At 43.2% G+C, this 72,089-nt stretch overlaps 1 long non-coding RNA gene across 1 annotated transcript; it reads left to right on the top strand.

Moving 5' to 3' along the window:
- The first annotated feature begins 27,638 nt into the window (after positions 1–27,638).
- LOC148436176 (uncharacterized) lies at positions 27,639–49,869 on the top strand. Its single transcript, XR_015876498.1, has 3 exons — positions 27,639–28,753; positions 49,302–49,355; positions 49,802–49,869. It is a non-coding gene; the product is annotated as an uncharacterized LOC148436176 (long non-coding RNA).
- Positions 49,870–72,089: the final 22,220 nt, after the last annotated feature.

Below are 72,089 nucleotides of genomic sequence, written 5' to 3'. Positions count from 1 at the left end.
TAGTGTATCCGAAAAAGGGCCATGACCTCATGGGGAAGGGCCAGGGAAGAGATACGTGAGGCCAGGAGATGCTGGGGATAAATAGGGACATAATATAGTGCACCTGAGAGAGGGCCATGGCCTCATGGGGAAGGGCCAGGGAAGAGATAGGGGAGGCCAAGAGATGCTGGGGATAAATAGGGACATAATATAGTGCACCTGAGAGAGGGCCATGGCCTCATGGGGAAGGGCCAGGGAAGAGATACGTGAGGCCAGGAGATGCTGGGGATATATAGGAACATAATATAGTGCACCTGAGAGAGGGCCATGGCCTCATGGTGAAGGGCCGGGGAAGAGATAGGGGAGGCCAGGAGATGCTGGGGATAAATAGGGACATAATATAGTGCACCTGAGAGCGGACCATGGCCTCATGGGGAAGGGCCAGGGAAGAGATAGGGGAGGCCAGGAGATGCTGGGGGTAAATAGGGACATAATATAGTGCACCTGAGAGAGGGCCATGGCCTCATGGGGAAGGACTGGGGAAGAGATAGGGGAGGCCAGGAGATGCTGGGGATAAATAGGGACATAAGATAGTGCACCTGAGAGAGGGCCATGGCCTCATGGGGAAGGGCTGGGGAAGAGATAGGGGAGGCCAGGAGATGCCGGGGATAAATAGGTACATAATATAGTGCATCTGAGAGAGGGCCATGGCCTCATGGGGAAGGGCCGGGGAAGAGATAGGGCAGGCCAGGAGATGCCGGGGATAAATAGGGACATAATTTAGTGCACCTGAGAGTGGGCCATGGCCTTATGGGGAAGGGCCAGTGAAGAGATAGGGGAGGCCAGGAGATGCTGGGGATAAATAGGGACATAATATAGTGCACCTGAGAGAGGGCCATGGCCTCATGGGGAAGGGCCAGGAGATGCTGGGGATAAATAGGGACATAAGATAGTGCACCTGAGAGAGGGCCATGGCCTCATGTGGAAGGGCCAGGGAAGAGATAGGGGAGGCCAGGAGAAGCTGGGGATAAATAGGGACATAATATAGTGCGCCTGAGAGAGGGCCATGGCCTCATGGGGAAGGGACAGGGGAGGCCAGGAGAAGCTGGGGATAAATATGGACATAATATAGTGCACCTGAGAAAAGGCCATGGCCTCACGGGGAAGGGCCAGGGAAGAGATAGGAGAGGCCAGGAGATGCTTTGGATAAATAGGGACATAATATAGTGCACCTGAGAGAGGGCCATGGTCTCACGGGGAAGGGCCAGGGAAGAGATAGAGGAGGCCAGGAGATGCAGGGGATAAATATGGACATAATATAGTGCACCTGAGAAAAGGCCATGGCCTCACGGGGAAGGGCCAGGGAAGAGATAGGAGAGGCCAGGAGATGCTGTGGATAAATAGGGACATAAAATAATGCACTTGAGAGAGGGCCATGGGCTCATGGGGAAGGGCCAGGGAAGAGATAGGGGAGGTGTTAGAGTTCAGCCGGGGATCGGCCGTCCCTTACCGTCCCGCCGGCTTCCTCAGACTTCCCGGGCAGTCGGGCGGCTGGTGCGGCGACGTGGGAGGTGCTGACCATTCTCCCTGATGCTGGTGCGCGGGGATCGGAGTTCCTGTAATGGGCGCCGCCATGACACTTCCTTCTCTGACTATCCTTCCTTCCCTGACAGTCTGGCCGGTCAGCTGACGCTGTGGACCAATCAGTGGGCTTCCAGGGGTATATATCCGGCTCCTGTGTATCAGGTAGTTTCCTGAACAACCATTGTCGCTGCTAGTGTTACTAGTGGTCTCTCGTTCCAGGTTCACTTGCTTCCAGTGATCTATTTCTGTGTGCAGCTATATCATCCATCTCATCAGTGCTTTACCACCTCAGCCTGTGTGCAGCTATATCATCCATCTCACCAGTGCTTTACCATCTCAGCCTGTGTGCAGCTATTTCATTCATCTCATCAGTGCTTTACCATCTCAGCCTGTGTGCAGCTATATCATTCATCTCACCAGTGCGTTACCATCTCAGCCTGTGTGCAGTATACCTCCATTCCACCAGTGCGTTACCACCGCCGCCTGAGTGCAGTATAATATCCATTTCACCAGTGCTTTACCATCACAGCCTGAGTGTAGTTATACGTACCCAACTGTCCAGCGTCATAATCTCTGGCTGGCTCCAGTACCACTACCCACCTCATTAATGGACTCTGTGGTCCCTACCTACCTGTTACAGTATTGCACCGTGGTGCACTCTTTCTTACCGGCAACCCGGTAGAGTGTGTCCGCAGTACACACTTCCTTGTACCTCAGGTACAGTGTCCCTACGTGCCCCTTACTGGCACAGACCCTTTCTGCCACGATTGTTCGTATCTCCTTTTTCCCGCAGGCTTTGGTCACCTAGTCAAAGGACCGCGACCTGCTTACGAGATGCAGCTCAAGCCCATATCCAGATTGGTGGGGTCACTGGCGAACACCATCTTGTGGGTTAGATTCCGCACCTTTGACTAGGTCTCGCCAACGACCAAGACCCGTGTGTCACGGCCAGGGTATTTCAGCATGTTGCTAGGCGAGCGTTACCTGTGAGGTCATTGTGGCGCGGGCTGTCTGGTGGCGGAGCTGGTGTCTGGTGGGGGGCTTTGGCTGCGCGCGCTGTGCGGGCCTGTTGTCACTCTGCGCTGGTAAGGCCTGGCGGCGTCTCCATTCCGTTTGGCATGGGCGCCGCCATCTTGCCTTCTGGCCATGTGATGCGGCTGGCCAATCCTGGTGAGTCACATGTTCCCTCCGGCCAGTAACAGCATGGCATGGGGTATTTATTTTCTTTGCCAGTGCAACGTGTATCTCAGCCTAGCTGAGAGGGAGTTCTCTGTGCTTTCCTGTTCCTGTGAATTCGCTGTCTGCCAGTCTGCCTGTCAGCTCCTAGCTCCCACTGGACTACCCCGCTTCCTCCATCACCCTTGCCCATACCTGAGTGCCTGAGCCTGCTGACATCCTGCGCTTCAGTTCACTACCTGCATACCTGGCTTGATTATTTTCAGTTCACTACCTGCATACCTGGTTTGATCATTTTCAGTTTCACTACCTGCACACCTGGACAGCTCTAATTGTTTCTACTTGGACATTAACCCTTTTACTCCCACCACAGAACTCTTGTGCACATTTATATATTCCTGGACTTTTACTTACTGCCACATTATATGTCTACTCAAGCACTTATTAAAAATCCTAGTTTTATTTTCAAATCTGCTTCTGTGATCGCTCCTGCTACCACCCCGGGTCCACAAGCAACCCAGAACATAACACCGTGGAAACAGAGGTCGTACATTCCGGCCCCTCACCTCTGTTTCCTCCCGCAGCCTCAGGACTCAGCTTCGAGAAAACCGCCTCCCAGCGTGACAGTTTGTTCAGGCCAAATGGAAGCTACAGGCTCCCCAGGTACTGGGAATCTCCAGGAGCTAACGGCTCGCATGGATAACCAAGAGGCGGCACAGCAGCATGTGGCCCAGTACCTACAGGAATTATCTGGTCAGCTCCTGTCTATTCAGAACACTCTGGCAGCTGTCTCATGCTCCACCTTCTGTCACTCCTACGGTTTCTCCTGTATTACCTTCGGGGGTCGTTCCTCAAAAATACCGTTTGCACTTGGCTACTCCCGAGAGGTTCGATGGTACTCCTCAACGATGTCGTGGTTTCATAAACCAGTGTGAGATCCAGTTCGAATGCCTACCCCAGAATTTCCCTACCTCCTGGTCTAAGGTGGCCTATGTAATTTCATTACTAACCGGGGCAGCTCTGGATTGGGTCTCCCCCTTGTGGGAACGAGCAGATCCGCTCGTATCTAGATATGAAGAGTTCGTGGCAGCTTTCAAAAGGATCTTCGATGAACCCGGGAGATCTGTCTCTGAATCTTCAGATTTGCTTTGTGTCCGTCAGGGTACCCGGTCTGTCGGGCAATATGTAGTACAATTTCAAACCCTCGCGTCCGAACTAAAATGGAACGAGGAAGCACTTAAGGCAGCCTTCCTACATGGCTTATCTGAGAGGCTGAAGGATGAATTGGCATCTAGGGATTTACCTCCCACCTTCTCGGATGTTATATCCCTCTATAAAAATTGACCTTCGCCATAGAGAGCGGTGGGGAAATAGGGGGCGTGGAGATCGTCCGCGGGATCGCCCATCCTTGGGAGGTCATTCCTCTCCTTCCTTCTCTAGCAGTGAGGAGCCGATGCAAATTAACAGATCCCGGTTAAGTACAGCCGAACGGAACTGGCGTTTTCAATATAAATTGTTCTTGTATTGTGCTGCTCCGGAGCACACATTAAGGAATTGTCCTGTATTGACGGGAAACGCGAAACCCTAATTGATGTTGGGAGCATGCAATTGGGGGTTATTTCTGACTCCTCCCAAACAAATGACAGTTTATTGCCTGTGTTGCTCTCCTACCAGTCCAGGACAAGGATGGTTAAAGCCCTTGTGGATTCTGGGGCTGCCGGCAGTTTTATTTCTAATTCACTGGTTCAGACCCTAGGCATTCCAGTGGTTCCATTGCCAAACAGATTACTGCTCTCTGGTGTAGATGGCAAGACCTTGCTAGGGAGATCCATTTCCTCAAAAACCCTGCCAGTGTTCCTCCGGATTGGATGTCTGCACCAGGAGACTATTGAATTTTTTGTTCTTCCCGACTCAGCCTATGATCTAGTTTTAGGCCTCGAATGGCTACAAAAGCACAATCCTACATTTGAGTGGTCCAGTATGCAGATTTTATCGTGGGGTCCAAGTTGTTTCCATGGATATCTCATTCAAGTACTCCCTGTCCGCACAAATGCGGTGTCCTCCAGTGGAGATATAAGCTTCCCCCCGTCTGACAAGCCCAAGTGTTCCTCTGTTCCCGGTCTACCAGCAGCTTATCAAGATTTTGCCAATGTATTTTGCGAACAGGCTGCGGATAAACTTCCACCTCATCGTTCCTGGGACTGTGGTATTGAGCTCCTGCCAGGGAAGAACCCACCTCGGGGTCGAACCTACCCATTATCAGTTCCTGAAACAGCCGCTATGGCGGCATATATAAAGGAGAATCTAGCTAAGGGGTTTATCCGGCCCTCCACTTCTCCAGCAGGGGCAGGGTTTTATTTTGTTAGCAAGAAGGACGGCGGGCTTCGGCCTTGTATTGACTACCGGGGTCTCAACCAGATTACTGTAAAGAATTGATACCCTCTGCCTCTGATTCCGGAGCTTTTTGATAAAATTCGCTGGGCCTCTTTGTTCACCAAACTTGATCTGCGGGGTGCGTATAATTTAATACGTATTAAAGCTGGAGATGAGTGGAAGACCGCTTTTTACACCAGAGACGGCCACTTCGAATATCTCGTAATGCCCTTCGGACTCTGCAATGCCCCAGCGATATTTCAGGGTTATGTGAACAAGATCTTCCGGGATGTCCTCTACAGTTTTGTTGTAGTGTATTTGGATGATATTCTAATTTTTTCCAAAAATTTGCAAGATCATCGCCAGCATTTCCGCAAAGTCTTGTCACGCCTCCGGAAGCATCATCGTTATGGAAAAATATCCAAGTGCCTTTTCGAACAAACCTCGGTACCCTTCCTAGGGCACATAATTTCTGGAAAGACCCTCCGGATGGATCCGGAGAAGTTAAAAGCCATTTCTGACTGGCCGTTACCAAAATCCTTGAAGGCTACTCAACGCTTCTTGGGTTTTTCAAATTATTACCGGCGGTTTATACCAAATTTCTCCACACTGGTGTCTCCTATCACAAATCTCACAAAGAAGGGTGCCAATCCCATTCGCTGGCCAGATACTGCCATCCAAGCCTTCCAAAAATTAAAAGAAGCCTTCTCCACTGCACCTATCCTGTGCCAACCCCAATTGGACAAACCATTCACAGTTGAGGTAGATGCTTCTTCAGTAGGGGTAGGGGCAGTACTGTCTCAAATCTCAAGTGATGGAAAGTACCATCCCTGTGGGTATTTTTCTCATAAGTTTTCCATTGCCGAAAAGAACTACGGAATTGGTGACCAGGAACTACTAGCAATGCGGTTAGCTTTAATGGAATGGCGGCATTTGTTGGAAGGAGCCAACTTTCCAGTTACCGTGATCACAGATCATAAAAACTTAATCTACCTCCAAACGGCTCACCATCTAAATGCTAGACAGGTCCGTTGGTCCTTGTTCTTTTCAAGATTTAATTTAAAACTTCAATTTCATCCTGGCAGTCTAAACAGAAAAGCTGACGCCCTCTCACGGTCTTTCTTGTCCAGCACTCAGGAAGAGGATCATCAACACCACCCGACCAATTTTAGATTCTGTAGTCTTCACCTCTACTCAAATGTTGACTCCTCCCCAAGGGAAAATTTTTGTGACCCCAGAACTACGGGGAAAATTACTAACTTGGGCTCATAGCTCTCTCTTTGCTGGCCATTCTGGTCAATCCTCAAGACTTACAAGTTCCTTCAGCGTTCCTATTGGTGGCCCACAATGAAAGGGGATATTCGAGAATTTATTCTTTCATGTGTAAAATGCGCTCAGCATAAGACTCCCCGCAAGAAGGCAGCAGGTCTCCTGCGACCCCTGTCCATTCCTAATACTCCTTGGACCCATATATCCATGGATTTCATCTCTGAACTACCATGCTTCCAAGGATACAATTCCATATGGGTAGTGGTGGATCGCTTTTCTAAGATGGCACACTTTATTCCATTGATGGGTGTGGCCGGAGGCTGACCACACATGTTTAAAATGTTTGCCACAGCGCTGAAAGGGTTAACCCCCTGTGCTGCGGCGCCATATTTAAAGAGACAAAGGGCGCTAGGCGCCATGTTTAAATGTATTACTGGCGCTAGGTGCCGAGTGTTTAAACATAAAAACGTATTCAAGATGGTATGTGCAGCACTGAGCCAGGACATGTATTTAAAATGTATGATTTTAAATGTAAAATGGTTTTAATGCACTTCTTGAATATGCCTGTATAAGACATGACCAGCTTGTGACTGTAGGAAACCAGATGCTAATTGTGATTGCCTAGCAGGAGGTCTGATGAAAAGAAAGACCTGTTATGGTCAGTGAACTCTGGCTGGAAGCTTTCTGTGTGAAGGTGTGAAGACAGTCAAATGGCCAAGTCTTCCTGTGATATGTCCCTGAGATTATCTCTTGTGTGTTTGCACTTTTGGGGAGAAAAGTGTTTGATTAATTTATGATTTCCCGAATACGAAAGCAAACATTATTGCTGGTTATCCTACATAGATATTTTGTCACTGTGTGATAAATGTATCAAAGGATGTAAGTAAATGACCAGTTCCTGTGGAATGTGAGTTGTAATTACATTTGGGATAGATGGTCTGATTGGGTTACAAGACCAACTGTGGGTGGATTTCACCATGCTGTATTATGTGTTCTGACTATATATATACAGGGCCTGTGAGCCTGTGTTTTGTGTACAACCCTGTAACTTCTTTGAGGAGAAGAACTGATGACTTGATAAGAATCCTGTATGCTGATTATTCCCCTTCATTCGGAAGGTTGAGTCTTCTTTAAGACTGAGCAATAAACACCTTTTGCCGTTTACTTCGACTACGTCCGTACCCTGCGACAACAGAATTGCGTAAAACGCTATTCCGTTCTCCTGCTGTTCTGGGTAAGAGCTCAGCGTCTCCAAGTTCAAGCCCTCTGCCAAGCTACCGTGCAGACCTGGTCCATTGTGAGGGATCAGGTGGGAACAGCCGACACCAAACAGGAGGCGTGTCCGCAGTTAGTCGATGCATACACAGCAGAGCGGTTCCAGGAGCCGGCGGTAGGAGCCTGACGGTAACTAAGAAGCGGTTCCAAACGCCGATGGTACAGTTTGGTGGTGGCAGCATTGTTACACGCCTGCAGCGCAGTGGGCGGAGTCAGTGACAGGCGGTCACTGACGGTGAGTGGGAGTCCAAAAGTGCTAACCCGTGACCAGTGACGGCCTAGGCGAAAGGCATCCAGTCACAATGGGTCTCCCTTCTGCTCCTCAGTTGGCAAGAGTCTTTATTAAGGAAATATTCAGGTTGCATGGACTTCCTAAAGAGATCATTTCCGACCGCGGAGTTCAATTCGTAGCTAAATTTTGGAGAGCCTTATGTAGCACTTGTGGAACCAAGTTAAAATTTTCTTAAGCCTACCATCCACAAACTAATGGGCAAACCGAAATAGTTAACCAAGAGCTGGAGACTTTCATAAGACTTTTTGTTTCCTCCTCACAAGATAACTGGCTGGATCTATTACCTTGGGCAGAATTTCCACACAACTTCAAATATCACACTTCCTCCAAAGCCACTCCTTTTTTTACAGTGTTTGGGAGACATCCTTGAGTCCCAGATTTTCAAAATTTGCCTACAGTAGAGGTTCCTGCAGTTTCTGAATTGGTGGAGTCTTTCGCAATCGTTTGGAAGAGGGTTCATTCCTCTCTGAAGCAGTCGTCCAAGAACTACAAAAAATTTGCGGATAGACGACGTGTCACTGTTCCAGTGCTGAGAGTTGGAGATAAAGTCTGGGTATCCTCCAGGAACATCCGATTGAAAGTACCCAGTATGAAGCTAGCCCAACGCTTCATTGGTCCTTACCGTGTTCGCAAGGTCATCAACCCAGTCACGTATAAGTTGGAACTCCCTCCTCAACTAAGAATATCCAATACCTTTTATATTTCTTTGCTGCGTCCTCTAGTGCTGAATCGTTTTCAAACTTCTGCTCCCAAGTTACCTCAAGTGAAAACTTCTCAAGGTACAGAGTTCGAGGTAGGGAGGATTTTGGACTCTCGATTTTCCAAATCTAACAACCTCCAATATCTCATTGACTGGAAAGGGTACGGTCCGGAAGAAAGGGCATGGATCAGAGCCATAGACGTTCATGCGCCTCAAATGGTTCGAGCCTTCCATAGTAGATTTCCTGGTAAACCTGGTGGGTTTCCGGTGTCCACCCTGAAAGGGAGGGGGTACTGTCAGAGTTCAGCCGGGGATCGGCCGTCCCTTACTGTCCCGCCGGCTTCCTCTGACTTCCCGGGCAGTCGGGCGGCTGGTGCGGCGACGTGGGAGGTGCTGAGCATTCTCCCTGATGCTGGTGTCTCGGGCGACCTGGTGCGCGGGGATCGGAGTTCCTGTCATGGGCGCCGCCATGACACTTCCTTATCTGACTATCCTTCCTTCCCTGACAGTCTGGCCCGTCAGCTGACGCTGTGGACCAATCAGTGGGCTTCCAGGGGTATATATCCGGCTCCTGTGTATCAGGTAGTTGCCTGAACAACCATTGTCGCTGTTAGTGTTACTAGTGGTCTCTCGTTCCAGGTTCCCTTGCTTCCAGTGATCTATTCCTGTGTGCAGCTATATCATCCATCTCATCAGTGCTTTACCACCTCAGCCTGTGTGCAGCTATATCATTCATCTCACCAGTGCTTTACCACCTCAGCCTGTGTGCAGCTATATCATCCATCTCATCAGTGCTTTACCATCTCAGCCTGTGTGCAGCTATATCATTCATCTCACCAGTGCTTTACCACCTCAGCCTGTGTGCAGCTATATCATCCATCTCATCAGTGCTTTACCATCTCAGCCTGTGTGCAGCTATATCATTCATCTCATCAGTGCTTTACCACCTCATCCTGTGTACAGCTATATCATTAATCTCATCAGTGCTTTACCACCTCAGCCTGTGTGCAGCTATATCATTCATCTCACCAGTGCTTTACCACCTCAGCCTGTGTGCAGCTATATCATCCATCTCATCAGTGCTTTACCATCTCAGCCTGTGTGCAGCTATATCATTCATCTCACCAGTGCTTTACCACCTCAGCCTGTGTGCAGCTATATCATCCATCTCATCGGTGCTTTACCACCTCAGCCTGTGTGCAGCTATATCATTCATCTCATCGGTGCTTTACCACCTCAGCCTGTGTGCAGCTATATCATCCATCTCATCGGTGCTTTACCACCTCAGCCTGTGTGCAGCTATATCATTCATCTCATCAGTGCTTTACCACCTCAGCCTGTGTGCAGCTATATCATTCATCTCATCAGTGCTTTACCACCTCAGCCTGTGTGCAGCTATATCATCCATCTCACCAGTGCTTTACCACCTCAGCCTGTGTGCAGCTATATCATTCATCTCACCAGTGCTTTACCACCTCAGCCTGTGTGCAGCTATATCATTCATCTCACCAGTGCTTTACCACCTCAGCCTGTGTGCAGCTATATCATTCATCTCACCAGTGCTTTACCACCTCAGCCTGTGTGCAGCTATATCATTCATCTCACCAGTGTTTTACCATCTCAGCCTGTGTGCAGCTATATCATTCATCTCATCAGTGCTTTACCATCTCAGCCTGTGTGCTGCTATATCATCCATCTCACCAGTGCTTTACCACCTCAGCCTGTGTACAGCTATATCATCCATCTCATCAGTGCTTTACCACCTCAGCCTGTGTACAGCTATATCATTCATCTCACCAGTGCTTTACCACCTCAGCCTGTGTACAGCTATACCATTCATCTCACCAGTGCTTTACCACCTCAGCCTGTGTACAGCTATACCATTCATCTCACCAGTGCTTTACCACCTCAGCCTGTGTGCAGCTATATCATTCATCTCACCAGTGCAGCTATATCATCCATCTCATCGGTGCTTTACCACCTCAGCCTGTGTGCAGCTATATCATTCATCTCATCAGTGCTTTACCACCCCAGCCTGAGTGCAGCTATATCATTCATCTCATCGGTGCTTTACCACCTCAGCCTGTGTGCAGCTATTTCATTCATCTCATCGGTGCTTTACCACCTCAGCCTGTGTGCAGCTATATCATTCATCTCATCGGTGCTTTACCATCTCAGCCTGTGTGCAGCTATATCATTCATCTCATCAGTGCTTTACCACCTCAGCCTGTGTGCAGCTATATCATCCATCTCATCAGTGCTTTACCATCTCAGCCTGTGTGCAGCTATATCATTCATCTCATCAGTGCTTTACCACCTCAGCCTGTGTGCAGCTATATCATTCATCTCATCAGTGCTTTATCACCTCAGCCTGTGTGCAGCTATATCATTCATCTCACCAGTGCTTTACCATCTCAGCCTGTGTGCAGCTATATCATCCATCTCACCAGTGCTTTACCACCTCAGCCTGTGTGCAGCTATATCATTCATCTCACCAGTGCTTTACCACCTCAGCCTGTGTGCAGCTATATCATTCATCTCACCAGTGCTTTACCATCTCAGCCTGTGTGCAGCTATATCATTCATCTCATTCATCTCACCAGTGCTTTACCACCTCAGCCTGTGTGTAGCTATATCATCCATCTCACCAGTGCTTTACGACCTCAGCCTGTGTGCAGCTATATCATTCATCTCACCAGTGCTTTACCATCTCAGCCTGTGTGCAGCTATTTCATTCATCTCATCGGTGTTTTACCACCTTAGCCTGTGTGCAGCTATATCATTCATCTCACCAGTGCTTTACCATCTCAGCCTGTGTGCAGCTATATCATTCATCTCATCGGTGTTTTACCACCTCAGCCTGTGTGCAGCTATATCACTCATCTCATCGGTGCTTTACCATCTCAGCCTGTGTACAGCTATATCATTCATCTCATCAGTGCTTTACCACCTCAGCCTGTGTGCAGCTATATCATTCATCTCATCAGTGCTTTACCACCTCACCCTGTGTGCAGCTATATCATTCATCTCATCGGTGCTTTACCACCTCAGCCTGTGTACAGCTATATCATCCATCTCAGCCTGTGTGCAGCTATATCATTCATCTCATCAGTGCTTTACCACCTCAGCCTGTGTGCAGCTATATCATCCATCTCACCAGTGCTTTACCACCTCAGCCTGTGTGCAGCTATATCATCGATCTCATCTGTGTTTTACCATCTCAGCCTGTGTGCAGCTATATCATCCATCTCACCAGTGCTTTACCACCTCAGCCTGTGTGCAGCTATATCATCCATCTCATCAGTGCTTTACCATCTCAGCCTGTGTGCAGCTATATCATCGATCTCATCTGTGTTTTACCATCTCAGCCTGTGTGCAGCTATATCATTCATCTCACCAGTGCTTTACCACCTCAGCCTGTGTACAGCTATTTCATTCATCTCATCGGTGTTTTACCATCTCAGCCTGTGTGCAGCTATATCATCCATCTCACCAGTGCTTTACCACCTCAGCCTGTGTGCAGCTATATCATCCATCTCATCTGTGTTTTACCATCTCAGCCTGTGTGCAGCTATTTCATTCATCTCATCGGTGTTTTACCACCTCAGCCTGTGTACAGCTATATCATCCATCTCATCTGTGTTTTACCACCTCAGCCTGTGTGCAGCTATATCATCCATCTCATCAGTGCTTTACCACCTCAGCCTGTGTGCAGCTATATCATCCATCTCATCAGTGCTTTACCACCTCAGCCTGTGTGCAGCTATACCATCCATCTCATCAGTGCTTTACCATCTCAGCCTGTGTGCAGCTATATCGTCCATATCATCAGTGTGTTACCACCTCGCCTGTGTGCAGTCTACTATCCATTTCACCAGTGCTTTACCATCACAGCCTGAGTGTAGTTATATGTACCCACCTCTCCAGCATCATAATCTCTGGCTGGCTCCAGTACCACTACCCACCTCATTACTGGACTCTGTGGTCCCTACCTACATGTTACAGTATTGCACCGTGGTGCACTCTTTCTAACCGGTAGAGTGTGTCCACAGTACACAGTTCCTTGTACCTCAAGTACAGTGTCCCTACGTGCCCCTTACTGGCACAGACTCTTTGGGCCACGAGTGTTCGTCTCTCCTTTTTACCGCAGGCTTTGGTCACCTAGTCAAAGGACCACGACCTGCTTACAAGGTGCAGCTCAAGCCCATATCCTGATTGGTGCGGTCACTGGCGAACACTGGGGAATGGGTCTCAGTTCCTCTGGGTTATAGCTAAGTATAAATTGTGCAATATTTAGCCTATTTGGGTGTCTGTAGCTATTTTTGGTGTTAATCTGTTATTAGCTTAGCATGGTGTGTGGTTTGTAGTTTTCTAAGGATATTCATGAGTTTGTGTTAGCATACAGTGGATGATATGTTATCTAATCTGTACTTTTCATCTACACTGTAGGGTACAATAGTCTATTATCAGCATGCAGGAAAGGGATTGATTATGGAGTTTTTGTAATATTTGTAAATGATTGATGCTGGTTGATTGAGATCCTCTGGTGAGCTGTGTTAGAGCCTTCCCATGTGCTCTGTGTTAGGGCCTTCCCATGTGCTCTGTGTTAGGGCCTTCCCATGTGTTCTGTGTTAGGGCCTTCCCATGTGCTCTGTGTTAGGGCTTTCCCATGTGCTTGAACAATATCTCTGCTTGGGAGAGATAGGCTTGGTATGTGTTGTATACTCATGAATGTAATCATAGGGTGGTATCAGTTATATATTATGGAAGTTGAATTAATAACTGCTTTGAATGGTCATAAGTAATTGCCGTGTGGGTCAGATATTGTCTGCAGTTTATTAGAGATGGCTACTTCCATGTGGGGTGAACAAAGGAAATTATAATTCTACCCAGTTATGGTGTTGTATGGGTCAGATAGGTATATTGTCTTTATTATAATTGTGATCATTGATGGATGTATGATTTACAGAGTTACAACTTAATGTGAGTTTTCAAATTGGAGTTTGCCTAGGGATCATGTTACTAGTGGTCTCTCGTTCCAGGTTCCCTTGCTTCCAGTGATCTATTCCTGTGTGCAGCTATATCATCCATCTCATCAGTGCTTTACCACCTCAGCCTGTGTGCAGCTATATCATCCATCTCATCAGTGCTTTACCATCTCAGCCTGTGTGCAGCTATATCATTCATCTCATCAGTGCTTTACCACCTCATCCTGTGTACAGCTATATCATTAATCTCATCAGTGCTTTACCACCTCAGCCTGTGTGCAGCTATATCATTCATCTCACCAGTGCTTTACCACCTCAGCCTGTGTGCAGCTATATCATCCATCTCATCAGTGCTTTACCATCTCAGCCTGTGTGCAGCTATATCATTCATCTCACCAGTGCTTTACCACCTCAGCCTGTGTGCAGCTATATCATCCATCTCATCGGTGCTTTACCACCTCAGCCTGTGTGCAGCTATATCATTCATCTCATCGGTGCTTTACCACCTCAGCCTGTGTGCAGCTATATCATCCATCTCATCGGTGCTTTACCACCTCAGCCTGTGTGCAGCTATATCATTCATCTCATCAGTGCTTTACCACCTCAGCCTGTGTGCAGCTATATCATTCATCTCATCAGTGCTTTACCACCTCAGCCTGTGTGCAGCTATATCATCCATCTCACCAGTGCTTTACCACCTCAGCCTGTGTGCAGCTATATCATTCATCTCACCAGTGCTTTACCACCTCAGCCTGTGTGCAGCTATATCATTCATCTCACCAGTGCTTTACCACCTCAGCCTGTGTGCAGCTATATCATTCATCTCACCAGTGCTTTACCACCTCAGCCTGTGTGCAGCTATATCATTCATCTCACCAGTGTTTTACCATCTCAGCCTGTGTGCAGCTATATCATTCATCTCATCAGTGCTTTACCATCTCAGCCTGTGTGCTGCTATATCATCCATCTCACCAGTGCTTTACCACCTCAGCCTGTGTACAGCTATATCATCCATCTCATCAGTGCTTTACCACCTCAGCCTGTGTACAGCTATATCATTCATCTCACCAGTGCTTTACCACCTCAGCCTGTGTACAGCTATACCATTCATCTCACCAGTGCTTTACCACCTCAGCCTGTGTACAGCTATACCATTCATCTCACCAGTGCTTTACCACCTCAGCCTGTGTGCAGCTATATCATTCATCTCACCAGTGCAGCTATATCATCCATCTCATCGGTGCTTTACCACCTCAGCCTGTGTGCAGCTATATCATTCATCTCATCAGTGCTTTACCACCCCAGCCTGAGTGCAGCTATATCATTCATCTCATCGGTGCTTTACCACCTCAGCCTGTGTGCAGCTATTTCATTCATCTCATCGGTGCTTTACCACCTCAGCCTGTGTGCAGCTATATCATTCATCTCATCGGTGCTTTACCATCTCAGCCTGTGTGCAGCTATATCATTCATCTCATCAGTGCTTTACCACCTCAGCCTGTGTGCAGCTATATCATCCATCTCATCAGTGCTTTACCATCTCAGCCTGTGTGCAGCTATATCATTCATCTCATCAGTGCTTTACCACCTCAGCCTGTGTGCAGCTATATCATTCATCTCATCAGTGCTTTATCACCTCAGCCTGTGTGCAGCTATATCATTCATCTCACCAGTGCTTTACCATCTCAGCCTGTGTGCAGCTATATCATCCATCTCACCAGTGCTTTACCACCTCAGCCTGTGTGCAGCTATATCATTCATCTCACCAGTGCTTTACCACCTCAGCCTGTGTGCAGCTATATCATTCATCTCACCAGTGCTTTACCATCTCAGCCTGTGTGCAGCTATATCATTCATCTCATTCATCTCACCAGTGCTTTACCACCTCAGCCTGTGTGTAGCTATATCATTCATCTCATCAGTGCTTTACCACCTCAGCCTGTGTGCAGCTATATCATCCATCTCACCAGTGCTTTACCACCTCAGCCTGTGTGCAGCTATATCATTCATCTCACCAGTGCTTTACCACCTCAGCCTGTGTACAGCTATACCATTCATCTCACCAGTGCTTTACCACCTCAGCCTGTGTACAGCTATACCATTCATCTCACCAGTGCTTTACCACCTCAGCCTGTGTGCAGCTATATCATTCATCTCACCAGTGCAGCTATATCATCCATCTCATCGGTGCTTTACCACCTCAGCCTGTGTGCAGCTATATCATTCATCTCATCAGTGCTTTACCACCCCAGCCTGAGTGCAGCTATATCATTCATCTCATCGGTGCTTTACCACCTCAGCCTGTGTGCAGCTATTTCATTCATCTCATCGGTGCTTTACCACCTCAGCCTGTGTGCAGCTATATCATTCATCTCATCGGTGCTTTACCATCTCAGCCTGTGTGCAGCTATATCATTCATCTCATCAGTGCTTTACCACCTCAGCCTGTGTGCAGCTATATCATCCATCTCATCAGTGCTTTACCATCTCAGCCTGTGTGCAGCTATATCATTCATCTCATCAGTGCTTTACCACCTCAGCCTGTGTGCAGCTATATCATTCATCTCATCAGTGCTTTATCACCTCAGCCTGTGTGCAGCTATATCATTCATCTCACCAGTGCTTTACCATCTCAGCCTGTGTGCAGCTATATCATCCATCTCACCAGTGCTTTACCACCTCAGCCTGTGTGCAGCTATATCATTCATCTCACCAGTGCTTTACCACCTCAGCCTGTGTGCAGCTATATCATTCATCTCACCAGTGCTTTACCATCTCAGCCTGTGTGCAGCTATATCATTCATCTCATTCATCTCACCAGTGCTTTACCACCTCAGCCTGTGTGTAGCTATATCATTCATCTCATCAGTGCTTTACCACCTCAGCCTGTGTGCAGCTATATCATCCATCTCACCAGTGCTTTACGACCTCAGCCTGTGTGCAGCTATATCATTCATCTCACCAGTGCTTTACCATCTCAGCCTGTGTGCAGCTATTTCATTCATCTCATCGGTGTTTTACCACCTTAGCCTGTGTGCAGCTATATCATTCATCTCACCAGTGCTTTACCATCTCAGCCTGTGTGCAGCTATATCATTCATCTCATCGGTGCTTTACCACCTCAGCCTGTGTACAGCTATATCATTCATCTCATCAGTGCTTTACCACCTCAGCCTGTGTACAGCTATATCATTCATCTCAAAAGTGCTTTACCATCTCAGCCTGTGTGCAGCTATTTCATTCATCTCATCGGTGTTTTACCACCTCAGCCTGTGTGCAGCTATATCACTCATCTCATCGGTGCTTTACCATCTCAGCCTGTGTACAGCTATATCATTCATCTCATCAGTGCTTTACCACCTCAGCCTGTGTGCAGCTATATCATTCATCTCATCAGTGCTTTACCACCTCACCCTGTGTGCAGCTATATCATTCATCTCATCGGTGCTTTACCACCTCAGCCTGTGTACAGCTATATCATCCATCTCAGCCTGTGTGCAGCTATATCATTCATCTCATCAGTGCTTTACCACCTCAGCCTGTGTGCAGCTATATCATCCATCTCACCAGTGCTTTACCACCTCAGCCTGTGTGCAGCTATATCATCGATCTCATCTGTGTTTTACCATCTCAGCCTGTGTGCAGCTATATCATCCATCTCACCAGTGCTTTACCACCTCAGCCTGTGTGCAGCTATATCATCCATCTCATCAGTGCTTTACCATCTCAGCCTGTGTGCAGCTATATCATCGATCTCATCTGTGTTTTACCATCTCAGCCTGTGTGCAGCTATATCATTCATCTCACCAGTGCTTTACCACCTCAGCCTGTGTACAGCTATTTCATTCATCTCATCGGTGTTTTACCATCTCAGCCTGTGTGCAGCTATATCATCCATCTCACCAGTGCTTTACCACCTCAGCCTGTGTGCAGCTATATCATCCATCTCATCTGTGTTTTACCATCTCAGCCTGTGTGCAGCTATTTCATTCATCTCATCGGTGTTTTACCACCTCAGCCTGTGTACAGCTATATCATCCATCTCATCTGTGTTTTACCACCTCAGCCTGTGTGCAGCTATATCATCCATCTCATCAGTGCTTTACCACCTCAGCCTGTGTGCAGCTATATCATCCATCTCATCAGTGCTTTACCACCTCAGCCTGTGTGCAGCTATACCATCCATCTCATCAGTGCTTTACCATCTCAGCCTGTGTGCAGCTATATCGTCCATATCATCAGTGTGTTACCACCTCGCCTGTGTGCAGTCTACTATCCATTTCACCAGTGCTTTACCATCACAGCCTGAGTGTAGTTATATGTACCCACCTCTCCAGCATCATAATCTCTGGCTGGCTCCAGTACCACTACCCACCTCATTACTGGACTCTGTGGTCCCTACCTACATGTTACAGTATTGCACCGTGGTGCACTCTTTCTAACCGGTAGAGTGTGTCCACAGTACACAGTTCCTTGTACCTCAAGTACAGTGTCCCTACGTGCCCCTTACTGGCACAGACTCTTTGGGCCACGAGTGTTCGTCTCTCCTTTTTACCGCAGGCTTTGGTCACCTAGTCAAAGGACCACGACCTGCTTACAAGGTGCAGCTCAAGCCCATATCCTGATTGGTGCGGTCACTGGCGAACACTGGGGAATGGGTCTCAGTTCCTCTGGGTTATAGCTAAGTATAAATTGTGCAATATTTAGCCTATTTGGGTGTCTGTAGCTATTTTTGGTGTTAATCTGTTATTAGCTTAGCATGGTGTGTGGTTTGTAGTTTTCTAAGGATATTCATGAGTTTGTGTTAGCATACAGTGGATGATATGTTATCTAATCTGTACTTTTCATCTACACTGTAGGGTACAATAGTCTATTATCAGCATGCAGGAAAGGGATTGATTATGGAGTTTTTGTAATATTTGTAAATGATTGATGCTGGTTGATTGAGATCCTCTGGTGAGCTGTGTTAGAGCCTTCCCATGTGCTCTGTGTTAGGGCCTTCCCATGTGCTCTGTGTTAGGGCCTTCCCATGTGTTCTGTGTTAGGGCCTTCCCATGTGCTCTGTGTTAGGGCTTTCCCATGTGCTTGAACAATATCTCTGCTTGGGAGAGATAGGCTTGGTATGTGTTGTATACTCATGAATGTAATCATAGGGTGGTATCAGTTATATATTATGGAAGTTGAATTAATAACTGCTTTGAATGGTCATAAGTAATTGCCGTGTGGGTCAGATATTGTCTGCAGTTTATTAGAGATGGCTACTTCCATGTGGGGTGAACAAAGGAAATTATAATTCTACCCAGTTATGGTGTTGTATGGGTCAGATAGGTATATTGTCTTTATTATAATTGTGATCATTGATGGATGTATGATTTACAGAGTTACAACTTAATGTGAGTTTTCAAATTGGAGTTTGCCTAGGGATCATGAGGCTTGCAAACAAAGGAAGAGCATGTGCTTCAGCCCTTCCCCCTCCCCATGGTCTAGTGGGTACTGGATGAGGTCTGTTGTAGGATGTTATTGTTGTATATTGGAATCAGCTTGTGTTGTACATGTTGGAATATTAAATGGTGCAGTGTTTGCCTGATGTGTTGGCATATGATATCCAGCTTGCATATTTAATTAACTATGGCATTATGGGAGATTTCAATGAGGTAGCTTCATAATGGAGTTTGTTTGTAGACCATGCGGTTTGGACAATAGGGCAGGAAGCATTCCCAACCCCCCCCTCACACACAAACACACACACCATCACCAGCCATCTTGAACATATGCTCCCAGCAGACATTGATATCTCTCTCATTGTATTTTGATGTGTCTCTTTTTCTCTCTCTCTCTCTCTCTCTCTCTCTCTCTCTCTCTCTCTGTCTCTCTGTCTCATATTGCTCATTGTATTTTGATCTTTAATAACCATTTCATGTATATTAACTGTACCTTATGACCTAATGTTTGTACAATTTATTTGCGCTCATTATTAGATCATAGCGTTGTAACATCTGTACTTTTACCTGAATAATAATCTTTAGCGCTTTGGACCGCTATTCAACTGTCTCAGTATTCCATTAATGGTATAATCAAACACAGCGCTAATTAGCGACATCTTGTGGTTTCAGAAGGTATAGGCAGGTTTTGTCTTAGAGGTTCTAGGCAGGTGAATCTTAGAGGTTTATAGGCAGGAATGTATTAAAAGGTTTATTTACAGAGTCAACATGAGAGAGGGCCATGGCCTCATGGGGAAGGGCCGGGGAAGAGATAGGGGAGGCCAGGAGATGCTGGGGATAAATAGGAACATAATGTAGTGCACCTGAGAGAGGCCATGGCCTCATGGGTAAGGGCCAGGGAAGAGATAGGGGAGGCCAGGAGATGCTGGGGATAAATAGGGACATAATATAGTGCACCTGAGAGAGGGTCATGGCCTCATGGGGAAGAACCAGGGAAGAGATAGGGGAGGCCAGGAGATGCTGGGGATAAATAGGGACATTATATAGTGCACCTGAGAGAGGGCCATGGCCTCATGGGGAAGGGCCAGGGAAGAGATAGGGTAGGCCAGGAGATGCCGGGGATAAATAGGGACATTATATAGTGCATCTGAGAGAGGGCCATGGCCTCATGGGGAAGGGCCGGGGAAGTGATAGGGGAGGCCAGGAGATGCCAGGGATAAATAGGGACATAATATAGTGCACCTGAGAGAGGGCCATGGCCTCATGGGTAAGGGTCAGGGAAGAGATAGGGGAGGCCAGGAGATGCTGTGATAAATAGGGACATAACATAGTGTCCCTGAGAGAGGGCCATGGCCTCATGGGGAAGGGCCAGGGAAGAGATAGGGGAGGCCAGGAGATGCTGGGGAAAAATAGGGACATAATATAGTGCACCTGAGAGAGGGCCATGGCCTCATGGGGAAGGGCCGGGGAAGAGATAGGGGAGGCCAGGAGATGCTGGGGATAAATAGGAACATAATTTAGTGCACTTGAGAGAGGGCCATGGCCTCATGGGGAAGGAACAGGAAAGAGACAGGGGAGGCCAGGAGATGCTGGGGATAAAAAGGGACATAATATAGTGCACCTGAGAGAGGGTCATGGCCTCATGGGGAAGGGACGGAAGAGACAGGGGAGGCCAGGAGATGCTGGGGATATATAGGGACATAATATAGTGCACCTGAGAGAGGGCCATGGCCTCAAGGGGAAGGGCCAGGAGATGCTGGGGATAAATAGGGACATAACATAGTGCACCTGAGAGAGGGTCATGGCCTCATGGGGAAGGGACAGGGAAGAAATAGGGGGAGGCCAGGAGATGCTGGGGATAAAAAGGGACATAACATAGTGCACCTGAGAGAGGGCCATGGCCTCATAGGGAAGGGCCAGTGAGGAGATGGGGAGGCCAGGAGATGCTGGGGATAAATAGGACATAATATAGTGCACCTGTGAGAGGGCCATAGCCTCATGAGGAAGGGCCAGGGAAGAGACTGGGGAGGCCAGGAGATGCTGGGGATAAAAAGGGACATAATATAGTGCACCTGAGAGAGGGCCATGGCCTCATGGGGAAGGGCCAGGGAAGAGATAGGGGAGGCCAGGAGAAGCTGGGGATAAATAGGGACATAATATAGTGCACCTGAGAGAGAGCCATGGCCTCATGGGTAAGGGACAGGGGAGAGATAGGGGAGGCCAGAAGATGCTGGGGATAAATAGGGACATAATATAGTGCAACTGAGAGAGGGCCATAGCCTCATGGGGAAGGGCCAGGAAAGAGATAGGGGAGGCCAGGAGAAGCTGGGGATAAATAGGGACATAATATAGTGCACCTGAGAGAGGGCCATGGCCTCACCGGTAAGGGCCAGGGAAGAGATAGGGGAGGCCAGGAGATGCTGTGGATAAATAGCGACATAATATAGTGCACCTGAGAGGGCCATGGGCTCATGGGTAAGGGCCAGGGAAGAGATATGGGAGGCAAGGAGATGCTGAGGATAAATAGGGACATAATATAGTGCACCTGAGAGAGGGCCATGGCCTCATGGGGAAGGGCCAGGGAAGATATAGGGGAGGCCAGGAGATTCTTGGGATAAATAGGGACATAAGATAGTTCACCTGAGAGAAGGCCATGGCCTCATGGGGAAGGGCCAGAGAAGAGATAAGGGAGGCCAGGAGATGCTGGGGATAAATAGGGACATAATATAGTGCACCTGAGAGAGGGCCTCATGGGGAAGGGCCAGGGAAGAGATAGGAGAGGCCAGGAGATGCTGGGGATAAATAGGGACATAATATAGTGCACCTGAGAGAGGGCCATGGCCTCATGGGGAAGGGCCAGGGAAGAGATAGGAGAGGCCAGGAGATGCTGGGGATAAATAGGGACATAATATAGTGCACCTGAGAGAGGGTCATGGCCTCATTGGGAAAGGACAGGGAAGAGATAGGGGAGGCCAGGAGATGCTGGGGATAAATAGGGGCATAATATAGTGCACCTGAGAGAGGGCCATGGCCTCATGGGGAAGGGCCAGGGAAGAGATAGGAGAGTCCAGGAGATGCTGGGGATAAATAGGGACATAATACAGTGCACTGAGAGAGGGCCATGGCCTCATGGGGAAGGGCCGGGGAAGAGATAGGGGAGGCCAGGAGATGCTGGGGATAAATAGGGACATAATATAGTGCACCTGAGAGAGGGCCATGGCCTCATGGGGAAGGGCCAGGGAAGAGATAGGGGAGGCCAGGAGATGCTGGGGATAAATAGGGACATAATATAGTGCACCTGAGAGAGGGCCATGGCCTCATGGGGAAGGGCCGGGGAAGAGATAGGGGAGGCCAGGAGATGCTGGGGATAAATAGGGACATAATATAGTGCACCTGAGAGAGGGCCATGGCCTCATGGGGAAGGGCCAGGGAAGAGATAGGGTAGGCCAGGAGATGCTGGGTATAAATAGGGACATAATATAGTGCACCTGAGAGAGGGTCATGGCCTCATGGGGAAGGGACAGGGAAGACACAGGGGAGGCCAGGAGATGCTGGGGATAAATAGGGACATAATATAGTGCACCTGAGAGCGGACCATGGGCTCATGGGGAAGGGGCAGGGAAGAGATAGGGGAGGCCAGGAGATGCTGGGGATAAATAGGGACATAATATAGTGCACCTGAGAGAGGGCCATGGCCTCATGGGGAAGGGCCAGAGAAGAGATAGGGGAGGCCAGGAGATGCTGGGAATAAATAGGGACATAATATAGTGCACCTGAGAGAGGGCCTCATGGGGAAGGGCCAGGGAAGAGATAGGAGAGGCCAGGAGACGCTGGGGATAAATAGGGACATAATATAGTGCACCTGAGAGAGGGCCATGGCCTCATGGGGAAGGGCCAGGGAAGAGATAGGGGAGGCCAGGAGATGCTGGGGATAAATAGGGACATAATATAGTGCACCTGAGAGAGGGCCATGGCCTCATGGGGAAGGGACAGAGAAGAGATAGGGGAGGCCAGGAGATGCTGGGGATAAATTGGGACATAATATAGTGCACCTGAGAGAGGGCCATGGCCTCATGGGGAAGGGCCGGGGAAGAGATAGGGGAGGCCAGGAGATGCTGGGAATAAATAGGGACATAATATAGTGCACCTGAGAGAGGGCCATGGCCTCATGGGGAAGGGACAGGGAAGAGATAGGGGAGGCCAGGAGATGCTGGGGATAAATTGGGACATAATATAGTGCACCTGAGAGAGGGCCATGGCCTCATGGGGAAGGGCCGGGGAAGAGATAGGGGAGGCCAGGAGATGCTGGGGATAAAATAAGAGGAAGCTACAAGTGAGAATGATAATAAACAGGAAAACTAACATGCCCAAACAGCGTGCCCTGCGGTGCCTTGTGCCATGGCACTGGTCGCACTACCCTAGTTATGGCCCTGATCATATCAATCTCATATCTATCTATTATCTAGTGCAGAGGTTCTCAAACTCTGTCCTCGGGACCCCACACAGGTCACATTTTGCAGGTCACCCAGCCTGGTACAGGTGTATTCATTACTCACTGATACATTTTAAAAGATCTACAGGTGGAGCTAATTATCTCACTAGTGATTCTGTAAGGAAACCTGGAAAACATGCACTGTTTGAGAACCTGTGATCTATCTCATACCCATCTATTATCTATATCATACCCATCTATCTCTCTTTCATATCTATCTCGTATTTATCTTATATCTATGCCTCAATTTATTTATATATAATATATATATATAAATATATATACTGTGTGTGTGTGTGTAAGTATGTATATATACATATATATTAATATATATAATATTTACTGTATCTATATGTCTATCTCAATATATGTATCTAACTATCAAACATCCATTTCATAACTGTATTCAATCTATCTAATGTCTATATCATAACTATATCCAATCTATCCATCTCATATCTATCTAATATATCTCATAACTATATTATATTTATCTATATCCTATATATCTTATATATATCTCAAAACTGTAATCTATCTATCTCATATATATCTATCATATCTCAGAACTATATCATGCCTATATCCCATCTATCTATCCAGTATATCTCATAACTATATTATAGCTATCTAATAGATATACAGTATGTATTTATCATAACTATATCCTGTCTATCTAATATGATATAGTCAGTGATCGCAAATATGTGCTATAGCGCATATTTTACTCGTATATGACTACCAGGGACTCACTTTTGCAAAATGGGTGGGTCCCCGGGGACGCACCCGCCTTGGCCAATCCCCTGGCTCCCGATCAAATGATTGATGTCTCCCTGCTATAAAAAGTGGAGGTGGAGCCAGCCGGCCCAAGCTCAGCCGCGCAGCAGCCAGGACTACAGGGCAGGCGGCTGCTTCCCCGGGTCCCGGAAGGCACTGGTGGGACAGTCAGGGGCACCTGGCCCCGTCGACAGGACGGCCCCTGCACCCAGCAACAGGACGGCCCCTGCACCCAGCAACAGGACGGCCCCTGCACCCAACAACAGGACGGCCCCTGCACCCAGCAACAGGACGGCCCCTGCACCCAGCAACAGGACGGCCCCTGCACACAGCAACAGGACGGCCCCTGCACCCATCAACAGGACAGCCCCTGCACTCAGCAACAGGATGGCCCCTGCACCAAGCAACAGGACGGCCCCTGCATCCAGCAACAGGATGGCCCCTGGACCCAGCAACAGGACGGCCCCTGCATCCAGCAACAGGACGGCCCCTGAACCCAGCAACAGGACGGCCCCTGCACCCAGCAACAGGACGGCCCCTGCACACAGCAACCGGACGGCCCCTGCACCCAGCAACAGGACGGCCCCTGCACCCAGCAACAGGTCGGCTCCTGCACTCAGCAACAGGATGGCCCCTGCACCCAGCAACAGGATGGCCCCTACATCCAGCAACAGGACAGCCACTGGAACCAGCAACAGGACGGCCCCTGAACCCAGCAACAGGACGGCCCCTGCACACAGCAACAGGACGGCCCCTGCACCCAGCAACAGGATGGCCCCTGCACCCAGCAACAGGACGGCCCCTGCACCCAGCAACAGGATGGCCCCTGAACCCAGCAACAGGATGGCCCCTGCACCAGTAAGGGAAGTAGGCACTGGCACACAATAGGTTCTGTGGCCGGTAGGGGGTAACTTCCTGCGGCTGCTGGCGTTGCCCCCCCAGGTCTGTCCCTGCTGTTATTTACCAATGCCTCCTCGCTACCCCCAGTACTGCCTGCCCTAACCCACTCCTTGCCCTGCAGTACCACCCCAGCTGTCATCTACCCTTGCCCCCTCCCTGCTCTCAGCCTCCCCTGCCCCTAACCCCTCCATGCCCCTTTTACTGCCACAGCTGCTATTCACCCTTACCCCCTATACCCCAGCTCTACCCTAACTTCTACTTGCCTCTACCCACAAACTCTACCCCAACTGCTTCCTGCCCCCAGCACTGTCCCAACTGCTACCTGCCCTCACCCCCCATAGTGTGTAATGGGACCCAGAAACTGGAGTAGATACATTTTTAAAGTGAGGGGTCCTCGGGACTCACAATTTTTTTGTTCTGTGCAATAACTGTATAGTTATGAGATAGTTTTGAGATATACAGTATATTAGATAGATAGCATATAGTTATGATATATATACTGGTTAGGCTGCGGGGGGGGATAGGTTTAGGCACCACCGGGGAGGGGGGGGGTTCAGTAGCACATGCAGGGGGGGTTTCTGAGTACCCTGAACCCCCCCCTAACACACTTGAGAGCAGGCATCATGCTCTTAAGCCCCGCACTCTCACAAAAAGTTGCTACGATTTGCGAGTCAATCGGGAGGAGGCGAATTCAATATGACACAATTGCATTAGAATCGTGTCATTTGGTTCCACCCCCTATCGATTGACCCGCAAATCGCAGCAGTTTCATGCTAGGGGGAGGGGCCTAATTACATGATGGTGCCAGCCTGCCAGGTCTGCAAGGTAAGGGTGTGTGAGTAATGTGTATGTGTGTTTAATGTATGTGTGACATATGTGTAAACTCCCCTATAAAAATCCTGCGTTTGCCCCTGGGGTTAGGTTAGTCACTAAGGGTGGAGGGTTAGGTTTAGGCACTTAAGGTGCCTACACACATATCGATGTGCTTACGATCCGACATCGTGTACGATTTCCCCTGAACTCTCCCCGGGAGCTCCCCGGCAGTCATGAGCACGATTAGGTCAAAAAAGCTGCCAATTTGATTCACAATCCCCCGGTCTATCCTGCAACGTGTCGGAAGTCCAAATTGTGAGATCGTGCACGACTGATCATGGGTTTACAAAACAACACACGAGGATCCTCACGATTGGTGGGAAATTTAAATAATGGGCGGGGTTAGCTAGGGGGTATAAAAAACAGGCACAAAGTGTGTTCTACCTACCTGCATTTTATCCTGTTCCTGAATTCTGTGCTGATGGATCCCTATCAGTATAAAGTGTTGGTCGCCCAAGCTGGGGTCAAGATGATGAAGGAGACGGCCCAGCAGAGGAGGAGAAGAGCATGCTGGACCAAGGAGTGGCTGCTGCAGAGGGAGAGTCGCTGTCACATGTCCCTGCTTGGAGATCAAGGAGAACAACCCTGACGACTACCGCAACTACCTGCGCACGGATGACGCCACCTTCCAGGAGTTGCTGAGTATGGTGACCCCCCCACACCCAGAGGCAGGACACAAGGCTGCAGAGGGCAATCCCTGCTGAAGAGAGGCTGGTGTCTACCCTGAGGTATCTGGCTACAGGAAGGTCACTAGAAGACCTGAAGTTTGGGACCCTCATCTCCCCTCAGTCCTTGGGCGTCATCATCCCGGAGACCTGCAAGGCTATTGTTAAAGTGCTGCAGTACCAGTATTGCAAGGTAAGACAAAAAAAAACACAATACACATATGATTCTTGTGAAAGAAATTTTTTTTTTTTTTTTTTTAACTCTTTATAATAACTGTGACAGACAATAAGGCAGCATTAACAACACTGTGCCAACAACACTGCACAGTAAATAAAAAAATTTTTGCGGTATTTTTTATTTCAATTTTACATTATGTATATAAAATGTAGAAAACAGCATTATCACCAAATGTTATCACTCCCTATAGGTAGGCTGCTGTTTGCTATACGGTAGGGGTCAGATGCCAGATTGAACAGGCCAATACACACATGGCACAAGTACCGATTGTGGCCCCGGCTTCCATCAATCTGTACTTGCGCCATGTGTGTAGTGACCTTGTCCAATCAGCATCATCACCACCGTATAGCATACAGCACCTATTGGGAGTGATCAAATTTGGAGATAGTATAGTACAGGCAACAATAATACACACAAAAAAATACCAAAAATTTCCGAATAATTGGGCAAATCATCCACTACCTCCAGCAGAGCAGTATAAATTGGCTTGTGGGTGGGGTACTGGGTGGGGGAGTAACGTCCAACTAGGCTGGGGGAGGCCTTACATAGGCGGTTGGGGCAGACGAATACAGAAGTGGGTCTGCAATGTAAGTTGACTCATGTAAATAACTATTTAGTGACCTTATTAATAGCTCAAATTTGGAAATTTTTCTTTGGGTCATCCATTTTACGCATTCTACTGTTGATATGCGCTGTGAAATCATCATTGTCCTCCAGCTGTTTCTGAAGGGTGCGTTCCGCTTGTTGCAGAAATATGTCCTGCTGCTTCTTAGTACTGCCTTTTTCCCCTGTCTTTTCTTTTTTAGTTGGGGAGGTGCGGAACATGATGGGGAGGTTAAAATGGTTGTTGGCACTGGGGAAGAAGTTTCCACCTCGCTGTCCCCGATCAAACTTGGGTCTGGCGTGGAGGACATATCAGGCTCTTGGGTGGGAGTCTATATAGGAAAAAAATGGAGAAACAATATTATAGTCATGTTTTAACCAATTTTTTTAGTATTTTTCTAGTTTCCAAACACTGTGGAGGAGGGGACCAGCATCGCTGAAGAGTTTGAACAACATTGGACTTTCCCTAACTGCGGAGGAGCCATCGATGGAAAACACATCCGCATCAACCCACCTGCCAACACCGGATCATATTACTACAACTATAAAGACTTCTTCAGCATCGTTCTCATGGCAGTAGTGAATGCTAACTCTGAATTTTTGTTTGTGGATGTTGGCAAGAGTGGCCCTGCTTCGGATGGTGGGTCCCTCAAACAGACGGCATTCTACCAGAGACTCACCAACAAAACCCTCAACTTGCCGTCACTGGACCAGACAAAGCACGGCCTAAATTACATTTTCATTGCAGACAAGGCTTTTGCTTTACATAAACATGTGATGAAGCCATTTGCACAGAGGGGCCTGACCAGAGAGAAGAGGATCTACAACTATCGTCTATCCCGGGCGCATTGTGGAAAATGCATTTGGAATACTGAGTAACCGGTTTTGCATTTTCTACACCACCATAAACCTACGTAATGACAACAGACTGGGTCGTGATGGCGTGCTGTGTGCTGCATAATTTTTTGAGAAGAAACGGGGGACCAGTCACAGCTAGACCAGAAGATGCTGGACCTCCGGAGGAGATTGCCCAGGTTACATCAGTGTCTGCACCTCCAATGCACACAACATCGACAGCATGTGCCAAAGAAGTGAGGGAGGAGTATATGGCCTATTTCAACGGACCAGGTACAGTGCCATGGCAGGAGGATTGTCTGTGAGATAACTGACTATAGTGGACAATTGGGATTGATCTAAAATGTTTTGGTTTATGAACTGTGGCCCTGATTCAGAGCCGAACACTCTGACATAGCACTCGCTCTGAATCAGGGCCAGCCTTCTTGTTTTTTAGAGCGGCTTCCTGGCCGCTTCGCATAGCTGTGGGTGTGTAGGCACCATAAGGGGGGAAGGTTAGGTTTAGGCACTAATGGGGAGGGTTAGGGGGTGCAGGGGGGAGGGTTAGGTGTAGGCACTAATGGGGAGGGTTAGGGGGTGAAGGGGGGAGGTTAGGTTTAGGTACTAATGGTGAGGGTTGGGGGGAGAAGGGGGGAAGGTTAGGTTTAGGCACTAATGGGAAGGGTTAGGGGGTGAAGGGAGAGGGTTAGGTTTAGGCACTAATGGGGAGGGTTAGGGGGTGAAGGGGGAAGGGTTAGGGGGTGAAGGGGGAGGCTTAGGTTTAGGCACTAATGGGGAGGGTTAGGGGGTGAAGGGGGAGGTTAGGTTTAGGTACTAATGGGGAGGGTTATCTCATATCTATCTATCTATCTATCTATCAATCTACAGATGTGTCCTGCTACATCATTGCTGCGCACACAGCAAATTGCTGAACACATGGCGAGAGGTGTGCGCCCGCGAGCAGATACACGCATTGCGTTCGCACCCGCGCCTCCATAGGATTGCATGATGTGATCACAGTGCACACCATAGCGTACTGTAGCATATGTTGCTGCGAGTAATTGAATGGCGCGATGTGTGTGCACGTTTGTAGCACAATCGGCAAAGATGTACAGTAGCTGGACACATCTGTAGCAAATATCTATCATCTATCTATCATCTCTCATATCTATCTATCTCATATCTATCTATCTCATATTTATCTATCTCTCTCTCATATCTATATATCTCATATCTATCTCATATCTATCTATCTCATATCTATCTCATATCTATCTCATATCTATATATCTCATATCTATCTCATATCTATCTATCTCATATCTATCTCATATCTATCTGTCTATATATCTATCTCATATCTATCTATCTCATATATATCTATCTATCTCATATCTATCTATCTCATATTTATCTATCTATCTATCTCATATCTATCTCATATCTATGTATCTATCTATCTATCTATCATTTATCTATCTATCTATCTCATATCTATCTCATATCTATCTATCTCATATCTATCTATCTATCTCATATCTATCTATCTCATATCTATCTCACATCTATCTATCTCTCATATCTATCTTACATCTATCTATATATCTATCTCATATCTATCTATCTATATATCTATCTATGTCATAGCTATCTCTCATATCTATCTCATATCTGTCTGTCTCATATCTATCTATCTATCTATCTATCTCATATATATCTATCTCATATATATCTATCTATCTCATATCTATCTATCTCATATTTATCTATCTATCTATCTCATATCTATCTCATATCTATGTATCTATCTATCATTTATCTATCTATCTATCTCATATCTATCTCATATCTATCTATCTCATATCTATCTATCTCATATCTATCTATCTCATATCTATCTCACATCTATCTATCTCTCATATCTATCTTACATCTATCTATATATCTATCTCATATCTATCTATCTATATATCTATCTATGTCATAGCTATCTCTCATATCTATCTCATATCTGTCTGTCTCATATCTATCTATCTCATATATATCTATCTCATATCTATCTATCTATCTATCTATCATCTCTCATATCTATCTATCTCATATCTATCTATCTATCTATCTATCTATCATCTCTCATATCTATCTATCTCATATCTATCTGTCTATATATCTATCTCATATCTATCTATCTCAGATATATCTATATATCTCATATATATCTATCTCATATTTATCTATCTATCATATCTATCTATCTATCTATCTATCTCGTATCTATCTCTCTCATATCTATCTATCTATCTATCTATCTATCTATCTATCTTTCTCATATCTATCTATCTCTCTCTCATATCTATCTATCGCATATCTATCATCTATCTATCTATCTATCTATCTATCTCATATCTATCTATCATATATCTATCTCATATCTATCTATCTATCATCTATCTCATTATCTATCTATCTATCTCATATCTATCTCATATCTGTCTCTCTCTCATATCTATCTCATCTTTCATCTATCTCATATCTATCTATCTAATATTTATCTATCTATCTATCTACCTATCTATCTCATATCTATCTCATATCTATCTATCTATCTATCTATCTATCTCATATCTATCTCATATCTATCTATCTCTCATATCTATCTATCTCACATCTATCTATATATCTATCTCATATCTATCTATCTATATATCTATCTATCTCTCTCATATCTATCTCTCATATCTATCTCATATCTATCTATCTCTCATATCTATCTATCTCACATCTATCTATCTTTCTCTCTCATATCTATCTATCTATCTATCTCATATCTATCTGTCTATCTATCTATCTCTCTGTCTCTCTCTCTCTCATATCTATCTCATATCTATCTATCTCGCTCATATGTATCTCATATCTATCTCTCTCTCATATCTATCTATCTCATATCTATCTCATATCTATCTCTCTCTCTCTCATATCTATCATCTATCTCATATCTATCTATCTCATATCTATATCTCTCTCTCATATCTATCTCATATCTATCTATCTCATATCTATCTATCATATCTATCTCATATCTATCTATCTCATATCTATCTCTCTCTCTCATATCTATCTATCTATCTATCTCATATCTATCTATCTCTCTCTCATATCTATCTATCTCATATCTATCTTCTATCTCATATCTATCAATCATATATCTATCTCATATCTATCTATCTATCTATCTATCTATCTATCTATCTATCTATCTCATATTTATCTATCTATCATCTATCTCATTATCTATCTATCTATCTATCTCATATCTATCTATCTCATATCTATCTATCTATCTATCTATCTATCTATCTCATATCTATCTATCTATCTCTCTCATATCTATCTATCTCATATATATCTTCTATCTCATATCTATCTATCTATCTATCTATCTATCTATCTATCTATCTCATATCTATCAATCATATATCTATCTCATATCTATCTATCTATCTCATATCTATCTATCTATCTCATATCTATCTATCTATCATCTATCAATCTATCTATCTATCTCCTATCTATCTATCTCATATATATCTATCTATTTATTTATCTATCTATCCATCCCATATCTATCTATCTATCTCTTATCTATCTCATATCTATCTATCTATCTATCTCATATCTATCTATCTCATATCTATCTATCTCATATCTATCTATCTATCTATCTATCTATCTATATATCTATGTCATATCTATCTATCTATCTGTCTATCTCATATCTATCTATCTACAGATGTGTCCTGCTACATCATTGCGTACACAGCAAATTGCGGCACACCTGTCGAGAGGCGTGCGCCCGCGAGCAGATACACGCACTGTGTTCGCACCCGCGCCTCCATAGGATTGCATGATGTGATCACAGTGCACACCATAGCGTACTGTAGCATATGTTGCTGCGAGTAATCGAATGGCGCGATGTGTGTGCACGTTTGTAGCACAATCGGCAAAGATGTACAGTAGCTGGACACATCTGTAGCAAATATCTATCATCTATCTATCATCACTCATATCTATCTATCTATCTATCTATCTATCTATCTATCTATCTCATATCTATCTATCTCATATCTATCTGTCTATATATCTATCTCATATCTATCTATCTCATATATATCTATCTATCTCATATTTATCTATCTATCTATCTATCTATCTATCTCATATCTATCTATCTATCTATTTATCTCATATCTATCTATCTCATATCTATCTATCTATCTCATATCTATCTATCTCATATCTATCTATCTCATATCTATCTCACATCTATCTATCTCTCATATCTATCTTACATCTATCTATCTATCTATCTATCTATCTCATATCTATCTATCTATGTCATAGCTATCTCTCATATCTATCTCATATCTGTCTATCTCATATATATCTATCTATCTCATATCTATCTATCTCATATCTATCTATCTATCTCATATCTATCTATCTCATATCTATCTCACATCTATCTATCTCTCATATCTATCTTACATCTATCTATATATCTATCTCATATCTATCTATCTATCTATCTATCTATCTATCTATCTATCTATCTATGTCATAGCTATCTCTTATATCTATCTCATATCTGTCTATCTCATATATATCTATCTATCTCATATATATCTATCTCATATCTATCTATCTATATATATGTGAGGATACGGGGTTCACTCAATCACCCAGACACCGAGCAGATGAAACCAACGTGATGGTTTATTTTTCCACAGCACACAGAAATAGATAATATGTCAGGACAAGCAGTAAATCCAGTGAACAGGCAATAAACAGGTAGCAGTCCAGACAGAGGCAGTCCCAGTAGAGTATAATGTCCCAGAACAATTCCACGAAATAGCTAGAGACCCTCAGTCCCCACAGTAGAAACTATCACTGATCACACAGCAGTGCATAGCGTATGTCCACTCAATCGTTTCCAGGACCCCACACGTAGAAACTATCAGAGATCACACAGCAGTGATAGTCCCTGGGTACAATCAAGCATTTCCAGGTCCCCATGCAGTAGAAGCTAATCACAGAACACACAGCAATGAATAGCGTATAGGTCCTTGCAGAATTTCCAAGTATAAATCAACAGAACTGGTGATGCGTTCCACTAGCACCTTAGCAGAGCGAGGCCTCTTAGCCAAAGTCAGCGACTAACATGTGGAGTTACCTTCAGTGACCTGTTTTAAAATCTTCCAATTTCCCACGATATTGTGACCTCCCAGGGGGGGTTGCACCGTTTCCTGATTGGTGCGAGTCCCTTATGCTGTCACTTTCTCCTACCTCCTCTGGGTATTACTTCCCTGACGAACACCTGCTGGGATGGTTCCGTTCAGTCTACCAGGTTCACGTGAAGCACAAAACAGGCAAATGGAAGGAGGAGTAAATCCTGAGCGTCCCCTGGGGAGGTGGGAATTAACTTAGAGGGTCTTTTGTTTTGGGAGGTGTCACCTTGCTCTAACACAGACATATGGACCAGGCTAACATCAAGGCTTATCCAGTATTAAACATTTCAATAACTTACATTTTTACAGTACATAATATTCATGGTAATGGAAATGTGTGTCCTGAGAATGATCACACATACACTAGGAGACGGATGGGGGACACAAAAGGACTAAAAAGTAAATTGATCTCTGCAATGACTGAGATGCTGCCAGTAAATGTGTAACACACATCCCATGTCCTCACATTTCTCTCCCACTTTTTAGGCCTTGTTCCCAGGGGTGATAAGGACACATTACTGACTGGGCGAGGCGGTGCTAGGTCTTCCAGTGTTGCGTAGAACTGGGTCTGGTTCCTGCTGACGGGACAAGCCATCCGCGTTTCCGTGATCTCTACCCTGTTTGTGGGAAATAGAGAAGTTGTACAGTTGCAGGGCCAAACTCCATCTTAGCAAGCGTCCATTGTCTCCTGCGGTACGTTGTAGCCAACTAAGGGGGTTATGATCTGTGACCACCGAGAACTCGCGCCCATACACGTATGGCTGCAGCTTCTTAAGGGCCCAGACTATAGCCAGACACTCCTTTTCAATAGTGGCGTAGGCTACCTCACGGTCGACAAGCTTCCGCGAGAGAAAAGCCACTGGGTGTTCACATCCATCTTCCCCTACCTGGCTCAACACAGCTCCTATTCCATAACCTGAGGCATCGGTTTGCACAATGAACCGCTTGCGAAAGTCGGGGGCTGCTAATACTGGGGATTGGGACAAAATTTCCTTAAGCTGGGAAAAAGCCCGTTCACACTCAGGGGTCCAGTGTATTTCTCGGGTGTACTTTTTGGTCATCAGGTCAGTTAATGGCTTGGCAATGGTGCTGTACTGGGGCACAAACTTCCGATAGTACCCTGCCGTTCCAAGGAAGGCACGTACCTGTTTTTGGTTAGTGGGTTGAGGCCACTTCAAGATGGCCTCAATTTTTGCCGGCTCTGGACGAATTTGGCCTCCACCAACCCTGTGCCCGAGATACAACACCTCTGCCATCCCCATCTGACATTTGTCTGGTCTGATAGTCAACCCCGCCTGGTTAATCCGGGCTAGCACTTGGGGAACATGCTGCAGATGTTCCTCCCAGGTCTCACAAAAAATTGCTATGTCGTCCAGGTATGCCTGGGCGAACGCCTGACACCCTGTCAGCACGCGATCTACTGTACGCTGAAAGGTGGCTGGGGCATTCTTCATACCAAAGGGCATGGCTGCAAATTCAAATAGCCCAAATGGGGTGCTGAATGCAGACCTCTCCTGTGCCTCCCTGGTAAGGGGTATCTGCCAGTACCCCTTACTAAGGTCCACAGTGGATAAATAGCGAGCCGCCCCCAACCTGTCTAGCAACTCATCTACCCGAGGCATGGGGTATGCATCCGTCACAGTCACCTCATTCAGCTTCCTATAGTCCACACAGAAGCGAGTGCTCCCATCCTTCTTAGGCACTAAGACTACACTGGCTGCCCAGGGACTAGTGGATGGTACAATGACCCCAAGTGCCAGCATTTCATCAACCTCTTTTTTGATCATGTCCAGCACCTCTGGACTCACCCGATATGCGGGTTGCCTAATGGGCCGAGCCGCCCCGGTGTCGACATGATGGGCCACTACATGGGTGCGCCCTGGTTTGCTTGTGAATTGAGGTCTCTCTACCTCCAACACCTCCCTCATCTTTCTGGCCTGGGTTGCTGGTAACTGTCACCCTATGGGCACTGCCTCTACCCCTAGATCCTTTTTGGTTGCTGCTAAAATGTCAGGGATAGGGTCAGTCTCTGGGTCATCCATAGGTGGGCAGCAGATTGCCACAGCCCCTATTTCTCTAGTGACATACTCCTTTAACCGATTTATGTGGTAGGTACCCACCCGCTTCCCTGTTGGACCTAGGGCAACAATATAATCTACCTGGCCCTGACGACCCATGATGGTATAGGGCCCTGCCCAGGTTGCCTGTAACTTGTGCTTTCGGGCAGGTGCTAGAACCATCACTTTCTGCCCAACATCTAGCTTCCTTTCATGTGCTCGCTGGTTGTAGTACTGGCTCTGCCATTCCTGTGCCCCCAGCATGTGGTCATGCGCAAGCTGCATCAAACGCTGCAATCTCTCCCTCATTTGGACTACATACTCCAGGACAGGAACCTCAGGTTCCTCGAATGTCCCTTCCCAGCTTTCCTGGACTAGGTCTAGAGGCCCTCGTACCCTTCGTGCATATAATAACTCAAAAGGGGAGAATCCAGTGGAATCCTGCGGCACTTCGCGGTACGCGAATAATAGCTGCTGCAACGACTTCTCCCAATCCCCCCCCTCCGATTCAGCATATGCCCGCAGCAACTGCTTTAGGGTCCCATTAAACCTCTCGCAGAGCCCATTCGTCTGGGGATGGTAGGCTGTCGTGCGGAAGGGATGGACCCCAAATTTGTCCCATACTGTCTGCAGCAAGTCCCCTTGAAATTGTGTACCCTGATCGGTAACTACTTCTTGGGGAAATCCTACACGGCTAAAGATGTCCATGAGAGCCTGGGCAATATGCTCAGCATCTATGGATGCCAGGGCCACTGCCTCAGGGTATCTAGTCGCATAGTCAACTACGGTCAGTATGTATTTCTTCCCTGTTCGGCTCGGCTTCTTAAAAGGCCCAACAATGTCCATGGCCACTCTCTTAAATGGCTCGCTTATGACAGGCATGGATTGTAGGGGAGCTCGACGTGGGAGCCCCCCGAGGCATTGACATACCTCACAGGATTCCCTATACTGTTTTACTGCTTGGCTTATTCCAGGCCAGAAGAAGTGCCGTAATAGCCGGGCACGGGTTTTACGAACCCCTAAGTGGCCTGCTAAGGGAGTGTCATGGGCAAGTGCTAGCAACTGGGTACGGTACTGCTGGGGAGCAATCAACTGTTTCCTTAGGACTCCAGGCTCTAAGGGGTCTGCTTTTGCAGGCACCCTGTACAGTCTCCCCTCCTCCCACTGGATGCGATCCCCCTGAGGTCCCCAATCTGCCCGTTCTGCCGCACTGCGGAGGCTAGCTAGGGAAGGGTCTGTCCGTTGGGCTTCCCTAAATGCCGTCCTGTCTAGCTCCCCCAGATTCCCATTACAGTCAAACAAGTCTGGTTCAGTGTTACTCACCGGTGACAGGTCAGGGGTTGTGGCCATTGATCCCACCAAGACCCCCGATGCTGGCCCGAGAGGGTCCTCGGGTGCTGTCGCCAACAACTGCGCTTGGCTCCGGGTGATAGCTCCCACAAAATAACTAGCCAAACCACTGCCCAGATCATTTCCCAGGATAACATGGGTGGGTAACCCACCCAAAAGTCCCACCTCCACTTCCCCTGAGTCCAGGCCCCAATCCAAGTGTACCCGGGCCATGGGGATAACAGTGATCTGCCCTCCGGCCATGGAGATTTTAATTTTCCGTTTCTCCAATAGTTGGCAGGGGGGGATTAACTCCGGTCGGACCAGGGTAATGGAGGCCCCGGAGTCTCTCAATCTTTGCAGTTCCTGTCCATTGACTTTAACAGGCTGTACGTGGGTTTTCATGTTATCCGGGGTAGCTTTCCCAATAGCTGCTACTACCTCCACTTGATATGCTACTTCCTCCGCCTCTGGCGCATCAGGAATGCAGTTCCTCTCCCCACCCCCAAATGTTGTTTCCTGGCACACAGCTACCCTGGGCACAGCTGGTCGGGCACCTGGAAATTGTCCTCTTCCCCGCGGACAGTCTCGCTGCACATGCCCTACCTGGTGACAGTTGAAACACCGCCGAGGCTCTGGAAGTGCAGGGCCCCGCGGCCTTGCATTGGCCGTTTGCAGAGCTGGGGTGTGTAGTGGGGCCGGGCGCTGGGTTGCCAGGTAGGGATTCTGGTCTTGTTGGGGCCGTCGGGGGGCTGACCTCTCTACTGGGTTGGCTCCTCTCCACCGGGGCCTGTTAGCTGTGAACTCGTCAGCTAGGTGTGCTGCATTCTCCGGAGTGGTGGGGTTCCGATCCGCCACCCACTCTCGAATTTCCGGGGGCATCTTGTTAAGCAACTGTTCCAGGATAATAACGTTTTTAACCTCCACTACAGTGCGTGCCTGCTTTCCGGCCAACCATCTGTCACAGTTCCGCCGCAACAGGTTCTTAAACTCTGTAAATGAGGTATCCCCTTTCCATGACATTGACCGGAACTTGGCGCGGTATGATTCAGCAGTCACCGCATATCTGGCAAGCAGCACCCCCCGGACCTCCTCATAGGACAATGTCTGTTCTGGACTCAAAGCCTGGCACGCTTCCAGCGCCCGTCCTCTCAGACTGGGTAACAAATATAGAGGCCATTCTGCTGCCTCAATTTTATGCAGAGACATCATTGATTCAAACGTCTGCAAATGGTTATCAATGTCCGAGCTGGCCTCATCAAAAGGCGGTATGTCCCGATATCGCAGCCTGGCTGGCTGACTTACTGATACTGGTGGGACAGGGGTGTAGGTCTGTGCTCCCAGTGCGGCCCCCAGTACCGCTGCTCCTTGTCCTAACGCTGCCAGCAACTCCCGCAATTCATCTGCCCCTCCCATGGTAGGCATTGCCCCGGAAACCGTTGTCGCCGTGGTTCCCTGACCCTCGGTCTGCTCCGGTACATCGTCCTCATCGTCCTCCTCCGCTGGATGATCTTGGTCCCGCTGGGCTAGTTTTGCCATTAATTTTTTCCTGGTGTCCTCCGCATAAAACTCAATCTGTTTTATTCGGCAGAGATCCTGCAGGGGGCCCTTCTTGAGGTATCGGTAGCATAGTGGTTCTGGATCCATTCCCTGCTGTATTTTATGACTTTATGCTTGAAAGCTGGTGTCTGAATGATCCCACTGTCGCTACCGCCAAATGTGAGGATACGGGGTTCACTCAATCACCCAGACACCGAGCAGATGAAACCAACGTGATGGTTTATTTTTCCACAGCACACAGAAATAGATAATATGTCAGGACAAGCAGTAAAACCAGTGAACAGGCAATAAACAGGTAGCAGTCCAGATAGAGGCAGTCCCAATAGAGTATAATGTCTCAGAACAATTCCACAAAATAGCTAGAGACTCTCAGTCCCCACAGTAGAAACTATCACTGATCACACAGCAGTGCATAGCGTATGTCCACTCAATCGCTTCCAGGACCCCACACGTAGAAACTATCAGAGATCACACAGCAGTGATAGTCCCTGGGTACAATCAAGCATTTCCAGGACCCCATGCAGTAGAAGCTAATCACAGAACACACAGCAATGAATAGCGTATAGGTCCTTGCAGAATTTCCAAGTATAAATCCACAGAACTGGTGATGCGTTCCACTAGCACCTTAGCAGAGCGAGGCCTCTTAGCCAAAGTCAGCGACTAACATGTGGAGTTACCTTCAGTGACCTGTTTTAAAATCTTCCAATTTCCCACGATATTGTGACCTCCCAGGGGGGGTTGCACCGTTTCCTGATTGGTGCGAGTCCCTTATGCTGTCACTTTCTCCTACCTCCTCTGGGTATTACTTCCCTGACGAACACCTGCTGGGATGGTTCCGTTCAGTCTACCAGGTTCACGTGAAGCACAAAACAGGCAAATGGAAGGAGGAGTAAATCCTGAGCGTCCCCTGGGGAGGTGGGAATTAACTTAGAGGGTCTTTTGTTTTGGGAGGTGTCACCTTGCTCTAACACAGACATATGGACCAGGCTAATATCAAGGCTTATCCAGTATTAAACATTTCAATAACTTACATTATTACAGTACATAATATTCATGGTAATGGAAATGTGTGTCCTGAGAATGTCACACATACACTAGGAGACGGATGGGGGACACAAAAGGACTAAAAAGTAAATTGATCTCTGCAATGACTGAGATGCTGCCAGTAAATTTGTAACACACATCCCATGTCCTCACAATATATATCTACTTATCTATCTATCTATCTATCTATCTATCTATCTATCTATCTATCTATCTATCTATCATCTCTCATATCTATCTATCTCATATCTATCTGTCTATATATCTATCTCATATCTATCTATCTCATATATATCTATCTATCTCATATCTATGTATCTTATATTTATCTATCTATCTATCTCATATCTATCTCATATCTATCTATCTCATATTTATCTATCTATCTATCTCAAATCTATCTCATATCTATCTATCTCATATCTATCTATCTATCTATCTATCCATCTCATATCTATCTATTTCATATCTATCTCACATCTATCTATCTCTCATATCTATCTTACATCTATCTATATATCTATCTATCTATATATCTATCTATGTCATAGCTATCTCTCATATCTGTCTATCTCATATCTATCTATCTATCTATCTATCTCATATATATCTATCTAATATCTATCTATCTATCTCATATCTATCTCACATCTATCTATCTCTCATATCTATCTCACATCTATCTATCTATATATCTATCTATGTCATAGCTATCTTTCATATCTATCTCATATCTGTCTGTCTCATATCTATCTATCTATCTCATATATATCTAACTCATATCTATCTATCTATCTATCATCTCTCATATCTATCTATCTCATATCTATCTGTCTATATATCTATCTCATATCTATCTATCTCAGATATATCTATATATCTCATATATATCTATCTCATATTTATCTATCTATCTATCTATCTCGTATCTATCTCTCTCATATCTATCTATCTATCTATATTTCTCATATCTATCTATCTCTCTCTCATATCTATCTATCTATCGCATATCTATCATCTATCTCATATCTATCTATCTATCTATCTCATATCTATCTATCTATCTATCATATATCTATCTCATATCTATATATCTCATATCTATCTATCTATCATCTATCTCATTATCTATCTATCTATCTATATCAAATCTATCTCATATCTGTCTCTCTCTCATATCTATCTCATCTTTCATCTATCTCATATCTATCTATCTAATATTTATCTATCTATCTACCTACCTATCTATCTATCTATCTATCTATCTATCTATCTATCTCACATCTATCTCATATCTATCTCATATCTATCTATCTATCTCATATTTATCTATCTATCTATCTCATATCTATCTCATATCTATCTATCTCTCATATCTATCTATCTCACATCTATCTATATATCTATCTCATATCTATCTATCTATATATCTATATATCTCTCTCATATCTATCTCTCATATCTATCTCATATCTATCTCATATCTATCTATCTCTCATATCTATCTATCTCACATCTATCTATCTATCTCTCTCATATCTATCTATCTATCTATCTATCTCATATCTATCTGTCTATCTATCTATCTATCTCTCTGTCTCTCTCTCTCTCTCATATCTATCTCATATCTATCTATCTCGCTCATATGTATCTCATATCTCTCATATATATCTCATATCTATCTATCTCATATCTATCTCATATCTATCTCTCTCTCATATATATCTCATATCTATCTCTCTCTCTCATATCTATCTATTTATCTATCTCATATCTATCATCTATCTCATATCTATCTATCTATCTCATATCTATCTATCTCTTATCTATCTCATATCTATCTATCATATCTATCTCATATCTATCTATCTCATATCTATCTATCTCTTATCTATCTCATATCTATCTATCTATCTATCTATTAATCTCATATCTATCTATCTCATATCTATCTATCTATCTCATATCTATCTATCTCATATCTATCTCACATCTATCTATCTCTCATATCTATCTTACATCTATCTATATATCTATCTCATATCTATCTATCTATATATCTATCTATGTAATAGCTATCCTTCATATCTATCTCATATCTGTCTATCTCATATATATCTATCTATCTCATATATATCTATCTCATATCTATCTATCTATATATATATCTACTTATCTATCTATCTATCTATCATCTCTCATATCTATCTATCTCATATCTATCTGTCTATATATCTATCTCATATCTATCTATCTCATATATATCTATCTATCTCATATTTATCTATCTTATATTTATCTATCTATCTATCTATCTATCTATCTCATATCTATCTATCTATCTCAAATCTATCTCATATCTATCTATCTCATATCTATCTATCTATCTCATATCTATCTATTTCATATCTATCTCACATCTATCTATCTCTCATATCTATCTTACATCTATCTATATATCTATCTCATATATATCTGTCTATATATCTATCTATGTCATAGCTATCTCTCATATCTGTCTCATATCTGTCTATCTCATATCTATCTATCTATCTATCTATCTATCTCATATATATCTATCTAATATCTATCTCATATCTATCTATCTATCTCATATCTATCTCACATCTATCTATCTCTCATATCTATCTCACATCTATCTATCTATATATCTATCTATGTCATAGCTATCTCTCATATCTATCTCATATCTGTCTGTCTCATATCTATCTATCTATCTATCTCATATATATCTATCTCATATCTATCTATCTATATATCTATCTATCTATCTATCTATCTATCATCTCTCATATCTATCTATCTCATATCTATCTGTCTATATATCTATCTCATATCTATCTATCTCAGATATATCTATATATCTCATATATATCTATCTCATATTTATCTATCATATCTATCTATCTATCTATCTCGTATCTATCTCTCTCATATCTATCTATCTATCTTTCTCATATCTATCTATCTCTCTCATATCTATCTATCGCATATCTATCATCTATCTCATATCTATCTATCTATCTATCTCATATCTATCTATCATATATCTATCTCATATCTATCTATCTCATATCTATCTATCTATCTATCATCTATCTCATTATCTATCTATCTATCTATCTATCTCATATCTATCTCATATCTGTCTCTCTCTCATATCTATCTCATCTTTCATCTATCTCATATCTATCTATCTAATATTTATCTATCTATCTACCTATCTATCTATCTATCTATCTCATATCTATCTCATATCTATCTATCTTATATCTATCTATCTATCTCTTATCTATCTCATATCTATCTATCTCTCATATCTATCTAGCTCACATCTATCTATATATCTATCTCATATCTATCTATCTATATATCTATCTATCTCTCTCATATCTATCTCTCATATCTATCTCATATCTATCTCATATCTATCTATCTCTCATATCTATCTATCTCACATCTATCTATCTATCTCTCATATCTATCTATCTATCTATCTCATATCTATCTGTCTATCTATCTTTCTGTCTCTCTCTCTCTCTCATATCTATCTCATATCTATCTATCTCGCTCATATGTATCTCATATCTATCTCTCTCTCATATCTATCTATCTCATATCTATCTCATATCTTTCTCTCTCTCTCTCATATCTATCTCTCTCTCATATATATCTCATATCTATCATCTATCTCATATCTATCTATCTCATATCTATATCTCTCTCTCATATCTATCTCATATCTATCTATCTCATATCTATCTATCATATCTATCTCATATCTATCTATCTCATATCTATCTATCTCATATCTATCTATCTATCTCATATCTATCTATCTCTCTCTCTCATATCTATCTATCTCATATCTATCTTCTATCTCATATCTATCTATCTATCTATCTCATATCTATCAATCATATATCTATCTCATATCTATCTATCTATCTCATATTTATCTATCTATCATCTATCTCATTATCTATCTATCTATCTATCTCATATCTATCTATCTCTCTCATATCTATCTATCTATCTATCTCATATCTATCTATCTATCTCATATCTATCTATCTCTCTCTCTCTCTCTCTCATATCTATCTATCTCATATATATCTTCTATCTCATATCTATCTATCTATCTCATATCTATCAATCATATATCTATCTCATATCTATCTATCTATCTCATATCTATCTATCTATCTATCTCATATCTATCTATCTATCATCTATCAATCTATCTATCTATCTCCTATCTATCTATCTCATATATATCTATCTATTTATCTATCTATCCATCCCATATCTATCTATCTATCTATCTATCTATCTCTTATCTATCTCATATCTATCTATCTCATATCTATCTATCTCATATCTATCTATCTATCTATCTATATATCTATGTCATATCTATCTATCTATCTGTCTATCTCATATCTATCTATCTACAGATGTGTCCTGCTACATCATTGCGTACACAGCAAATTGCGGCACACCTGTCGAGAGGCGTGCGCCCGCGAGCAGATACACGCACTGTGTTCGCACCCGCGCCTCCAAAGGATTGCATGATGTGATCACAGTGCGCACCATAGCGTACTGTAGCATATGTTGCTGCGAGTAATCGAATGGCACGATGTGTGTGCACGTTTGTAGCACAATCGGCAAAGATGTACAGTAGCTGGACACATCTGTAGCAAATATCTATCATCTATCTATCATCTCTCATATCTATCTATCTATCTCATATCTATCTGTCTATATATCTATCTCATATCTATCTATCTCATATATATCTATCTATCTCATATTTATCTATCTATCTATCTATTTATCTCATATCTATCTATCTCATATCTATCTATCTATCTCATATCTATCTATCTCATATCTATCTATCTATCTATCTCATATCTATCTATCTCATATCTATCTCATATCTATCTATCTATCTTTCTATTTATCTCATATCTATCTATCTCATATCTATCTATCTATTTATCTATCTCATATCTATCTATCTCATATCTATCTATCTATCTATCTATCTCATATCTATCTATCTCATATCTATCTTACATCTATCTATCTCTCATATCTATCTTACATCTATCTATATATATATATCTATCTATCTATATATCTATCTATGTCATAGCTATCTCTCATATCTTTCTCATATCTGTCTATCTCATATATATCTATCTATCTCATATATATCTATCTCATATCTATCTATCTATCTATCTATATATCTATCTACTTATCTATCTATCTATCATCTCTCATATCTATCTATCTCATATCTATCTGTCTTTATATCTATCTCATATCTATCTATCTCATATATATCTATCTATCTCATATCTATCTATCTTTTATTTATCTATCTATCTATCTCATATCTATCTCATATCTATCTATCTCATATTTATCTATCTATCTATCTCAAATCTATCTCATATCTATCTATCTCATATCTATCTATCTCATATCTATCTATTTCATATCTATCTCACATCTATCTATCTCTCATATCTATCTTACATCTATCTATATATCTATCTCATATCTATCTATATATCTATCTATCTATGTCATAGCTATCTCTCATATCTGTCTCATATCTGTCTATCTCATATCTATCTATCTATCTATCTCATATATATCTATATAATATCTATCTATCTATCTCATATCTATCTATCTATCTATCTATCTCATATCTATCTCACATCTATCTTTCTCTCATATCTATCTCACATCTATCTATCTATATATCTATCTCATATCTATCTATCTCATATCTATCTATCTATATATCAATCTAACTCTCATATCTATCTCATATCTATCTATCTCATATCTCTCTCTCTCTCTCATATCTATCTCTCTCATATCTTTCTCATATCTATCTATCTATCTATCTCATATCTATTTATCTATCTATCTATCTCATATCTGTCTCTCTCTCATATCTATCTCATCTTTCATCTATCTCATATCTATCTATCTCATATCTATCTATCTATCTATCTATCTATCTCATATCTATCTATCATCTATCAATCTATCTATTTATCTACCTCCTATCTATCTATCTATCTATCTATCTCATATATATCTATCTATTTATCTATCTATCTATCTATCTATCTCATATCTATCTATCTATCTCTTATCTATCTCATATCTATCTATCTCATAACTATCTATCTATCTATCTCATATCTATCTATCTATCTAATATCTAGCTATCTCATATCTATCTATCTATCTATCTATCTAATATCTATCTATCTCATATCTATATCTATATATCTATATATCTATGTCATATCTATCTATCTATCTCATATCTATCTATCTACAGATGTGTCCTGCTACATCATTGCGTACACAGCAAATTGCGGCACACCTGTCGAGAGGCGTGCGCCCGCGAGCAGATACACGCACTGTGTTCGCACCCGCGCCTCCATAGGATTGCATGATGTGATCGCAGTGCGCACCATAGCGTACTGTAGCATATGTTGCTGCGAGTAATCGAATGGCGCGATGTGTGTGCACGTTTGTAGCACAATCGGCAAAGATGTACAGTAGCTGGACACATCTTTTGCAAATATCTATCATCTATCTATCATCTCTCATATCTATCTATCTCATATCTATCTATCTCATATCTATCTATATATCTATCTATGTCATAGCTATCTCTCATATCTATCTCATATCTGTCTATCTCATATCTATCTATCTATCTATCTCATATATATCTATCTCATATCTATCTATCTATCTATCTCATATCTATCGATCTATCTCATATCTATCTCACATCTATCTATCTCTCATATCTATCTCACATCTATCTATCTAATATCTATCTAATATCTATCTATCTCATATCTATCTCATATCTATCTATCTCATATCTCTCTCATATCTCTCTCTCTCTCATATCTATCTCTCTCATATCTTTCTCATATCTATCTATCTATCTCATATCTATCTATCTATCTATCTATCTATCATCTATCTATCTATCTCATATCTGTCTCTCTCTCATATCTATCTCATCGTTCATCTATCTCATATCTATCTATCTCAAATCTATCTATCTATCTCATATCTATCATCTATCAATCTATCTATCGATCTATCTATCTCATATATATCTATCTATTTATCTATCTATCTATCTCATATCTATCTATCTATCTCTTATCTATCTCATATCTATCTATCTATCTCATATCTATCTATCTATCTATCTCATATCTATCTATCTATATATCTAATATCTATCTATCTCATATCTATCTATCTATCTATCTATCTAATATCTATCTATCTCATATCTATCTATCTATCTATATATCTATGTCATATCTATCTATCTATCTATCTCATATCTATCTACAGATGTGTCCTGCTACATCATTGCGTACACGGCAAAAACGCGGCACACCTGTCGAGAGGCATGCGCCCCCGAGCAGATAGACGCACTGTGTTCGCACCCGCACCTCCATAGGATTGCATGATGTGATTGCAGTGCGCACCATAGCGTACTGTAGCATATGTTGCTTCGAGTAATCGAATGGCGCGATGTGTGTGCACGTTTGTAGCACAATCGGCAAAGATGTACAGTAGCTGGACACATCTGTAGCAAATATCTATCATCTCTCATATCTATCTATCTCTTATCTATCTGTCTATATATCTATCTCATATCTATCTATCTATCTATCTCATATATATCTATCTATCTCACATCTATCTATCTCATATTTATCTATCTATCTATCTCATATCTATCTCATATCTATCTATCTCATATTTATCTATCTATCTATCTCATATCTATCTATCTATCTTTCTATCTATCTCATATCTATCTATCTATCTATCTATCTATCTATCTCATATCTATCTCACATCTGTCTATCTCTCATATCTGTCTTACATCTATCTATCTATATATCTATCTCATATCTATCTATCTATATATCTATCTATGCCATAGCTATCTCTCATATCTATCTCATATCTATCTATCTATATCATATCTATCTATCTATCTCATATCTATCTATCTATCTATCTATCTATCTATCTATCTCATATCTATCTATCTCTCATATCTATCTCTCATATCTATCTCACATCTATCTATCTATATATCTATCTCATATCTATCTATCTCATATCTATCTATCTATCTATCTATCTATCTCTCTCATATCTATCTCATATCTATCTATCTCTCTCATATCTATCTTATATCTATCTATCTCATATCTATCTCATATCTATCTATTTCATATCTCTCTCATATCCATCTATCTATCTCATGTCTATCTCATATCTATCTATCTCTCTCATATCTATCTCATATCTATCTATTTCTCTCATATCTATCTATTTCATATCTCTCTCTCTCTCATATCTACAGTATCTATCTCTCTCATATCTATCTATCTCATATCTATCTATCTTTCTCATATCTATCTCATATCTATCTTTCTCATATCTCTCTCTCTCATATCTATCTCATATCTATCTATCTCTCTCTCATATCTATCTATCTCTCATGTCTATCTCATATCTATCTTTCTCATATATATCTCTCTCATATCTATCTATCTATCTATCTCTCATATCTATTTCTATCTCTCTCTCATATCTATTTATCTATCTCATATCTATCATCTTTCTCATATCTATCCTTCTCATATCTCTCTCATATCTATCTATCTCATATCTATCTATCTATCTATCTATCTATCTATCTATCTATCTCATAGCTATCTATCTCATATCTATCTCTCTCTCATATCTATCTATCTCTCATATCTATCTATCTATCTATCTCATATCTATCTCTCTCTCTCTCATATCTATCTATCTATCTCATATCTATCTATCTATCTATCTATCTATCTCATATCTATCTCTCTCTCATATATGTCTATCTCATATCTATCAATTATATCATATATATATATATATATATATATATCTATCTCATATCTATCTATCTATCTATCTATCTATCTCATATATATCTATCTCATATCTATCTATCTATCTATCTCATCTTTCATCTATCTCACATCTATCTATCTATCTATCTATCTATCTAATATCTATCTCATATCTATCTATCTATCTATGTCATATCTATCTCTCTCTCTCTCATAGATATGTAGATATGAGATAGTATGGTAGGTATTAGATAGAATTATATATATATATATATATATATATATCTATGACAGAGATAAATAGGAGATAGATATGAGATAGATAGATATGGGATAGATAGATATTTCTCTGTCCTATATTTATTTATATATATATATATATATATATATATATATATATATATTACTCTAAATATATATATTACTGTATATATTTATATCTGTCTATGAAATATCTCTGTCATCTGTCTCCTTGCCGCCTGTACCTGATGCTCAGAATTTGGGATTGGTGTCCCTCCCCTCCTCCCCTCCCCTGCCCCCTCCTATCTCTCCCTCTCAGGCAGCTGGTGCTGGAGCCAGGTAGTCGGAGTCTTGTGCCGGCAGCGCAGGGTTGGTGAGTACAGACATCACAAGTGTCTCATTATATTCTTATTGTTCTCTTCTCTGTCCATCTGCGATGTAAGGAAATCCCCCAATATCTCCTCTTACCCCCACTACTGTGTCTCCCATACACCTCTCCCAATGACTGTCCCAGCACAGGGGCATTTACCATTCCTTCTCTATCCAGAAATGTCACTTATTCCTGCATCATCCTGAGAATAATGTTCTCCTCACCCCTCTCCCTGCACTTCTTCTGTACAGAGGGGGTAGGGAGCCACCAGACTCTTATCATTACTCTTCTCCAAGGATACTAGGATGTCTTACTATGTATAGGTCTTGTTCTGTAATGAATGTTACATTGTGTCTATGTTCCCCTCTCAGGTATCCACACACACCCTTCACATGTCATATACTGAATGGAATAAGTTGGAATAACTTCCTTAACTTGTTTTCTCCAAGCTTGTGCTGTGCCCAGGGTGCCATCTGCGTGCAGGCTCATATGATACAGGGCACACAGGTATACGGGTAGGGTCACTGGCTCACCCTCTTGTGTGTTGTCACTAGTATACCATTAATATGAGTACAGAAACTGGCAGACATTGGGGTCTATAACTGTCTAGAAATCTTTTTAACAAGCTTTAAAATAATGATATATGGAATAATGAGGTAAAGGATATATACTGCTATAGTCCTATGTACGTGTACATACGGGGTTCATGTATAAAGAGATTGCTAATATTGCTATATCTTGTCCCTTGTGCCATATAATCTATAACATTATATCTCCATTTCCATCTATGCATATGCTAATGAGTCTGAGGGGGTGTGGTTTCACTGACACCAATACAAAACCTCATACTATAGAATACGCATTCTGGGGCTTTTGCGTGTTTTGCGCAATTTGATAAAAAGTAAAAACTGAGATGCAGAGAATAGAGTGATTACAGGAATGTCTATATTGCAAAAAAATAACTTTTTATGGAATAGAAAAGAACATTGATACCGTTTTTACATCTAATATAGGCTTTTTTTATTAGAAGGATATAGAATAACGGTATATAGAGGTAACATAAGGGAGAATGTTTATACTCCACCACCACACTTATAGAATAGGCCCCACATGTGTTTGTATACCGGGTAATAATACAGTAAGTGGCCAGTCCCCTAGCAAGACCTTCTGCTTTGTAGGCATTCTTCAGAGAGATCACAAATTGCTTAACTCAGCTCTGCCTCCTGCCCCCGCTCCCTGCTCAAAGTGGAATCACTTATTGTGGAGAGTCGCTGGCTGTGACTATAATGACCCACCATAGAGCCCCATTATAAGATCACACACTGTTACTGGTGGTATTGGTACTGGATGTGTGTGACTGTGTTACTGCTGGTAGTGGGTGTGTAAGTTGTGTAACTGATAGTAGTGTATGTGCGTGGCTGTCACTGTGTATCTGGTGGTTTTTGATGTGTGTTACTGTAACTGGTGGTAGTGGATGTATGTGACTGTGTTACTGGTGGTATTGTATGAGTGTGACTGTGTTACTGGTGCTATTGGAAGTGTGCGGCTGTGTTACTGGTGGTAGTGGATGTGTGTGACTGTTACTGGTGGTATTGTATGCGTGGGACTGTGTTAATGGTGGTATTGGATGTGTGTGACTGTGTTACTGGTGGCAGTGGATGTGTGTGACTGTGTTACTGGTGGTAGTGGATGTGTGTGACTGTTACTGGTGGTATTGTATGCGTGTAACTGTGTTACTGGTGGTGTTGGTACTGGATGTTTGTGACTTCGTTACTGGTGGTAGTGGATGTGTGTTACTGTGTTACTGGTGGTAGTGGATGTGTGTGACTGTGTTACTGGTGGTAGTGGATGTGTGCCTGTGTTACTGGTGGTAGTGAATGTGTTTTACTGTGTTACTAGTGGTATTGGATGTGTGTGACTATGTTACTGGTGGTAGTGGAAGTGTGTGACTGTGTTACTGGTGGTATTGGATGTGTGTGGCTGTGTTACTGGTGGTAGTGGATGTGTGTGACTGTGTTACTGGTGGTAGTGAATGTGTGTGACTGTGTTACTGGAGGTAGTGGATGTGTGTGACTATGTTACTGGTGGTAGTGGATGTGTGTGACTATGTTACTGGTGGTAGTAGATGTGTGTGACTGTTACTGGTGTGTGCCAGTGTTATTGTTGGCAGTGGATGTGTGCCTGTGTTACTGGTGGTAGTGGATGTGTGTGACTGTGTTACTGGTGGTAGTGGATGTGTGTGACTGTGTTACTGGTTGTATTGGATGTGTGTTACTGGTGGTATGGGATGTGTGTGACTGGTGGTATGGGATGTGTGTGACTGTGTTACTGGTGGAAGTGGATGTGTGTGACTGTGTTACTGGTAGTAGTGGATGTGTGTGACTGTGTTACTGGTGGTAGTGGATGTGTGTGACTATGTTAGGGGTGGTAGTGGATGTGTGTGACTGTGTTACTGGTGGTACTGGATGTGTGTGACTGTGTTACTGGTGGTATGGGATGTGTGTGACTGTTACTGGTGGTAGTGGATGTGTGTGACTGTGTTTCTGGTGGTATGGGATGTGTGTGACTGTTACTGGTGGTAGTGGATGTGTGTGACTGTGTTACTGGTGGTAGTGGATGTGTGTGACTGTGTGAATGGTGGTAGTGGATGTGTGTTTCTGTAATACTGGTGGTAGTGGATCTGTGTGATTGTGTTACTGGTGGTAGTTGATGTGTGTGATTGTGTTACTGGTGGCAGTGGATGTGTGAGACTGTGTTACTGGTGGCAGTGGATGTGTGTGACTGTGTTACTGGTGGCAGTGGATGTGTGTGATTGTGTTACTGGTGGTAGTGGCAGTGTGTTACTGTGTTACTGGTGGTAGTGGATGTGTGTTACTGGTTATATTGGATGTGTGTGACTGTTCCTGGTGGTAGTGGATGTGTGTGACTGTGTTACTGGTTGTTGTGGATGTGTGTGACTGTGTTACTGGTGGTAGTGGATGTGTGTGACTGTGTTTCTGGTGATATGGGATTTGTGTTACTGGTGGTAGTGGATGTGTGTGACTGTTACTGGTGGTAGTGGATGTGTGTGATTGTGTTACTGGTGGTAGTGGATGTGTGTGACTGTGTTACTGGTGGTATTGGATGTGTGTTACTGGTGGTATGGGATGTGTGTTACTGGTGGTAGTGGATGTGTGTGACTGTGTTACTGGTGGTAGTGGATGTGTGTGACTGTGTTACTGGTGGTAGTGGATGTGTGTGACTGTTACTGGTGGTAGCGGATGTGTGTGCCAGTGTTACTGGTGGTAGTGGATGTGTGCCTGTGTTACTGGTGGTAGTGGATGTGTGTGCCTGTGTTACTGGGGGTATTGGATGTGTGTTACTGGTGGTATGGGATGTGTGTGACTGGTGGTATGGGATGTGTGTGACTGTGTTACTGGTGGTATTGGATGTGTGTTACTGGTGATATTGGATGTGTGTGACTGTTCCTCGTGGTAGTGGATCTGTGTGACTGTGTTACTGGTGGTATTGGATGTGTGTGACTGTGTTACTGGTGGTATTGGATGTGTGTGACTTTGTTACTGGTGGTATTGGATGTGTGTGACTGTGTTACTGGTCGTAGTGGATGTGTGTGACTGTGTTACTGGTTGTAGTGCATGTGAGTGACTGTGTTACTGGTGGTATGGGATGTGTGTTACTGGTGGTAGTGGATGTGTGTGATTGTGTTACTGGTGGTATTGGATGTGTGTTACTGGTGGTATAGGATGTGTGTGACTGGTGGTATAGGATGTGTGTGACTGGTGGTATGGGATGTGTGTGACTGTGTTACTGGTAGTAGTGGATGTGTGTGACTGTGTTACTGGTGGTAGTGGATGTGTGTGACTATGTTAGGGGTGGTAGTGGATGTGTGTGACTGTATTACTGGTAGTACTGGATGTGTGTGACTGTGTTACTGGTGGTATGTGATGTATGTGACTGTTACTGGTGGTAGTGGATGTGTGTGACTGTGTTACTGGTGGTATGGGATGTGTGTGACTGTTACTGGTGGTAGTGGATGAGTGTGACTGTGTTATTGGTGGTAGTGGATGTGTGTGACTGTGTTACTGGTGGTATGGGATGTGTGTGACTGTTACTGGTGGTAGTGGATGTGTGTGACTGTGTTTCTGGTGGTATGGGATGTGTGTGACTGTTACTGGTGGTAGTGGATGTGTGTGACTGTGTTACTGGTGGTAGTGGATGTGTGTGACTGTGTGAATGGTGGTAGTGGATGTGTGTTTCTGTAATACTGGTGGTAGTGGATCTGTGTGATTGTGTTACTGGTGGTAGTTGATGTGTGTGATTGTGTTACTGGTGGCAGTGGATGTGTGAGACTGTGTTACTGGTGGCAGTGGATGTGTGTGACTGTGTTACTGGTGGCAGTGGATGTGTGTGATTGTGTTACTGGTGGTAGTGGCAGTGTGTTACTGTGTTACTGGTGGTAGTGGATGTGTGTTACTGGTTATATTGGATGTGTGTGACTGTTCCTGGTGGTAGTGGATGTGTGTGACTGTGTTACTGGTTGTTGTGGATGTGTGTGACTGTGTTACTGGTGGTAGTGGATGTGTGTGACTGTGTTTCTGGTGATATGGGATTTGTGTTACTGGTGGTAGTGGATGTGTGTGACTGTTACTGGTGGTAGTGGATGTGTGTGATTGTGTTACTGGTGGTAGTGGATGTGTGTGACTGTGTTACTGGTGGTATTGGATGTGTGTTACTGGTGGTATGGGATGTGTGTTACTGGTGGTAGTGGATGTGTGTGACTGTGTTACTGGTGGTAGTGGATGTGTGTGACTGTGTTACTGGTGGTAGTGGATGTGTGTGACTGTTACTGGTGGTAGCGGATCTGTGTGCCAGTGTTACTGGTGGTAGTGGATGTGTGCCTGTGTTACTGGTGGTAGTGGATGTGTGTGCCTGTGTTACTGGGGGTATTGGATGTGTGTTACTGGTGGTATGGGATGTGTGTGACTGGTGGTATGGGATGTGTGTGACTGTGTTACTGGTGGTATTGGATGTGTGTTACTGGTGATATTGGATGTGTGTGACTGTTCCTCGTGGTAGTGGATCTGTGTGACTGTGTTACTGGTGGTATTGGATGTGTGTGACTGTGTTACTGGTGGTATTGGATGTGTGTGACTTTGTTACTGGTGGTATTGGATGTGTGTGACTGTGTTACTGGTCGTAGTGGATGTGTGTGACTGTGTTACTGGTTGTAGTGCATGTGAGTGACTGTGTTACTGGTGGTATGGGATGTGTGTTACTGGTGGTAGTGGATGTGTGTGATTGTGTTACTGGTGGTATTGGATGTGTGTTACTGGTGGTATAGGATGTGTGTGACTGGTGGTATAGGATGTGTGTGACTGGTGGTATGGGATGTGTGTGACTGTGTTACTGGTAGTAGTGAATGTGTGTGACTGTGTTACTGGTGGTAGTGGATGTGTGTGACTATGTTAGGGGTGGTAGTGGATGTGTGTGACTGTATTACTGGTAGTACTGGATGTGTGTGACTGTGTTACTGGTGGTATGTGATGTATGTGACTGTTACTGGTGGTAGTGGATGTGTGTGACTGTGTTACTGGTGGTATGGGATGTGTGTGACTGTTACTGGTGGTAGTGGATGTGTGTGACTGTGTTATTGGTGGTAGTGGATGTGTGTGACTGTGTTACTGGTGGTAGTGTATGTGTGTGACTGTGTGACTGGTGGTAGTGGATGTGTGTCACTGTAATACTGGTGGTAGTGGATGTGTGTGGCTGTGATTGTGTTACTGGTGGTAGTGGATGTGTGTGATTGTGTTACTGGTGGTAGTTTATGTGTGTGATTGTTTTACTGGTGGTAGTGGATGTGTCTGACTGTGTTACTGGTGGTATGGGATGTGTGTGACTGTTACTGGTGGTAGTGGATGTGTGTGACTGTGTTACTGGTGGTAGTGGATGTGTGTGACTGTGTTACTGGTGGTAGTGAATGTGTGTAGTTGTGATTGTGTTACTTGTGGTATTGGATGTGTGTGACTGTGTTACTGGTGTTAGTGGATGTGTGTGACTGTGTTACTGGTGGTAGTGGATGTGTGTGACTATGTTAGGGGTGGTAGTGGATGTGTGTGACTGTGTTACTGCTAGTACTGGAAGTGTGTGACTATGTTACTGGTGGTATGGGATGTGTGTGACTGTTACTGGTGGTAGTGGATGTGTGTGACTGTTACTGGTGGTAGTGGATGTGTGTGACTGTTACTGGTGGTATGGGATGTGTGTGACTGTTACTGGTGGTAGTGGATGTGTGTGACTGTGTTACTGGTGGTAGTGGATGTGTGTGACTTTGTTACTGGTGGTAGTGTATGTGTGTGACTGGTGGTAGTGGATGTGTGTTACTGTAATACTGGTGGTAGTGGATGTGTGTGGCTGTGATTGTGTTACTGGTGGTAGTGGATGTGTGTGACTGTGTTACAGGTGGTAGTGGATGTGTGTTACTGGTGGTAGTGGATGTGTGTGACTGTGTTACTGGTGGTAGTGGATGTGTGTGACTGTGTTACTGGTGGTAGTGGATGTGTGTTACTGGTGGTAGTGGATGTGTGTGACTGTGTTACTGGTGGTAGTGGATGTGTGTGACTGTGTTACTGGTGGTAGTGGATGTGTGTGGTTTTGATTGTGTTACTTGTGGTATTGGATGTGTGTGACTGTGTTACTGGTGGTAGTGGATGTGTATTACTGTGTTACTGGTGGTAGTGGATGTGTGTTACTGTGTTACTGGTGGTATTGGATGTGTGTGATTGTGTTATTGGTGGTAGTGGATGAGTGTGACTGTGTTACTGGTGGTAGTGGATGTGTGTGACTGTGTTACTGGTGGTAGTGGATGTGTGTTACTGGTGGTATTGGATGTGTGTGACTGTGTTACTGGTGGTAGTGGATGTGTGTTACTGGTGGTAGTGGATGTATGTTACTGGTAGTATGGGATGTGTGTGACTGTGTTACTGGTGGTAGTGGATGTGTGTTACTGGTGGTATTGGATGTGTGTGACTGTGTTACTGGTGGTAGTGGATGTGTGTGACTGTGTTACTGGTGGTAGTGGATGTGTGCTACTGGTGGTAGTGGATGTGTGTGACTGTGTTACTGGTGGTAGTGGATGTGTGTTACTGGTGGTAGTGGATGTGTGTGACTGTGTTACTGGTGGTAGTGGATGTGTGTGACTGTGTTACTGGTGGTCGTGGATGTTTGTGACTGTGTTACTGGTGGTAGTGGATGTGTGTGACTGTGTTACTGGTGGTAGTGGATGTGTGTGACTGTGTTATTGGTGGTATGGGATGTGTGTGACTGTGTTACTGGTGGTATGGGATGTGTGTGACTGTGTTACTGGTGGTAGTGGATGTGTGTTACTGTGTTACTGGTGGTATGGGATGTGTGTGGGAGTTACTGGTGGTAGTGGATGTGTGTGACCGTGTTACTGGTGGTAGTGTATGTGTGTGACTGTGTGACTGGTGGTAGTGGATGTGCGTTACTGTAATACTGGTGGTAGTGGATGTGTGTGGCTGTGATTGTGTTACTGGTGGTAGTGGATGTGTGTGATTGTGTTACTGGTGGTAGTTGATGTGTGTGATTGTTTTACAGGTGGTAGTAGATGTGTGTCACTGTGTTACCGGTGGTATGGGATGTGTGTGACTGTTACTGGTGGTAGTGGATGTGTGTGAGTGTGTTACTGGTGGTAGTGGATGTGTGTGGTTGTGATTGTGTTACTTGTGGTATTGGATGTGTGTGACTGTGTTACTGGTGGTAGTGGATGTGTGTTACTGTGTTACTGGTGGTATTGGATGTGTGTGATTGTGTTACTGGTGGTATTGGATGTGTGTGACTGTGTTACTGGTGGTAGTGGTTGTGTGTGTTTGTGTTACTGGTGTTAGTGGATGTGTGTTACTGTGTTACTGGTGGTATTGGATGTTTGTGATTGTGTTACTGGTGGTTTTGGATGTGTGTGACTGTGTTACTGGTGGTAGTGGATGAGTGTGTTTGTGTTACTGGTGGTAGTGGATGTGTGTGATTGTGTTACAGGTGGTAGTGGATGTGTGTTTCTGTGTTACTGGTGGTAGTGGAAGTGTGTGATTGTGTTACTGGTGGTAGTGGATGTGTATTACTGTGTTACTGGTAGTAGTGGATGTGTGTTACTGTGTTACTGGTGGTATTGGATGTGTGTGATTGTGTTACTGGTGGTAGTGGATGTGTGTGACTGTGTTACTGGTGGTAGTGGATGTGTGTGACTGTGTTACTGGTGGTAGTGGATGTGTGTGACTGTGTTACTGGTGGTAGTGGATGTGTGTGGTTGTGATTGTGTTACTTGTGGTTTTGGATGTGTGTGACTCTGTTACTGGTGGTAGTGGATGTGTGTTACTGTGTTACTGTTGGTATTGAATGTGTGTGATTGTGTTACTGGTGGTATTGGATGTGTGTGACTGTGTTACTGGTGGTAGTGGATGAGTGTGATTGTGTTACTGGTGGTAGTGCATGTGTGTGATTGTGTTACTGGTGGTAGTGGATGTGTGTTACTGTGTTACTGGTGGTAGTGGATGTGTGTGATTGTGTTACTAGTGGTAGTGGATGTGTATTACTGTGTTACTGGTGGTAGTGGATGTGTGTTACTGTGTTACTGGTGGTATTGGATGTGTGTGATTGTGTTACTGGTGGTAGTGGATGTGTGTGACTGTGTTACTGGTGGTAGTGGATGTGTGTGACTGTGTTACTGGTGGTAGTGGATGTGTGTTACTGGTGGTATTGGATGTGTGTGACTGTGTTACTGGTGGTAGTGGATGTGTGTTACTGGTGGTAGTGGATGTATGTTACTGGTAGTATGGGATGTGTGTGACTGTGTTACTGGTGGTAGTGGATGTGTGTTACTGGTGATATTGGAATGTGTGTGACTGTGTTACTGGTGGTATGGGATGTGTGTGACTGTGCTACTGGTGGTATGGGATGTGTGTGACTGTGTTACTGGTGATATTGGATGTGTGTGACTGTGCTACTGGTGGTATGGGATGTGTATGACTGTGTTACTGGTGATATTGGATGTGTGTGACTGTGCTACTGGTGATATTGGATGTGTGTGACTGTGCTACTGGTGGTATGGGATGTGTGTGACTGTGCTACTGGTGGTATGGGATGTGTGTGACTGTGCTACTGGTGGTATGAGATGTGTGTGACTGTGTTACTGGTGATATTGGATGTGTGTTACTGGTGATATTGGAATGTGTGTGACTGTGTTACTGGTGGTATGGGATGTGTGTGACTGTGCTACTGGTGGTATGAGATGTGTGTGACTGTGTTACTGGTGATATTGGATGTGTGTGACTGTGCTACTGGTGATATTGGATGTGTGTGACTGTGTTACTGGTGATATTGGATGTGTGTGACTGTGCTACTGGTGATATTGGATGTGTGTGACTGTGCTACTGGTGGTATGGGATGTGTGTGACTGTGCTACTGGTGGTAGTTGATGTGTGTTACTGATAGTATGGGATGTGTGTGACTATGTTGCTGCAGTCTAATTACTGCTCATCGCCTGTCTTACCAACTGGTTGATCTCTTTAATATATCACTGTCATATGAGCAGGTCTGGGATCCTACAGTAAAGTATATACCCCTGATCCCTCTCTTACTGTGCTCCAGGCAAACCCTGGTATAAATATCTGATGGAAGTAATAGGCTTCCCTGCTAAGATTATTTCACCTTTACAGTGAGCTTTTTACTTATTAATACCCTCTGCTCCTTTCTTCTCCGTCTGGTGAAGCTGGTGCCGCTTGGCCTCAGTGTAGCTGGCACATGGGGGGGGGGAGGAGAGTATGAAGGCAGAATGCACGGGGGACTAAAGGGCCTCGCATGAGAGTATGCCCATGGTTAATATCAGGATCCAATCACTTGTACTTACAACAAATGCAGCTTTGGAATTGTATATATATTGTATGTGTAAATTCTGTACTTTATATAGCTTATAAAGTTTGTCCTATTCTGGTCAAGTCTACATAGGCAGCAGTATCTTGTCCCAGGGATGGCAGTGGGACAGTGCCAGTTACATGTCATGGTTAGGTAATTGGCAAGACATGCTGGGAATAGTAGTTCATCTACTATATGTAATAGAGCTGCCATTGACTGAGGTTCAGTATGGTACCCTCTTATATTGCTGAGAGTTGTTGGCACTATCTCGAACTACTGTATAAAGGAAATGTCCACATCTGTGAGTTATATCCTCAGATTGCTATAATAAGACCATGTGCCGAGTGTTGCATTCTGCCATCTAATGGTGGAAAGACAGCAAGATAGAATTAGCCTGCACCCATCATATAAAGGCTTTATCTCAGAGCACCTTATTGTGTATCAGTGACTACAGAACAGCTACATGAAGATAGAATTAGCCTGCACCCATCATATAAAGGCTTTATCTCAGAGCACCTTATTGTGTATCAGTGACTACAGAACAGCTACATGAAGATAGAATTAGCCTGCACCCATCATATAAAGGCTTTATCTCAGAGCACCTTATCATTGTGTATCAGTGACTACAGAACAGCTACATGAAGATAGAATTAGCCTGCACCCATCATATAAAGGCTTTATCTCAGAGCACCTTATCATTGTGTATCAGTGACTACAGAACAGCTACATGAAGGTAGAATTAGCCTGCACCCATCATATAAAGGCTTTATCTCAGAGCACCTTATTGTGTATCAGTGACTACAGAACAGCTACATGAAGGTAGAATTAGCCTGCACCCATCATATAAAGGCTTTATCTCAGAGCACCTTATTGTGTATCAGTGACTACAGAACAGCTATATGAAGATAGAATTAGCCTGCACCCATCATATAAAGGCTTTATCTCAGAGCACCTTATCATTGTGTATCAGTGACTACAGAACAGCTATATGAAGATAGTATTAGCCTGCACCCATCATATAAAGGCTTTATCTCAGAGCACCTTATTGTGTATCAGTGACTACAGAACAGCTACATGAAGATAGAATTAGCCTGCACCCATCATATAAAGGCTTTATCTCAGAGCACCTTATCATTGTGTATCAGTGACTACAGAACAGCTACATGAAGATAGAATTAGCCTGCACCCATCATATAAAGGCTTTATCTCAGAGCACCTTATTGTGTATCAGTGACTACAGAACAGCTACATGAAGATAGAATTAGCCTGCACCCATCATATAAAGGCTTTATCTCAGAGCACCTTATTGTGTATCAGTGACTACAGAACAGCTACATGAAGATAGAATTATCCTGCACCCATCATATAAAGGCTTTATCTCAGAGCACCTTATTGTGTATCAGTGACTACAGAACAGCTACATGAAGATAGAATTAGCCTGCACCCATCATATAAAGGCTTTATCTCAGAGCACCTTATTGTGTATCACTGACTACAGAACAGCTACATGAAGATAGAATTAGCCTGCACCCATCATATAAAGGCTTTATCTCAGAGCACCTTATCATTGTGTATCAGTGACTACAGAACAGCTACATGAAGATAGAATTAGCCTGCACCCATCATATAAAGGCTTTATCTCAGAGCACCTTATTGTGTATCAGTGACTACAGAACAGCTACATGAAGATAGAATTAGCCTGCACCCATCATATAAAGGCTTTATCTCAGAGCACCTTATCATTGTATATCAGTGACTACAGAACAGCTACATGAAGATAGAATTAGCCTGCACCCATCATATAAAGGCTTTATCTCAGAGCACCTTATCATTGTGTATCAGTGACTACAGAACAGCTACATGAAGGTAGAATTAGCCTGCACCCATCATATAAAGGCTTTATCTCAGAGCACCTTATTGTGTATCAGTGACTACAGAACAGCTACATGAAGATAGAATTAGCCTGCACCCATCATATAAAGGCTTTATCTCAGAGCACCTTATCATTGTGTATCAGTGACTACAGAACAGCTACATGAAGATAGAATTAGCCTGCACTCATCATATAAAGGCTTTATCTCAGAGCACCTTATTGTGTATCAGTGACTACAGAACAGCTACATGAAGATAGAATTAGCCTGCACTCATCATATAAAGGCTTTATCTCAGAGCACCTTATTGTGTATCAGTGACTACAGAACAGCTACATGAAGATAGAATTATCCTGCACCCATCATATAAAGGCTTTATCTCAGAGCACCTTATTGTGTATCAGTGACTACAGAACAGCTACATGAAGATAGAATTAGCCTGCACCCATCATATAAAGGCTTTATCTCAGAGCACCTTATTGTGTATCAGTGACTACAGAACAGCTACATGAAGATAGAATTAGCCTACACCCATCATATAAAGGCTTTATCTCAGAGCACCTTATCATTGTGTATCAGTGACTACAGAACAGCTACATGAAGATAGAATTAGCCTGCACCCATCATATAAAGGCTTTATCTCAGAGCACCTTATTGTGTATCAGTGACTACAGAACAGCTACATGAAGATAGAATTAGCCTGCACCCATCATATAAAGGCTTTATCTCAGAGCACCTTATTGTATATCAGTGACTACAGAACAGCTACATGAAGGTAGAATTAGCCTGCACCCATCATATAAAGGCTTTATCTCAGAGCACCTTATCATTGTGTATCAGTGACTACAGAACAGCTACATGAAGATAGAATTAGCCTGCACCCATCATATAAAGGCTTTATCTCAGAGCACCTTATTGTGTATCAGTGACTACAGAACAGCTACATGAAGATAGAATTAGCCTGCACCCATCATATAAAGGCTTTATCTCAGAGCACCTTATTGTGTATCAGTTACTACAGAACAGCTACATGAAGATAGAATTAGCCTGCACCCATCATATAAAGGCTTTATCTCAGAGCACCTTATTGTGTATCAGTGACTACAGAACAGCTACATGAAGATAGTATTAGCCTGCACCCATCATATAAAGGCTTTATCTCAGAGCACCTTATTGTGTATCAGTGACTACAGAACAGCTACATGAAGATAGAATTAGCCTGCACCCATCATATAAAGGCTTTATCTCAGAGCACCTTATTGTGTATCAGTGACTACAGAACAGCTACATGAAGATAGAATTAGCCTGCACCCATCATATAAAGGCTTTATCTCAGAGCACCTTATCATTGTATATCAGTGACTACAGAACAGCTACATGAAGATAGAATTAGCCTGCACCCATCATATAAAGGCTTTATCTCAGAGCACCTTATCATTGTGTATCAGTGACTACAGAACAGCTACATGAAGGTAGAATTAGCCTGCACCCATCATATAAAGGCTTTATCTCAGAGCACCTTATTGTGTATCAGTGACTACAGAACAGCTACATGAAGATAGAATTAGCCTGCACCCATCATATAAAGGCTTTATCTCAGAGCACCTTATTGTGTATCAGTGACTACAGAACAGCTACATGAAGATAGAATTAGCCTGCACTCATCATATAAAGGCTTTATCTCAGAGCACCTTATTGTGTATCAGTGACTACAGAACAGCTACATGAAGATAGAATTATCCTGCACCCATCATATAAAGGCTTTATCTCAGAGCACCTTATTGTGTATCAGTGACTACAGAACAGCTACATGAAGATAGAATTAGCCTGCACCCATCATATAAAGGCTTTATCTCAGAGCACCTTATTGTGTATCAGGGACTACAGAACAGCTACATGAAGATAGAATTAGCCTACACCCATCATATAAAGGCTTTATCTCAGAGCACCTTATCATTGTGTATCAGTGACTACAGAACAGCTACATGAAGATAGAATTAGCCTGCACCCATCATATAAAGGCTTTATCTCAGAGCACCTTATTGTGTATCAGTGACTACAGAACAGCTACATGAAGATAGAATTAGCCTGCACCCATCATATAAAGGCTTTATCTCAGAGCACCTTATTGTATATCAGTGACTACAGAACAGCTACATGAAGGTAGAATTAGCCTGCACCCATCATATAAAGGCTTTATCTCAGAGCACCTTATCATTGTGTATCAGTGACTACAGAACAGCTACATGAAGATAGAATTAGCCTGCACCCATCATATAAAGGCTTTATCTCAGAGCACCTTATTGTGTATCAGTGACTACAGAACAGCTACATGAAGATAGAATTAGCCTGCACCCATCATATAAAGGCTTTATCTCAGAGCACCTTATTGTGTATCAGTTACTACAGAACAGCTACATGAAGATAGAATTAGCCTGCACCCATCATATAAAGGCTTTATCTCAGAGCACCTTATCATTGTGTATCAGTGACTACAGAACAGCTACATGAAGATAGTATTAGCCTGCACCCATCATATAAAGGCTTTATCTCAGAGCACCTTATTGTGTATCAGTGACTACAGAACAGCTACATGAAGATAGAATTAGCCTGCACCCATCATATAAAGGCTTTATCTCAGAGCACCTTATCATTGTGTATCAGTGACTACAGAACAGCTACATGAAGATAGAATTAGCCTGCACCCATCATATAAAGGCTTTATCTCAGAGCACCTTATTGTGTATCAGTGACTACAGAACAGCTATATGAAGATAGAATTAGCCTGCACCCATCATATAAAGGCTTTATCTCAGAGCACCTTATCATTGTGTATCAGTGACTACAGAACAGCTATATGAAGATAGTATTAGCCTGCACCCATCATATAAAGGCTTTATCTCAGAGCACCTTATCATTGTGTATCAGTGACTACAGAACAGCTACATGAAGATAGAATTATCCTGCACCCATCATATAAAGGCTTTATCTCAGAGCACCTTATTGTGTATCAGTGACTACAGAACAGCTACATGAAGATAGAATTAGCCTGCACCCATCATATAAAGGCTTTATCTCAGAGCACCTTATTGTGTATCAGTGACTACAGAACAGCTACATGAAGATAGAATTAGCCTGCACCCATCATATAAAGGCTTTATCTCAGAGCACCTTATCATTGTGTATCAGTGACTACAGAACAGCTACATGAAGATAGAATTAGCCTGCACCCATCATATAAAGGCTTTATCTCAGAGCACCTTATCATTGTGTATCAGTGACTACAGAACAGCTACATGAAGATAGAATTAGCCTGCACCCATCATATAAAGGCTTTATCTCAGAGCACCTTATCATTGTGTATCAGTGACTACAGAACAGCTACATGAAGATAGAATTAGCCTGCACCCATCATATAAAGGCTTTATCTCAGAGCACCTTATTGTGTATCAGTGACTACAGAACAGCTACATGAAGATAGAATTAGCCTGCACCCATCATATAAAGGCTTTATCTCAGAGCACCTTATCATTGTGTATCAGTGACTACAGAACAGCTACATGAAGATAGAATTAGCCTGCACCCATCATATAAAGGCTTTATCTCAGAGCACCTTATCATTGTGTATCAGTGACTACAGAACAGCTACATGAAGATAGAATTAGCCTGCACCCATCATATAAAGTCTTTATCTCAGAGCACCTTATTGTGTATCAGTGACTACAGAACAGCTACATGAAGATAGAATTAGCCTGCACCCATCATATAAAGGCTTTATCTCAGAGCACCTTATCATTGTGTATCAGTGACTACAGAACAGCTACATGAAGATAGAATTAGCCTGCACCCATCATATAAAGGCTTTATCTCAGAGCACCTTATTGTGTATCAGTGACTACAGAACAGCTACATGAAGATAGAATTAGCCTGCACCCATCATATAAAGGCTTTATCTCAGAGCACCTTATCATTGTATATCAGTGACTACAGAACAGCTACATGAAGATAGAATTAGCCTGCACCCATCATATAAAGGCTTTATCTCAGAGCACCTTATTGTGTATCAGTGACTACAGAACAGCTACATGAAGATAGAATTAGCCTACACCCATCATATAAAGGCTTTATCTCAGAGCACCTTATTGTGTATCAGTGACTACAGAACAGCTACATGAAGATAGAATTAGCCTGCACTCATCATATAAAGGCTTTATCTCAGAGCACCTTATTGTGTATCAGTGACTACAGAACAGCTACATGAAGATAGAATTAGCCTGCACCCATCATATAAAGGCTTTATCTCAGAGCGCCTTATTGTGTATCAGTGACTACAGAACAGCTACATGAAGATAGAATTAGCCTGCACCCATCATATAAAGGCTTTATCTCAGAGCACCTTATTGTGTATCAGTGACTACAGAACAGCTACATGAAGATAGAATTAGCCTGCACACATCATATAAAGGCTTTATCTCAGAGCACCTTATTGTGTATCAGTGACTACAGAACAGCTACATGAAGATAGAATTATCCTGCACCCATCATATAAAGGCTTTATCTCAGAGCACCTTATTGTGTATCAGTGACTACAGAACAGCTACATGAAGATAGAATTAGCCTGCACCCATCATATAAAGGCTTTATCTCAGAGCACCTTATTGTGTATCAGTGACTACAGAACAGCTACATGAAGATAGAATTAGCCTACACCCATCATATAAAGGCTTTATCTCAGAGCACCTTATCATTGTGTATCAGTGACTACAGAACAGCTACATGAAGATAGAATTAGCCTGCACCCATCATATAAAGGCTTTATCTCAGAGCACCTTATTGTGTATCAGTGACTACAGAACAGCTACATGAAGATAGAATTAGCCTGCACCCATCATATAAAGGCTTTATCTCAGAGCACCTAATCATTGTGTATCAGTGACTACAGAACAGCTACATGAAGATAGAATTAGCCTGCACCCATCATATAAAGGCTTTATCTCAGAGCACCTTCTTGTGTATCAGTGACTACAGAACAGCTACATGAAGGTAGAATTAGCCTGCACCCATCATATAAAGGCTTTATCTCAGAGCACCTTATCATTGTGTATCAGTGACTACAGAACAGCTACATGAAGATAGAATTAGCCTGCACCCATCATATAAAGGCTTTATCTCAGAGCACCTTATTGTGTATCAGTGACTACAGAACAGCTACATGAAGATAGAATTAGCCTGCACCCATCATATAAAGGCTTTATCTCAAAGCACCTTATTGTGTATCAGTTACTACAGAACAGCTACATGAAGATAGAATTAGCCTGCACCCATCATATAAAGGCTTTATCTCAGAGCACCTTATCATTGTGTATCAGTGACTACAGAACAGCTACATGAAGATAGTATTAGCCTGCACCCATCATATAAAGGCTTTATCTCAGAGCACCTTATCATTGTGTATCAGTGACTACAGAACAGCTACATGAAGATAGAATTATCCTGCACCCATCATATAAAGGCTTTATCTCAGAGCACCTTATCATTGTGTATCAGTGACTACAGAACAGCTACATGAAGATAGAATTAGCCTGCACCCATCATATAAAGGCTTTATCTCAGAGCACCTTATTGTGTATCAGTGACTACAGAACAGCTACATGAAGATAGAATTAGCGTACACCCATCATATAAAGGCTTTATCTCAGAGCACCTTATTGTGTATCAGTGACTACAGAACAGCTACATGAAGATAGAATTAGCCTGCACCCATCATATAAAGGCTTTATCTCAGAGCACCTTATTGTGTATCAGTGACTACAGAACAGCTACATGAAGATAGAATTAGCCTACACCCATCATATAAAGGCTTTATCTCAGAGCACCTTATTGTGTATCAGTGACTACAGAACAGCTACATGAAGATAGAATTAGCCTGCACCCATCATATAAAGGCTTTATCTCAGAGGACCTTATTGTGTATCAGTGACTACAGAACAGCTACATGAAGATAGAATTAGCCTGCACCCATCATATAAAGGCTTTATCTCAGAGCACCTTATCATTGTGTATCAGTGACTACAGAACAGCTACATGAAGATAGAATTAGCCTGCACCCATCATATAAAGGCTTTATCTCAGAGCACCTTATTGTGTATCAGTGACTACAGAACAGCTACATGAAGATAGAATTAGCCTGCACCCATCATATAAAGGCTTTATCTCAGAGCACCTTATTGTGTATCAGTGACTACAGAACAGCTACATGAAGGTAGAATTAGCCTGCACCCATCATATAAAGGCTTTATCTCAGAGCACCTTATCATTGTGTATCAGTGACTACAGAACAGCTACATGAAGATAGAATTAGCCTGCACCCATCATATAAAGGCTTTATCTCAGAGCACCTTATTGTGTATCAGTGACTACAGAACAGCTACATGAAGATAGAATTAGCCTGCACCCATCATATAAAGGCTTTATCTCAGAGCACCTTATTGTGTATCAGTTACTACAGAACAGCTACATGAAGATAGAATTAGCCTGCACCCATCATATAAAGGCTTTATCTCAGAGCACCTTATCATTGTGTATCAGTGACTACAGAACAGCTACATGAAGATAGTATTAGCCTGCACCCATCATATAAAGGCTTTATCTCAGAGCACCTTATCATTGTGTATCAGTGACTACAGAACAGCTACATGAAGATAGAATTATCCTGCACCCATCATATAAAGGCTTTATCTCAGAGCACCTTATCATTGTGTATCAGGGACTACAGAACAGCTACATGAAGATAGAATTAGCCTGCACCCATCATATAAAGGCTTTATCTCAGAGCACCTTATTGTGTATCAGTGACTACAGAACAGCTACATGAAGATAGAATTAGCGTACACCCATCATATAAAGGCTTTATCTCAGAGCACCTTATTGTGTATCAGTGACTACAGAACAGCTACATGAAGATAGAATTAGCCTGCAACCATCATATAAAGGCTTTATCTCAGAGCACCTTATTGTGTATCAGTGACTACAGAACAGCTACATGAAGATAGAATTAGCCTGCACCCATCATATAAAGGCTTTATCTCAGAGCACCTTATTGTGTATCAGTGACTACAGAACAGCTACATGAAGATAGAATTAGCCTACACCCATCATATAAAGGCTTTATCTCAGAGCACCTTATTGTGTATCAGTGACTACAGAACAGCTACATGAAGATAGAATTAGCCTGCACCCATCAAATAAAGTTTTTATCTCAGAGCACCTTATTGTGTATCAGTGACTACAGAACAGCTACATGAAGATAGAATTAGCCTGCACCCATCATATAAAGGCTTTATCTCAGAGCACCTTATCATTGTGTATCAGTGACTACAGAACAGCTACATGAAGATAGAATTAGCCTGCACCCATCATATAAAGGCTTTATCTCAGAGCACCTTATTGTGTATCAGTGACTACAGAACAGCTACATGAAGATAGAATTAGCCTGCACCCATCATATAAAGGCTTTATCTCAGAGCACCTTATCATTGTGTATCAGTGACTACAGAACAGCTACATGAAGATAGAATTAGACTGCACCCATCATATAAAGGCTTTATCTCAGAGCGCCTTATTGTGTATCAGTGACTACAGAACAGCTACATGAAGATAGAATTAGCCTGCACCCATCATATAAAGGCTTTATCTCAGAGCACCTTATTGTGTATCAGTGACTTCAGAACAGCTACATGAAGATAGAATTAGCCTGCACCCATCATATAAAGGCTTTATCTCAGAGCACCTTATTGTGTATCAGTGACTTCAGAACAGCTACATGAATATAGAATTAGCCTGCACCCATCATATAAAGGCTTTATCTCAGAGCACCTTATCATTGTGTATCAGTGACTACAGAACAGCTACATGAAGATAGAATTAGCCTGCACCCATCATATAAAGGCTTTATCTCAGAGCACCTTATCATTGTGTATCAGTGACTACAGAACAGCTACATGAAGATAGAATTAGCCTGCACCCATCATATAAAGTCTTTATCTCAGAGCACCTTATTGTGTATCAGTGACTACAGAACAGCTACATGAAGATAGAATTAGCCTGCACCCATCATATAAAGGCTTTATCTCAGAGCACCTTATCATTGTGTATCAGTGACTACAGAACAGCTACATGAAGATAGAATTAGCCTGCACCCATCATATAAAGGCTTTATCTCAGAGCACCTTATTGTGTATCAGTGACTACAGAACATCTATATGAAGATAGAATTAGCCTGCACCCATCATATAAAGGCTTTATCTCAGAGCACCTTATTGTGTATCAGTGACTACAGAACAGCTACATGAAGATAGAATTAGCCTGCACCCATCATATAAAGGCTTTATCTCAGAGCACCTTATTGTGTATCAGTGACTACAGAACAGCTACATGAAGATAGAATTAGCCTGCACCCATCATATAAAGGCTTTATCTCAGAGCACCTTATTGTGTATCAGTGACTACAGAACAGCTACATGAAGATAGAATTAGCCTGCACCCATCATATAAAGGCTTTATCTCAGAGCACATTATTGTGTATCAGTGACTACAGAACAGCTACATGAAGATAGAATTAGCCTGCACCATCATATAAAGGCTTTATCTCAGAGCACCTTATCATTGTGTATCAGTGACTACAGAACAGCTACATGAAGATAGAATTAGCCTGCACCCATCATATAAAGGCTTTATCTCAGAGCACCTTATTGTGTATCAGTGACTACAGAACAGCTACATGAAGATAGAATTAGCCTGCACCCATCATATAAAGGCTTTATCTCAGAGCACCTTATCATTGTATATCAGTGACTACAGAACAGCTACATGAAGATAGAATTAGCCTGCACCCATCATATAAAGGCTTTATCTCAGATCACCTTATTGTGTATCAGTGACTACAGAACAGCTACATGAAGATAGAATTAGCCTGCACCCATCATATAAAGACTTTATCTCAGAGCACCTTATTGTGTATCAGTGACTACAGAACAGCTACATGAAGATAGAATTAGCCTGCACCCATCATATAAAGGCTTTATCTCAGAGCACCTTATTGTGTATCAGTGACTACAGAACAGCTACATGAAGATAGAATTAGCCTGCACCCATCATATAAAGGCTTTATCTCAGAGCACCTTATCATTGTGTATCAGTGACTACAGAACAGCTACATGAAGATAGAATTAGCCTGCACTCATCATATAAAGGCTTTATCTCAGAGCGCCTTATTGTGTATCAGTGACTACAGAACAGCTACATGAAGATAGAATTAGCCTGCACCCATCATATAAAGCTTTATCTCAGAGCACCTTATCATTGTGTATCAGTGACTACAGAACAGCTACATGAAGATAGAATTAGCCTGCACCCATCATATAAAGGCTTTATCTCAGAGCACCTTATTGTGTATCAGTGACTACAGAACAGCTACATGAAGATAGAATTAGCCTGCACTCATCATATAAAGGCTTTATCTCAGAGCACCTTATTGTGTATCAGTGACTTCAGAACAGCTACATGAAGATAGAAATTAGCCTGCACCCATCATATAAAGGCTTTATCTCAGAGCACCTTATTGTGTATCAGTGACTACAGAACAGCTACATGAAGATAGAATTAGCCTGCACCCATCATATAAAGGCTTTATCTCAGAGCACCTTATCATTGTGTATCAGTGACTACAGAACAGCTACATGAAGATAGAATTAGCCTGCACCCATCATATAAAGGCTTTATCTCAGAGCACCTTATTGTGTATCAGTGACTACAGAACAGCTACATGAAGATAGAATTATCCTGCACCCATCATATAAAGGCTTTATCTCAGAGCACCTTATCATTGTGTATCAGTGACTACAGAACAGCTACATGCAGATAGAATTAGCCTGCACCCATCATATAAAGGCTTTATCTCAGAGCACCTTATCATTGTGTATCAGTGACTACAGAACAGCTACATGAAGATAGAATTAGCCTGCACCCATCATATAAAGGCTTTATCTCAGAGCACCTTATCATTGTGTATCAGTGACTACAGAACAGCTACATGAAGATAGAATTAGCCTGCACCCATCATATAAAGGCTTTATCTCAGAGCACCTTATTGTGTATCAGTGACTACAGAACAGCTACATGAAGATAGAATTAGCCTGCACCCATCATAGAAAGGCTTTATCTCAGAGCACCTTATCATTGTGTATCAGTGACTACAGAACAGCTACATGAAGATAGAATTAGCCTGCACCCATCATATAAAGGCTTTATCTCAGAGCACCTTATCATTGTGTATCAGTGACTACAGAACAGCTACATGAAGATAGAATTAGCCTGCACCCATCATATAAAGGCTTTATCTCAGAGCACCTTATCATTGTGTATCAGTGACTACAGAACAGCTACATGAAGATAGAATTAGACTGCACCCATCATATAAAGGCTTTATCTCAGAGCACCTTATTGTGTATCAGTGACTACAGAACAGCTACATGAAGATAGAATTATCCTGCACCCATCATATAAAGGCTTTATCTCAGAGCACCTTATCATTGTGTATCAGTGACTACAGAACAGCTACATGAAGATAGAATTAGCCTGCACCCATCATATAAAGGCTTTATCTCAGAGCACCTTATCATTGTGTATCAGTGACTACAGAACAGCTACATGAAGATAGAATTAGCCTGCACCCATCATATAAAGGCTTTATCTCAGAGCACCTTATTGTGTATCAGTGACTACAGAACAGCTACATGAAGATAGAATTAGCCTGCACCCATCATATAAAGGCTTTATCTCAGAGCACCTTATTGTGTATCAGTGACTACAGAACAGCTACATGCAGATAGAATTAGCCTGCACCCATCATATAAAGGCTTTATCTCAGAGCACCTTATTGTGT

The sequence above is a fragment of the Taudactylus pleione genome, unplaced genomic scaffold (genome assembly GCF_031769625.1).
Source record: "Taudactylus pleione unplaced genomic scaffold, aTauple2 ptg001922l, whole genome shotgun sequence".
NCBI lineage: Eukaryota > Metazoa > Chordata > Amphibia > Anura > Myobatrachidae > Taudactylus > Taudactylus pleione.
This window is presented reverse-complemented; position numbering and strand designations above follow the sequence as displayed.